Consider the following 72,089-nt stretch of genomic DNA (forward strand, 5'->3'; position numbering starts at 1 on the left):
CTAGACTTGTGGGATCAGTTGGCATTGATGAAAATCATGATAATTTTTGTAGCCTCATAAATTTTAATCGATACAATTTACACCTCATGTTTGTGCTTCTACCTTAGTGCGTCTTATCTTCTTCCCCCTAGGCTCCATTTTGGTTAATTTTACTCCAACCCTTGATGTCACCTGTTGACACCACTGGGTGGGCCCCATCTTGCAATTTCTCCTCTCCTATATTTCATGATTGGTTGGTCCTATTTTTGGGGGACCAAAGTGCCCCAAAACACCTTGGCCCCCCTTAAATAGGACCCAATTTGAAAAGTGATAGGCACTCCCCCTCCCTAATGGATTTTGGTCCCTGTGGCTACACTTGAATGTTGGAGGTTGGCCTAATTGGTAATTTACGTAGGGAACCCTATACAAATACATACTATCAATTCATTTTAGATCTAAGCCTTCATCCACTATCTATCTATAATATTCATGCATCCATCAAGCATTCATCATCAAGAATTTTCAAAGATTCAAAGAAACATTTCATCCTTCAACCATAATGGAGCAAAGTTACATCAATATTCATGCAAGCATGTGTGTTTGATTAGGCTTTTCATGTTCATATGTTTTTCATACCATTACATTCAAAGAGAATTGCATCATCAATCCTTCTATCAATAGTTGCAATTCTAAGGTATATCTCCTAGCATTTACTTTAATATTTACATTATTCAATTCAAGGTTAATTCCTAAACCAGGGTTTGACCTAAGACAAGCCCCTATCCACAAAACTTTCTTCTCTCTTTCTATGTGTAGGAATTGGCTTGGGAGATGTATTGAGAGATTTTGATAGAGTTGACAATGATGAACAAGTTCATATTTTGACAAAGTGAAATTCGGAGGACTAGGGTGAATTTGTAGTACCTCATCCCAAAAAAATCAAGCCAAACTTTTGGGAATATGTTCTAAATCTCTTATTTTTCCTAGATCTTAGTTTGTGGCTCTATGAGACATATGTAGCAGTCTATTTTCACTAGCTCTCTTTAATTATCCCTTATTTTACCCTAATTTCACAGTTACCATCCAATTTCAACTAAGAAAGAGGGTAACTGTCAATTATAACTGAATCTGATCAAAATTTTAGCCCTTTCCATAGTTGGATTGTGGCTAGATCTATTAGATTCACCCCTCTTTCACAGTAGTGGTCTATAAGGTAAAATTGGTGATCTTACTATCCTAATTGGTGAAACCCTAGTATTTCCACTATTACATTTTGGTGTAGGACAAGGGCACCTAATGCCCTAGTGCTCTCAATTAGGGCCCATTTTTGGTCCCCACAATGATTACCTCTAATGAGTAGGAAATTTGATCTCGTATCAGCCTACTCTAGAAATTCAATTTGTTTTCGAGTAGTCAAGTATAAAAGGAGATCTACTCCTCTCATTTGAAACCTAATCCTCTAAGCCATATAAATTGCAGTCTAGCAAATTCAAGTGAGCAAGAAATCAGTCATTCATCAAGCATATGAGAAGAAGTGAAGTCAAATTTATGTATTCAAAATGGCATCCATGATCAACTTTCTTTGAATACATTCTACATGAAACTCTAAAACCCTTGCATGAGGATCAAACATAAATTCATCATGGTATATTTCAAAACTACAAGCATTTCATTATAGGTCTGGCCTTTCCCTCAAAAGGAAAGCATCTTGCAGTAATTTCCATTTCAATTTCTATTTCAATTTTGAGGTTACTTCCTAAATTGGGGTTTGACCTAAGGCATACACCTATCCAAAACATCTTTCCCTCTCTTTATTGTGATTAGAAAATAGGTTGAAGTGTTGTACTCATGGATTTTGATAGAGGTGACAACGATGAATAGGTTCAACTTTTGATGAAGAAAAATCCAGAGGACTAACACAAATATGTACTACCTAGTCCCAAAACATCAAGCCGAACTTCTGGGAACATGTTCTAAACATCTTCTTTTTCCCAAATTTTAATTTGTGGCCTGTGGGATATATGTAGCAATCTATTTTTGACAAGTTACTTCAATTGTTCATTGTTTTACCCTAATTTAACAATTACCTTCCAATTTCAACTAAGAAAGAGGGTAACAAACAAATAACTAGTAAATCTAATATAAAAAAATTCCATCCCTTTCCTTATTTAGATTATGCCTAGATCTATTAGATTCACTCCTCTTTCAAATGTGTTGGTTAATTTGACTTGTTAGTGGTTTATTATCTTAATTGAAACCCTAATTCCAAATTTTCCCTAATAGATTCTAATGTTTTTCTCACTTCCCTTCCTTCCCCTCCTCATCCTAAGATGCATGTTGATAAGGAACCTAATAATGTTGAGAAACTCCAAGATATTTTAGCTAAGATTTCCCTTTCGGGCTTGATTCAAACTTCACCTTCATACCACAAGTTGATCCAAGAAGCCTTACAAAGGGTGGTTTCTCATCCTTCTTCTAAACCAAATGACATTAAATTCTCACAAGATGAATTTCCTTCTATAGAGGTTAAAAATAGAGATGATATCCTTATGATTACTCCTCGCATTTATGAACAAAACATAAGAGGTACATTAATTGATAATGGGTTAGCACTTAACATTTTTCATGTTGAAAACATTATCCTGAAAGCTAGGGAAATCATGGTCAATTGAAAACATTATCCTGAAAGCTAGGGAAATCATAGTTAGTTTTAAAGAAATAATTATTCAACATGCCTTTAGAGAGAAAAATATGGTGGCAGACTATCTGACGAACCTAGGAGTTAATTTTGATTCTCAAATGATTTGGTATGGGGAAGATATTAATATGAATATTAAAGAGCTCCTTAGAAAGGACAGATTTACGGGGAGGGAAGGACCGCATAATCATGATAGGGTATATGAATAATTTATGCTTTGATGGAAAGGTAATGATTACCTGGCAAAGCGATAGAACCCCAACCATTTTTAATATTACATCGCACACTTTATGGGTCATCCTTTTCAAAATCCCGAGTAACTACGGGAAAGAAGTGTTGAGTTTGCAGAGGAACAGAGCTGAAAATCCGAATTCGAATATGGGAGGAGATTTAAGGAGGGAGGAACTAGACAATATGTCAAGATGAAAGGCGATGCCAAAAATGTGGGCGGAGCTGGAAAAAGGGTCCCTCACAAGCTTTATGGGGAAGCTGGTGGATTATGACAAAGGTAGGGTAAATCTCGTCGTTTCCAAAATTTCTAAAAATTGGTGTAATGGGTCCTTTAAAATATATGGGGTGAAGTTCAAATTGGACGCGGGACTCATAGCTACTGTGGTTGGTATGCCCCACTTAGGGCTTAATTTTTTTAGAGACCTTAAAGTCTCCAATAACAAGATAAATTTGTTCCCACGTAAGGAAAAAGAGAGGGCTAAAATTGGCAAAGCCACAGGGGGTTACTATGAAGCCTCCAATATCAAGAAAATCTGGGGCTGGGTTTTGAATGCCATAATGGAATATATCACTGTTGAGGGCTGATTTTCCAGGGCCCACACTTACCACTTTATTCTTTTAAACCATTTCAGACATGACAAAAGGGTTTCCCTGCCCTACTATCTTTTCAGGTCCCTTTCAAGGTCCCTCAATAAACATAGTAAGAATCCCTCAAATCCGGTTCTCCATTGCGGGCTTTTGTTGCTCATTTATGAACACTATAAAACCCTCGCCATGCTGGAAAATAAGAGGTTATCCGCCTCTCCAGGGAAAGGCAAGAGAAAGCTGGAGGGAGGCGATTCCAGCAAGGAGAAGGCGACCTCTAGCAAAAAAAGTAAGAGCGCCTCTGAGACGGAAACCCATGAAGAAAAGATCAAAATAGAGGAAACTGGAAAAGAAGGCAGTGAAATGGATACAGATGATTCTGATGGTAAAGACAACTAGAAAGATGAGGAGGTGGGTATTGAGGAAGAAGGTGGTGATAATGAGTCTGACAATGAAAGCTCTATCCACAGTGATTGCCCTGGCAATGACAACAACCACCCTATGGAGGATGTGGAATACAAGGATAATGAGGAAAAAGATGTGAATTCTGAGAGGGAGGAGAACAAGGAACCTGAGAAGGATATGACTAAGGACAGTTTAAGTGAGGGTAAAGGGTTATTCCTGGATAACCTTAAAAAAATCACTGAGGCTAGACTGGATTATGACAGATGGACCTATGAACTTTTGAAGAACCTGGAAAAAAATGGGAAACAGATGGATGAGAAGAGGAAGGATGATGATAGGGATTAGATAAAATGGAAGCAGGATATGGAGGAGAAGGTTAAATCGCTGGAAGAAGGGAATGTGGCAATGAAAAATTTGTTGGGCAGTATCCCGAATATCCTGTCAGCTGTCACTAAAAACTTGGAGGATATTGGTAAGGTCTTTGATAATTCCAGTTCTCCTAAACCGGTGGTGGACCTTGATATGGATGAAGATACTATTGAGATTGGCAGTGGTGAAGCTACTCCAGCTGGTGCTGCAAAGAGGACTAGGGCAAGTGTCAAGAAAGATGTGGCTGATTCTGCTAAGGATATCCCTAATCTTAGGGAAAATATCAAAGAATTGTATGGGATTAGCAATACCCTGGCTAATGCCCTGAAAAAAATCAATTAGTTTCTTCTCTTGGGTCTGGCTGGTTTTGTTGGCTTTGTGGGGCTTTAGCTGGTTCTCTATGGTTTTTTGCTGGCTTTTCGTTGGTTTGTTCCTTTTTGTCTCTTATTGCTATATCTGTTAAGTTTCGTTTGTAAAGGGTTTTGGGGCCCTTTCAAAACCTGTTTTTACCTTAATAAAAAAAATTTGTCATGTTGATTTATTGGATAAGATAAATTTGGATTATTCTTCTATTCAACCTGATCCTCTTTGTGTTCATGACTTTGATAATTCTCCTAGAGAGTCACTTGGTATAGTCATATTACCTATCAAAGTAGGGACCATAACTTTACCTACTCCTATTCATGTCATTCCTAACCATCTTAATTATAAACTCCTTCTAGGTCGACCATGGATTCATGCTATGCAAGAAATTTCTTCTACCCTTCATCATAAAATCAATTCATATATAACAATGAACTTCACACAATAAAGGTTGATCCTAATCCTTATAATCTCATTCATGATGAAGTGTGATGCATTCACCCCTTTAATACTATGATTCCTTCAACAATAAAATCTTCTATCAATGTCACTTCCTTAGAAAGGAGTTGGGGTACATTAGAATTTACACCCTCCTTCAATGGGTATAAGATCCCTCAATCTAAGAATGAAGCCTTGAAGGAGCCTTGCATGCCATTTATCCAAGCGTTTTATAAATTAATTCTTACCTCTCCTTCCAAAACATGTCTTAATGATGATGGGGTCTCTTTAGAATTTGACACTAAGAATGAACCCTCACCTCTAGACATTTCAACACATATATCTAATTCTACACATGGATACAATGAACATGGTTTAGGATGTATGCAACAAAGTTTTAATGGTCATGATAAATATACATCACACTTTTTCAAAGAAGGTTTAGGTTTCCAAGCTCCTCCTTTGTTGACATCCCCTTCCCCATTATCTAATACATCTATGTCTTCTTACAAAATCTCATCACAATAAGAGAATATCTTGTATGAGGTTTTTAAAGCCAACTTGATTATGCTCCCATTAAAAAATCAAAGAAAGAATTGTAAGAAAACTCAACACAGTCCTTTTTGGAAGTATCATCAAATCCATGGCCATTTGACTAATGAATGTCATGATTTAGCGAATAAAATTCAAAAACTTATTGTAAATGGTATCATCAAATACTAGATGAGAATGAGTTAGACTCCCATCTTATTCCTTCCAACTAACATTTATGTACCTATTATGTCACTCCTCACTATGTAACATTGTTAGCTTATTTATTTAAGGCTCTTTGTCATTTGTGGTGGTATAATTTCATGTGCAATCATACTTAGGTAGCAACATAATAGCATTTTAATTCTTGTCTCAACAATTGGGGGGAAATAATAGCATTTCAATTATTCTTTCTTTCTAAGGATTCACTTTTCCTTTGTGGAGTTGCATTTTGCATATCTTGATGTCTTTTTTTGCACTAAATATTCCTTCATGTGAGTACATGTGTGTTCCTTTCTTAGGACATTTTTATTTTCTTGAAGTGATACATCTTTTATGTAGAATATCTCTTTGGAGGTTGTGTAATCCTTCTCTATGTTCCTATGCTTGGGGGGCATTGATCTTTCCTATCCTTTCTAAGGACCGACTTTTTTCTTTGTTGAGTGGTGTTTTCTTATGATACAATGTTATCCCTTGTGTGAAGTGGCTTGTTTTCTCAAGGATTATTTCTTATGAAAGAGGTGTGTATCCTTGTGTACAACCCCTTCTTCACTTCATAATGTATGTCTCTTATAAATAAACCCCTCACTTTGGGTCAAAAGTGTTGGCATTTGACACTCATCCGATAGTCACCTTCTGAGGTAAATTGCATTTTGGGTTGTCATTGATGGTAACTCATCTTCAAGTGTTGGTATTTCCTCATCGAGAATCATTGCTTTATCATTTTCTCTTGATTGGGCCAATTGATATACACCCTATTGTTTACTCTTGTTGATTGGTTATTCTTGGTACTGTTAATTCATATTTGGGACCCAGTTAAGCCATTTGTGGAATTGGAGGTAACGTGTAGGCCGACATCAAATATGATCATCGGGATAATGCATAACATACTTTGTGATCTGGGAGGAAGCCAAAAAGTATATTTTCTTTATGAGGTCGACATGATGAACAAGCTACAAGGGTATATAAGGGAGATCATTTAGTGATGGATTTCATTATGATGGTATCAGAGCTTTGGTCCTCTTTGCAAAAAGCTTAACTGCTTGAGGAAGATCCTATGGCGACTAACAGTTCAAGTTCATCTAGTTCATCTGGAGCTATCTTTCGGAGAGATATTCCTAGGCTTGATGGAATAAATTACACAATATGGAAGATTCAGATGGAGACTCATCTAATATGTCTTGGCAAGGAGATTTCAGAGATCACACAGAATGGTGTTACACCTCATAATCCAGCATATGACAATCCTCCTCTGAAAAACTTGGATAAGAAGCTTGAGAATGATTGTAGAGCAAGAGAAACCCTCTTATGTGCACTTTCTGATCAACAAATAATGAGATTAACAGGAAAATAATCTGGAAAGGCTATATGGGATAAGTTGGAGATGAAGGTGACTCTATAGTGAAGATTGCTAAACTTGATGGTTACCAGGTGAGATATGACAAACCTGAAGATGGAAGAAGATGAAAGGATTACTCCATTCATGGAAAGGGTAAATGATATTGTTATGGGAATTCAATGCTGTGGTGGAACTTGAGTGAAGATGAAAGTGTTTCTAAAGTTCTGAGAGCCCTACCACCAGCTTACAAGATGAAGGCTACCGCTATTAATGAGTTGAGAACAATGGCTAATACATCTGTCAACAAAGATACCTTGGTTGGGAAATTATCTTCTTTTGAGCTTGAAGAATTTGGACCTTCTAGAACTATGAAGACTGAACCTGCTTTTCATGCATTTGCATCAGCAACTGGTAAGAAAGATTGGAAAGATTTATATGCAAAGGAATTGGATGATATGAGGAGAGAAGATGACGAGTTTGAGCAACTTGAAGCACTATTTTCTAGAAGAGTACCTAAAGGACTGGTAGGAAGTAAGTATAAAGGAAAATAATATTTTAAATGTTTTGCATGTAATAAGATTGGTCATTTTGCATCTAGATGTTCTAAAAGGAATTCAAGATTTGAAGAAAGAGTTAGAAGATCATTTAAGCCTAACCCTGGATATCAGAACAAGTATAAGTACACAAAAAATAGAGACAAATCATGATACATAGTAAGGAAGGCATTACTGATTCTGATGATGAACCGACACAAGATTCTACTAGTGGTTCTGATAATGGGAAGGAATGGGTGTTCCTGGCTATCAAGGAAGATGTTTCAAAATTGGAAGATAATGTACCTGAAGAGAAGGAACTTTCTGCTAAAATTGAAGACAAGGATGAATGGGTAATTGATAGTGGTTGTTCACAACATCATCTAACTGGAGACAAAGGGAAGTTTCTATCTTTGCAAGAATTTGATGGCGGCCTGGTTAGATTTGGAGATGACAAATCATGTATGATCAAAGGAAAAGGAACTATATCATTGGATGGTAAGAACAATACTGATAATTTTTATCATGTTGAAGGTTTAAGGCATAATCTTTTGAGTGTAGGAAAATTAGTAGATAAGGGATTTCAATTATAGTTCAAGGATGGAAAATGCAAAATCATTAACAGATCTGGTTTGGAGATTGCAACCGGTACAGAGACAAAAGGTAATATATTTCATTTAAATGCTGGTGAGAAGACATGTTTGATTGCAAAAATTGATGAGAGTTGGCTATGACATAAAAGGTTGTGTCATGTGAATTTTGATTGCATTGTGAAGATCAATTCAACTAAGGCAGTTAGAGATATACCTAAGATTGTGAATCCCTATAATCCGATATGTAAAGAATGTCAAATGGGTAAAGAGGTCAGAACCTCTTTTAGGAGTATACAAGATAAATCTAATGATATTCTTGATCTTATTCATACTGATTTGTGTGGCCTTGCTAGAGTCAAAAGTTTTCAAGGTGATAGATATTTCATGTTAATCATTGATGATTATTATAGAATGATGTGGGTTACTTTTCTAAGGGAAAACTCTGAAGCATTTGAAAAGTTTAAAATGTTTAAGGCTAAAGTGGAAACTAAGACAAGATTGAAGATTAAATGTTTAAGGTTAGATCATGGTGGAGAATTCACATCTGGTGAGTTTAATAACTTTTGTGGGAATCATGGTATAATGAGACAATTCTTTGCTCCTCGGACACCTCAACATAATAGAGTTGTGGAAAGGAAGAGCAAAACTATCTTGGATGCTGCTAGAACAATGATGATGGAAGTTAGTCTACCTCATATCTACTGGAGAGAAGCAATGAGAATAGTGGTTTATACATTTAACAGAGTACATATCAAAGGAGAAACCGGTAAGACACCTTATGAATTATGCTTTGGCAATACACCTATAGTTAAGTATTTCAGAATCTTTGGTAGTAAATGTTATATCAGGAGAGATGATATCATTGGCAAATTTGATCCTAGATGTGATGAAGGCATATTTCTTGGTTATTCTAATGAAAGCAATGCATATATGTTATAACAAGAGATTTCTAAGAATTGTGGAGAGTGCTAATGTCAAGGTGGATGAGCTAAATAGAAGTCAAATCAGAGTTTATGAGAAGGAACCGACAATGGAAATGATTAAATCTGAATTGGTAGCATGTTTACTGGAATAGAGTGTTGAACCAGTTACTCCGGTAGTATCAAAAAATTCTATAGTAACTGAAGAATCGGGAAGAGGAACAAAGAGTCAGAGGACTCCTAGGTATGTGAGATGGAATCATTCAAAAGATCAGATCATTGGGGATAAGAACAATGGAGTGATGACAAGAAGAAGACTGACAACTAATGAGGTATGTTTAATTTCACAAGTTGAACCGGTGTCAGTAATTGAGGCATGTAAAGATGAATATTGGTTGAAAGCTATGGAAGAAGAATTAGATCAGATTGAGAAAAATAACACATGGGCTTTGGTTCCCCGACCTAAAAATAAGAATTTTATTGGAACTAAATGGGTTTTTAGGAATAAACTGAATGAGGACGGTCAAGTTGTAAGGAATAAGGCTAGATTGGTTTGTAAAGGATATTCTCAAAAGGAAGGAATTGATTATGGTGAGACTTTTGCACCTATAGCTAGGATTAAAGCTGTAATATTATTTCTTGCCTATGTTGCCGATAAAAACTACAAGGTTTATTAGATGGATGTTAAGTGTGCATTTTTGAATGGGGATCTTGATGAGGAAGTTTATATTGAGAAACCTAATGGGTTTTCACTATCAGATGATACAAACATGGTTCGCAGGTTAAGTAAAGATTTATATGGATTGAAATAGGCACCTAGAGCTTGGTATGCAAGGTTGGATAAATATATTTTGAAGCTTGGTTTTACTAAGGGCAATGCTGATATTAATTTATATTATAAGATCACTGATAATGGTATACTGATTATTGAAGTATTTGTTGATGACATTATTGTTGGAGGTGAAGATAAGTTATGCATGGAATTTTCTAAGAATATGAAGAAAGAATTTGAAATGTCTATGATTGGAGAAATGAAATTTTTCTTAGGTTTGTAGATTACTCAAACTGACAAAGGTATTTTCATTTGTCAAACTAAGTATGCAAGGGAATTGTTGAATAAATTTGGTATGGGAGATTCTAACTGTAAGTACTCCTATGGTTACAAGTGAGAAATTGACAAGGAAAAATGTTTCTGCACCGTTAAATCCTACAAGATACAAATCTATGATTGGAGGTCTGCTTTATTTGACTCAGACTAGGCCTGCCATAATGAATGTTGTTTGTATTGCATCTAGATTTCAGAGTGATCCTAGAGAAAATCATGAGAGTGCAGTAAAAAGGATTTTTAGATACTTGCAAGGTACATCAGAATATGGTTTGCAGTACCATAAGGATGACTTTACTTTATGTGCATATACAGATGCTAATTGGGCTAGAGATGTTGATGACTAGAAAAGTACTTTTGGTGGAGCTTTCTTTCTTGGAAAGAAGTTGGTTTCATGGATCAACAAGAAACAATAATGTACTTCTTTATCTACTTTTGAAGCTAAGTATGTTCTTGTTGCTACTAACTATACATAGGTTTTATGGATAAGAAAATGTTGAAGGATATCAAAGTGCATTGCACTGGACTGGTAGTTATTCACTGTGATAACTCTGCTGCTATTAGCATATCAAAGAATTCAGTATTTCACTCTAAGACAAAGCACATATCTATAAAGTATAACTGTTTGAAGGAGAAGGTGGAAGAAAATGAATTCATATTGGTTTATGCGAACACTAAAGAGAAGATTGCATATATTTTCACTAAACGTTTGCCTAAAGAACCATTTGAGTACTTGAGAGACAGGTTAGGGGTTTTCGCCCCTCCGACAAAGAACTGATTGATGCTTTTTGACATCAATCCAGTATGCATTATAAGAGATATTTTTCATGATGTGGGGATGCTACTGCTTAGGAGGAGTAGTTAGCTTTGTGATTCAGTGGTTTATGTTTTTGCTTTGATATTTTTGTCAGATTTTTGGCATTGATGTTAAAGGGGGAGAGATATTGATGTGAAAAAGAAAAACTTATGGAGTTGTATACATTAGGGGGAGAGATATATGTGTAATTCTGAGCTTTACAGAGATATCATTCACAGGGGGAGTTTGGTCTTTGTTTCAGTACCTCATTGCTATATCTGTATGCGAGAGATTGTTGGTTGTCTTCCATTGGGGGAGACTTGTTTGGCATTTCTTGGTACTTAGATGTTTTTCACATCTAGTGTTGCCATCAATGCCAAAGGGGGAGATTGTTGGCCATTTGGAGGAATCGATTATGTGTTGCATTGATGTTTTGTCATTGATGTCAACACTAGATGTTTGGATGCTTTACCGACACCCTTTTGGTTCCGGTAGATTGAGTAGTTTCTGGTTGGTTTAGATCCAGCATGATCTAGTAGGATCCGGTATGGTTTGGTTATGGAATTGGCTTATTCATGAAACTCATGTTCATATTCAGTCAGTTGGTTTTGGTCTAGTAATCAGATGCTATTATGTTTTCTTGGAAGTTTGGCTTGCAGTTCTGGAAAGGGTTTCATTGGCAGAGCTTTTGTTGAAGATCTTTGATGAATTGTCTAAGTGGTGTTGGTGTAGCTTCTGGTGGAGATTCAGGATGTTGATGGTGATCATGTTTGAGACTTGGTGGATGGAGATCATTGCTTTAGCGTGTGGACCTATATTGGGTCCCGGTTGATCTAGGTTATGGACCGACTTAAATGTAACGTGTGGATTGGACCTCTTGATGTGTTTCTAGGATGTTTTATGCGTTGGATATTATTTGTTTGGTCTAAGATCGATATGTTTTGTAATTATGTAATCGGTTTATTGTCTGGTGACTGACCTGATTATTTATGGTTGAGGGTTTGTATATATATGATGTAAGATCTCTTTGTAGATCATGATAGGTATAAGGTCAAGGAATGGGATATGGATATGTAAAGTGAGAATAATGTAATATCATTTAGGCAGAGGATTTGATCGATCATTGGAGATCAAATTAAGTTTATGTATGGGGATTTAGTCCTCCGGTATTGATCTTAACCAAAAATGTACTTAGGCATCGAAGATGTTATCTTTGCAGTTCATTCCTTCTTCTGGATTGTAGTCTGGATTTCTATGTAGTCAGTTAGACTCCTTTCATGATGAGTAGTATGCTCTAGGCTGTTAGCCTTCCTGCAAGTGCAGACCCCTCAATTGTAATTCACATACTTACTGTAGAAGTATTATCTGATTGTGGGTAGGCTTCCCATTGTGGTTTTTCCCTTTATTGGGTTTTCCACGTATAAATCTTGGTGTCATGTGGATGGTATTTATTATGTGATTATTGTTTATGCTTAATTGGTTTAACTGTTATTCAGTATTTGTTTTAAGCTTTCCAGTATTAATGTTTTAGGTTCTTGTATTAAAGTTTTAATTGCTAAATGTTCTGGTAATTTGTGACAACTGATTCAACCCCCCTCTTAGTTATCTTCCGGTTATTTGAACTATCTAACACTATTATATTTTAGATGCTTATAGTTGATGTTAGACATTGCATATTGACAATAGGCATATTATGATTTCATGTGGATGATGATACATACATATTAAGGACTATCATGATGATTGGACATATGTTGGATATATGTGAGCACTCATTATAGGATGTGGAGGTTTATATTTTCTTATGATGATATCATGTTATGTGCTAACCCAAATTCATGCTTCATGGGATATGTAGATATTATTGATAATGCTATGGTTTCTAGGACTGTAATATCATTGATTTTGTGAAAGAGACAATGTCATACCACTCATTTACGAGCAAGGTGTGATGTTACAATTCTCTTTCACCTATCTGATTATTTCATGTTATATGCTATATATGTGTGTGTGTGTGTGTGTGTGTGTGTGTGTGTGTGTGTGTGTGTGTGTGTGTGTGTGTGTGTGTGTTGGGATAATGTGTGAATATGTGTTTGGATTGCCTGAGTGATGTGTTGTCATTGTTGTCAACATATGACTCTGTGTGTTCCAATGTTGTAGTCAGATTGTGTGAGTTGGTTTGGCCAGTGTGTTGTAGTTGAGTTGTTTCAGATTAAAAGGTTTTGAGATAAGTATCTCTAGTTGATTCGACTAAAGTTTTAGTGGTCCACATGGTGATTTGATCGAGTTATGAGATCCGGTATTGCGGTTGCTTTTTCTATTGTTCGATGTTGATCAATGTTCTAGATTTTTCTCTGCATTACTCCATCACTAATACATTTGGGGTCAAATTCAGACGAAGGTTTCCGATGGACAAGGAGAATTGTGTGAAAATTTGATTTTTTTAAAAAAAATGCCCGTGTTCGTCGGAATTCCGATGACCTCGGGCATTTTATTAAAAAAAAAAAAACACAACGCATTTTCATTTTGAAAGCAAACCAAAGCAAGTGGCGACCGTCTTGCCTCCCTGCCCCCCCCCGCTAGAGCGATCTCTGCACAAGCAAGGTAAGGTATTTTTTGCAATCAAAGGAACTCTTTGTTTTTCAATGAAGGGCAACTAATTTTTTTTTGCAATCAAGGGCAACTGATTTTTTTTTGCGCATTAATCCATTTTGTGCATATCCTGCGATCTTAAAATTCCATGAAATGACATCTCTTTGAGGCATTCCGTCATACAGTTCACATGCCATGTGTATGCTACCCCATTTTGTGATTTTTGTTATTGGAGCATTTGCAACTAATTTCTGACAAAAAACCTCCTTCGATTATGCTTTGATGGATGTCCATACCTTGTTCCAAAGCTCCTATTTTGGCACATGCAGGGAGGATGCTAGCAAATGTCGCATTGAGATAAACATGACTGTATTTCATGAGGATTTGAACTCAAAGTATTGGCACTATCACTTATGGCTATATTAGCTTTTTAAGACACTTTCATAGTGCACTTCACATGTCCTAATAATGGACTATCATGAGATTCTTAAGAATGGAAATACTCCAAACATTCATGCCCTCTATGTTGTCATTGTGGTTTTCAATCATTGCGATTACATGCTTTTTAAGGACCAAGTAGTGTTCTTTTTTCATTGTTCTACTGTGCTTCTCAAGCTACACCAACATAGTTTTATTTAATGGCTTTGTTTTGATAGTGATTTCTCCATGGCTTCCACTGTCTTTTTCTTAGCACATTCAATGCATTGTCATCTATCACTACTATTTATTGTCCTTTTTACCTTTATTGAGGTTGTTCTCATACATATCATTCAGTTTGTCTATGAGTATATGTCAACCAATTCACTGTTGTAAGTAGAAATAAAAGATTAGTCTCATCTCTTTTACTATTTTAGACCTTCATAGTAATCTTTGCAATATATCATTTCCTTCCAATTATATGGAATAATGATTTTCTTTTTATGGAATGTGATGAAGGCTTGAGTTTGTCTTCTTGAACTCACTTATTATCAGCTCCTCTATGATTACCTTAGATCTTTGTGGCTAAGAATTGTTCTTGATTAACTTATGCTCTTTATTGATTTCTTTTACTACCATTATATTATCCTGAAAAAGGCTTGTTCAATGCCCCCTTAGCATGCATGTGCTCTCTTTGTATTGATCTAGGGCTACTCATTAATGTATCTATGGATTTCCCTTATTCACTATGTTGTGACAGTCATTTGCAGATTTGGGACTATCATCTTTCATAATTTGATGTCTTTAAGATGTGGGTACATTGCTTGACAAGAAAAGCTCAAGCATTTGTGAAGTTCAAAGAGTTTAAACCCCTTGTTGAATGGTCATCCAGTTGTTCTCTAAATGCAAAATGCTCAAGTAAATGAGAAATTCACTCAAAATGGTTTATCCACAACTAAAAGAAAACAACTAACCACTACATATATGCATAAAAAAAATAGTGTTGTATAGAGACCTAATCATGCCTTCATGTATATGTAGATCAAGTTCCTACATTTTGGACAAAAGCAATTCACACAATAATATATTTGTTGAACACACCCACCACAAAGATTTGGTTATGCAATAATATATTTGTTGTTAACTTTATCATGGAGGATTTGGTTATGCTTTTCACAATCAAGGTTTGACCAAACTAATTCTTAAATATACAAATGAAGAGTGTGGTTGGTTGGTGACTAATTACTTCTTTTATCACCATTTACAAGATCATATCTAAATCAAGTGTCTCAAGAGTTAAGCTACTACTAAGAAGATAGTTTGCCTAAATCAAATGGGTTTCTTGGGTCGCTATTTATTGTAGATAACTTAGTTCCTTCATGAGAATCAATCAATTTGGAACATGTATAACTCACATTTGTGACATGTCACTAATGCAATTCCTTAGTACTTGTTTGAGTACTATCTCCTCTATTGTTTTCTATCCACTTTTGTGTCCTTCTTAGAACAAATAATAGATTAATGAGAAGGTGGAAAAGGTGGATTCACCTAAGAGGGAGTGGATTTTCCCAATAATATGTTAGATTCTCCCAAGGATGGATGGACTATACACTTGAAAGGTAGATGATTAAGGATGATGACAAGGTGAATTTTCCTTAGAATGATAGGGTTGATTTTCCTAAGAACAAGTAGATTCATGTAAACTAGAGGATACAAATTTGGACAAAATAATGGAAGGAGACTAAAATTAGATAGATTCACCTAAATGGGAGTGTAGTCATCTAAGGATAGGAAAAATTCACCATTTGCGTAAGAAAGATGGATAAGATAAATTATTCATGTGAAATAGATTCACCTAAGAGAAAGTAGATTCACATAAGGATAGGTGGATTTTCCTAAAGATGAAGGGATAAGACTTAACAAAAAAAGGACTTAGGATGATGACAAGGAGGATTCATTTAAGGATATGGCATATTCACCTAAGGGATAGTGTATTCTCCCAAGAATATGGAAAAATTATTGATTGGTGGAATGACATACTAGATCAAGGAATGATACAAGGGTAGATTCACCTAAATATAGGGTAAATTTAGCTAAAAGGGTACCCATGAGATTGTGGTACCGAGTACCTATCTATGGATGGTGTATTTGGATACAAGTATGATGAAACCATGCTTGTGTATGATGAAACAAAGTCCAGATCTCTATTATAGGTCCAACATAATCTCTATTATTTGAGACACCATTTTATTAGCATATCCAATTAGGGTAATTTATGGGTTTAATTATGGATCATGTTGTCTATTTCCATGCACTATTGAACTTATTTGGATGTATTGTGATTATTTTAATTTTGAAGTTATAAATAAATTATGTTTGTACCTTAGAAAGGGTAACTCCAATTGATGTTTGGGCAGTTTATTTGAAAACTTATGGTGATTATTGCCCTATGTTATGTAATGGAGTTATTTTTACACTAAGTAATTAACTAGAAAAATGATTTTGTATTGTTGTACAAGTATGATGAAACCATGCTTGTGTGTTTACATGTTTGTGCATCCTATTGAGAACCAACCTCGCTGTTGAGGAACTCAATAAATGTGGTGTTAAGTAGAAGAATGGAAAACTCAAGAAGCTATGGTGACATATTGTGCCATTAGTAGGGATTATCTCTATTGACCACACCTTTCAAAGATAGTATCCCCTAGTTCTCCTCATAGAATGGACCATTGGATGGCTCATAGTGGTATCCTATCCTACATTTATCTTGATGGCATTGCCGATAGTTGGTATGTGGTTCTTGGTACGGGTTTCCTCTTACCCTATTATCTTATTTATATCTTTGTTCCAACATGTGGAGATTGATTTTTGTCATGCTATGATGATTTTCATGTTTGCATGTGTTTTGACATTATGCAAATAGATATGATGTCACACCATACTTATGTTTTGATATAGTGTAGGTGATGGTTACATGTTGTTGATGGTAGCGATTTGGGTTCAAAGACACAATTCCACACACACACACAAATATTTGAAGATGCATTTTATATTATTCCTTCTTAGTGGCGATTAGTGTTGGAAGATTTGCACACATATAGAGAGGAACTCATGTTAGATACAATAGGCTGTGTTTGATAACATATGAATGTGCCTCATGATGTATACATATAGATTTGGTGTGTGACATGCATGCACATTTTTCCATAAAACACATTGCTATGTGGCATGTGCCCTATGCATGTCTTCTTTGTGAGGCATGTTGCTATGTGCAATGTGGCCCTAGGTGTGTCTTCTCTATGAGGTGTATTGCCATGATATGTTAGGATTTGTAGTGTGCAGGCCACAAATGCATGAGGGACTATTATTATAGTCATGTTTTTTGGGCATGTAGCCTAGGCATGTCTTCTCCATTAGGTACATGGCCATGCCATGTGGGAGTTTTTGTGTTCATGCCACAAATGCACACATGAGGGACTATTATTGGAGTCATGATGAATCTTCACTCTATTTAGCCACAATTTCTAGTCGTATAGTTATGTAATGTGCACTTTTAAGGATTGTGAAGTTTCCTTCAATTATTGATGATCTCTCATCTTTGTTGCATGGGCAAACAATTTTATTTTATCTTGTTTGAATTAGTTTAATCACTATTGTGAGTTTTCTCTATTGTGTAGTTATTGTGGCTATTTTTGATTTGCTATTGGAATTGAACACATTTATTTGACTTATTATTGGTACTATTTTTCTTTCTTTCAATATTTATGATCTTTGGTAGTTTAGTGAAACTCCTGCTATTTTTAAATGTTGCCTTCTTTGTTGTGATGTGATTCCTCACCAAGATCGACGTAGATAACCTTGGATGAGTGTATATAAGGAATCAAACATTGGGAAAATTTGAGGATAGGGGTAAGTGTTTGTTGTATGGGTAGCTACGATCCACTTGTACATTCTTAGTGATTATTGACGGCTATGTCTTGGAGGCTAATCCCATTAAACAAACATGGGGGAAGTCATACATAATCGTATGGATCCTCCCTAGTTGAGTGTGGATTCAAGACCATCATTACATATGGTTCTTGGTTACTTTGTGAGACCATGGCATCCTCTTAGACCAATATGTGAGCCTTGTATTGTTATCCCTGCAATGTGGATGAATAAGTGTATGTTAAAATAAATGCTTTGCATACCATATAGTTGCATATGAGTTGTTCACATCATTAGATCATGATTTATAATATGTGAATTCTTTTATCCATGTGAAGTCGAATGATTGATTATGAAAATGTGTTATACATTGAAGCATAATTTGTAAGATGTTCTCTTCAAGAAAAAATATTTATGCTTTCATAGTGAAATGTTGACGAAATGGGGTCCTAGTCTAGGAAAGTAAACTACAAACTTATACATTCACCATTTCAAAACATTTTATTGGGGAATAGTCAATTTGGTTCAATTTAATTCCTCTAGGAGAGACCAGCAATATGATTAATTGTTCCATTTTGATGTGATTGGATATGATTAGATATAATTTCATTGAAGATGCAAGAACTAAGTAAAATTATGCAAAATTGACAAGATTAAGCATAAACAGGCAAATAATAAAGCAAAAAGTTAACATAGAGGTACATATTTGGAAATAAGACTCTAAAATGAACCTAATCAGTTACCTATAGGGAAAATGAGGTTAGAGATAATCTACCTATATGGAAAGTGGTTAAACTCTACCTCTAAGTGGCTCATCTTGAGCATTGTCGGTATATGGAAATTGATGGCATATTATATCTAGTTCTATCATTTTTGTGGGTACAAAATTAACAAGGCAAAATAGTATTAGTGGGATCGTGATCTCATCAAAATGGTTTTGGCTTTGCATTTATGATAGCACATTGATCACACCTTACAAAAGGTTCCAATCTCATACATAGCATCCCAAAGTAAGGTCAATAATGATGTAACTTAATGCTTAAACTAGAGTTCTGGGTAGTCATATACCCATGGCATAGGGTAGGGGTGACCTGCAAACATTGCTAGTTCTAGATGCCTGTTTGCTTGGTGTATAACTTGTCAAAATTGGATCGATTGGCTACAGGTCTGCCATAAAGTTTCCAACTTATCACCAGTGAAAATACAAGAACCAAGGCTTAGAATACTCAAAAATGTCTCTCAGAAAGTCTGCAATAGGCAAACTTTTAGTAAGAATTTGTAGACACAATGCTCAAAAATTCACACAATCAGCTACATTAAATACGTTCTCTATTAAGTTCAATTTTTTAAGATGAAAAAGAAGAGTTAAATGGTTTTGGTTTGATTTGCAATTTTTGTGAAGCTTTTGCACTAAAGTTTCCATAGCTTTATTTTTTTGCCTATGAAGAAAGACCATGTCAGATAATATCAGCGAAGAACAAAATAAGGAGACAATTGCTAGATTATGGTCTAACTTGAAAAGAAAAGGTGATGGGAAATGTTATTGTCCCTGCAAAATTTGTAAGGGCTTAAAGACTAGAAGACTTCTAATCAAAACAACTAAGAAACATTGTAGGCAACATGGTCACATTAAAGGGGGACATGATTATCATCCACTGGTAAGTTGTTCATTATATCGTTTTAACAATTTATATACATAAGAAATCACTTGATAATGAGATCATGATCATGGTTTATTTATGTTGATCATTTTTATATAGGTTGAGCACCCCAGGGCACATGATATGGACCAACACAACCTGAAGAATATGGTTTTTGAAGTGGAGGAACATGGAGGTGTGAATATCAAAGCTGAAGATAATGATCCCATGGAAGATGACGATCATGCACCAGAAAACACAATTGAAGATGATGGTACAAATACATTGATCCATGACACATTTAGTACTGGCACAACTGATCATGATGATCAGGATGACCTTGATGTTCATGACTTACCTCTTCTTGAGAAGGCATATGAGCCCCTTTACAAAGGCTCCCAAACAACTCTTCTCTCTGTTGTATTGTTGTTGGTGAACTTGAAGGTTATGAATGGTTTATCCAACATAACAATCTCACATATGTTAAGGTGTGTCATACATGTCATTATAGTTAATAAATGGTGAGTCATGTACCATTAATATTCTTTATATTAACACCTCCAACTTTTTTTTTTAGCTGTAGATTGATAGGTGATTTTTTCTTACCACCATCAAATATTCTACCTCGCTTATACCAAGAATTATCTGCCATTATGAAAGATATTGGAATAGAGTATCAAACAATAGATGCTTGTCCCAATGATAATATTATATATAATAAACAACATGAATTTGGAACAGAATGCCCTGAATGTCATATTAGTAGATATCAAACATATCAAATAACAAAAAAGGTGCCTCGCAAGGTTCTTCGTTATATTCCCATTATTCCACGTATGCAACGATTATTCAGGTGCACTAGCTTGGCACAATTTATGGATTACCATGCACACAATAGAAGTCGAGATGACATTATTTGAATGCCTACGAATAGTTCAACATTTATGGACATAGAGGAAAAGTGGCCACACTTCAAAGAAGAACCTCATAATCTCAGGCTTTCATTGGCAGCGGACGGTGTCAATCCATTTGGAGAGTTGAGATCTGTTTACTCGGTGTGGCCTATTTTTGTTATCAACAATAATATTCCTCCATGGATGTCAATAAAGAGGGAGCACATAAAGTTGGAAATGATTGTTCCAGGTATTTTATCATTTAATAGTCATCTACATTTAATTATAAATATTGCAGTAAAATGGTCATAATAATTATGTAATGTTTTTGTTCATTCCACTAGGCAAGTACCAAGTTAAAGATATGAATGTAAATATTGAGCCTCTTATCGATGAGTTGCTGGAGTTATGGAATGGTGTGACCATGTATGACATCTCTAGACCAATAGGACCAAGACAATTTCAATTCCATGCAATGCTTGTATGGACAATACATGATGCCCTAGGGCTAACACATTTTTGTGGTACGTTATAGTGTTCAAGTTGCGCATGATAATTAAAATTATAAAAATTAACAGATTTAATAGAATTATACATTATCTTGTAGGTCTTCAAACAAAGGGAAAATTTGCATGTCCAGTTTGAGGTCCAAAGATGAAATCCCGTCATTCAAAAAGTTTAGGAAAGTAGGTGTTTGATGAGTATAGGGACTTCCTTCACAAAAATCATAAGTACCGGAATACTGAAAAATATCTTTTCAATGGGAAAGAAGGGACTACATCAAAGCCATGAAGAATGACTCCTCACTTATGGAAGTTGGAATATAATAGAATTAATCATCAAGGTAATGTCATTCCATCTAATGGTTTATGTTTGGAATTTGAATTTTTCTATCGTGTTTTGTTTACTGATGATGTAATTGATGATACTGAAGGTCATGAAGGCATGGATGACCACCTTCGAAAGGGACTAAAAAGTTATCCCAAACAATTCAGTAGGTTGCCTTACTACGAGCAGCTACAAATTGTGCATTTGTTTGATACAATGCATATTGGAAAGAATATAACAGAGACATTATGGAAAAGATTGGATGGAAGGCGTGACAAAGAAAAAATTGTTAAAATTTGTAGTGACATTGTGGAATCCAATCATGCAATGAAAAATGTCATTCAATCAAATAGAAATGGAGATCAGATTATATAAGTGCCCTTCCTTGGTTATTAACGGAGTAGCAAAGCAATTCTATAAAAGAAGTCATACGAAAAATTCGATTTCCCACATGATTTGCTGCGAACATAAACAATCTCATATCAAAGAAGAGTGAATTTAGGCCAGGGACGAAAACGCATGATTGGCATACCTTCATTAAGGTAATTCACGTTCTTGTGTATTTACTATATATTTGTATACTGCACATGTACTTTTCATTGTATTATGTTAGAAAACAATGAAAAGATCATTTTATAATTGTTGCAGTATGTTCTACCTCTATCTCTCCCAGACCACTTCGACAATAATATCAAGCAAGTCATATATGATCTTGGAAAATACATGAGGTAAGTAGTGATGTTTTTTCAATTTGTTGTATAGATATTATGTTTGCCATTTTTTTTACTTGTTATGCAATATATTGTATATTATTTTGTAAAGTCTCGTTTATATATTTTTGCGTCTTCAATCTCTTTTAGGTGGTTGTCATATAAAGAAATCCATAAGGAAGATATAAAATATTGGAAGAGAAAAATCCCTCATCTAATGTGTGAAATGTAAAAGTCTCTACCTTCAACTTTTTTCAATGCACAAGAACACTACCTCATACACCAAGTTGAGGAGATTGAATTGTGTGGACTTGTACACACTAGGTCAATGTGGATGGTTGAGAGGCACTTGAAATTTTTGAAGGCTTTGGTTCAACAAAGAGCACATCCTGAGGGTTCTATGGTGGAGGGATATATGGTATACCAAACTATGGTGTACATTACTGAATATCTTCCTAAGTTTGCAGCAAAAATCCACATAGATCGCATTTGAGATCCCAACCCCATTAATAAATTTGAAGGGGAGCACTTGATGGGGAAAGGTAGATTGAAGAAAGTGAGAGGTAATTATAAGATGTTATTGTAGTAAATTAATTCTTCATCTTCTAAATAAATTAGTTGTAAGTGGTCTATTAATTATTTGTACAGTTGGTCGGGAGTGGGATGCGCTACATTTGTATATTGCAAACAATCTTGATTGGATGACGGTGTGGATTGAACGATGTCAACATTCTGGTCGCACATAAACATGGGATGGTGTCGCTTCATTGGTTAAAGAAGCTCATCGTAATGGAGATTTCAATGTTACACAAAGGGAAATTGATTTAGCATATGGTTTAAGAGATCAACAGGTACGTATAATTTTATTAATCACCCCTATGTTTATCAACTCATGATGCAATAATTTTAATATGTTAGACATATTGCAGGTCAAACACCACAAGGCTATGTGCTGCAATGGTCATAAATTTCGCATCAAATAGTTGGATGACACGAAGAAAACTTGTGATTCTGGGATAATTGTAGTCTTTGAGGTGACCAATATTTCATCTAGAAACGACATACATCCTCAAGAGTCTCAAAATTGATACTATGGCATTTTGGATGATATACTTGAGTGTGACTTTAATTCCTTCAAATTAGTTCTGTTCATCATCAAATGGTATAGGCTATGACTGAATAAAAATGATCCTGATAGAATTGTTATCGAACATGATAATGGATTTACAATGGTTAATACAAGGTCATTTGAACGAGTTGGGGATGAGCCCTATGTTCTTCCAAGTCAATGTGAGCAGGTATTTTACTCGGAGGTTCCACATAAACCGGGTTGGTCATTTGTTGTTAGACATGATCCAAGAGGAAGGCCGATAATGTATAATGTGATGGAAGAAGAAGATACCGAAGAAGTAGAAGATGATATAGATGATGATCATGATCGACAGTTAGTCGATGATCTTCCTGATGGAAATGTACACGAAGAAGAAGCTAATGATGATGATGGTGATGGTGATGGTGATGGTGATGGTGATGGTGATGGTGATGGTGATGGTGATGGTGATGGTGATGGTGACGGTGATGGTGATGACGATGACGATGACGAACACAATGATGATGACGACGATGACGATGACAACGATGATGATGATGATCATCATCATCATCATCATGATGGTCATGATGATGAGTTGGATGAAGAAGAAGGTCAATGACATGAATGAAATGTATGAGATGTGATTATTATATTAACTATTTAATATTGATATCTTGATAGAAATTGATTTGAATTATATGGTTACATAAATAATTCATATGTTTTGAATTCGAATGCCATTACTTAATTAATTCATGATGCACCTCTAGCTATGTGATAGATGGTGATTTAAAATACATATGTGATGGATTACATGCTTATGATGATACATGTGACATTGTTTGAACTTTGTGTTTATTTATGGAATGTGGACTACTTATTAGCTATGTGATGGATGGTGATTTATGATACGTATGTGATGGATTACATGTTTATGATGATACATATATGATTCTTATGATGCTCAATTACATATATGATGATACATATGTGATGCTTATGATGCTTATGATACTGCAGTATTTATTGTTTATCAAATTACAAATGTAATGCTTATGATTCTCAATTGTTGGTGCAGGAACCTGAACCCCTTTGACGAGGATCCTGCACAGTCTCATGGATCGACAAGTATAAGTCAATACACCTTATAGAAATAATATATTTTTTAAAAATTACAAGAAAACCAAACTTCCTTAGTTTTTGAAACCTCAACATTAGCAACAAATCTAATACAATTATCAACACTTGAGGCCCCAGTTGGACTTACTCAAATTTTAATCTCAACATCAACTTTATGGCCAACTTCTTCATCAATATTACCCTCATTTGCAAAATATCTCTCTCATTACCAACTAAATCTCTCATTTGATGGTGCACAGGTATCACCAAATAGGTATTTGTCAGATTTGTCTTCCTTGAGTGAGGGAAATGCAGGAATAGAAGAGGAAAGTGAGACATGTAGTAGATCTCAAATAGGGAGATCAACTAGAGGTCAAAAGATTAGAAGAAAATTCAATAAACGCATGGAATTTTTTCTTGCTCAAGGGGGGTCATGTTCTTATGATGATGAGACCAAAGGTGACATTGAGGTGCCCTTGAGGTACAAACATCTACTGAACCAATGTGTACCCAAGGAACTTCCTCCAATAAACACTGATTTTTGTGTTAATGAGAGGATATATCGCATAGCACCTTCGTCGTTACATGGTTTGGGCCTATTTTCCATGGACAACATAAAGGTCTATTACAACAAAGTTGTTGAATTGATGGAGTTTGTTGGACCTTGTTACAATTATAATGATTGGATGCAGATTGTTCGATATAAAAAAAGTATGCGTAGGTATGCACTGTCAACCAATTATATACAACAAAAAGATAATGATCAAAGTAAATGAGTGGCTGTATACATTGATGGAAGGCCAAAAGCAACAGGGAATATTGTAGGTTTTATAAATAGTACACGACCTGGGTCAACTAATAAGAAACCCAATTGCATATTTGAGGCATGTGAGGGAAATTGTGTGTTTGTATGTGCGATAAAATCAATAAGTGCAAGGGAAGAGCTGCTAATTGATTACAATTTGAATCGTATAGATACAAACAAAGTTACTATCATGGGGATGGTACATACTATATATATATATATACCATTTAAGCCAACTTCCAATTAATGAATCCAATAAACCATTGTATTATTAAGTTTTTTTGCTAAGTCTATTGGTTTCATTTCGCTAACATTTATATATTTTTTCTTTGTCACAGGGCCACATGGATCCACCACATAGTACAGATAGGGGTCTAGGTCCCGACACTTCTATGGAGCAGGTAAACCTCATTGTAATTGTACAAATTAGATAGAAGCAAATTGTTACATTATGATCTTTTCTTGATTGTTTTGAAGTAATTTTGATAGTGTTAATTATATTATTGTCATAGATGGATGTTCAGGATAAGGGAAAGGAACCTGCAGTACCTCAGCACCTCCATAGGGATGTGGGGCACTTGACATTGTTATGTGCTAATGACATCACACTTAGCGCAAACCCTATACAATTGGTACAAATGAATATTAGAAAAATTAGCCAAGAGATTGTTGATTTGGCAACCATAAGTCCTCAGACTGATGAGATAATAGAGAGGGTGCAACTATTATTGCGGACAGTGGAAAACTAGCAAGTAAGTAGTAATGAAAGCTTTAATCATAACAAAAGTTCAATAATGGTTTATATTTTTTTCTCTTTTATGTCATTAACTAAAATATGTATGTGTTGTTTTTACAAAAATTTATAAGGGCTCATCATCCTAGTGGCGATGATCAGGGTATTGCGGGTAGTTCAGGTGATGACCATGTTCTATATATTAAAACCACTCCTTTGGACTTGTGAACTTGCTTTTTTAATGTTTTATATATTTAATGTATTACTCTTTTGGTGCTGACATGGGTCCGAGGTCGACCCCAACTGTGTTGCCGACTATAATATCAACAACACGTAGCATGCAAACATTGTCTGTTGCACTAACTCATCTTGACCCACCCACTGGTGGTAGATCCCTCTTTGTCTCTCTCTTTCGTTATGTGTTTATTACCCTTGAAGTGCTCTTTCTTGGAGGCATTTCATAGTGGATTCATTTACTATGACAGGAGATGCACATGAGGATGCACCAGAGGTGACTACTGGTGATAACATACCATCATTTCCTGGATCTTCCCGTATTGCTAGTACGGGAATGTTGCAGGCCACATTGGTGGTGAGCGATGAAGAATTGATTCCCTTGAAGATACAGAAGGTTTCAGGTACTTTAAAATTATTATTATATATAGTCTAATTGTAATTTACTTATTGATCACTCATTTTGGACTAATGATTCCATGTTTTTTTTGCAGGAAATAATATTTTTTATAAAAATCTTAATGACATTACATTGCAGATATTTGGGCCCACCATATGTAAAAGGTGGAACATCATATGTGAACTAACCCTTATCCACTATTTTGATTTCATATCATTGCTAGAATAGTTTTCCTTTTATCCATTTCTTGAACTATATCAAAGGTAGCTTCAGTTTCTTTCTAAATCTAACAGGTTTGTTTTTGCTTTAAAGGTGGAATGACCAAGAAAAAAAGTTAAAAGATGAACTCACAAACCATATGGTAGGGTTGTTTGGAAATGACACATTCGACAAGACTAAGCTCCTAGAAAAAGCTGGCACATATCTAAAGTATGTGAGGGACTAATACAGGACACATTTAGAGAAGAACGTAAAGTATGAGCATCCCCCCATGATTCCAGAGAGGGAGTGGAAGGACCTGATTTTGGATGCAAAGGAGAGAATTGAAAGGAAAAAAGGAAATACACCACCAGACGCCAGAAGAAGGTATGTGATACTATTAAGAATGTGAATATGTACTAATTATTCATTATATTTATATAATCTAACATATTTCAAACTTTTCATAGATTGAGTGACACGTCAAAGGCAACCAAGGCAAGACAAGAAAAGCATGGGCAACACAAACTCAGCTCTGGTGGTTATATGAAACTTGCCGCATGAATTGTAAGAATCAGTAAATTAAGTATCACATCAAAATATTTATAAATTGTAAACAATTTTTTTTTGATCAAACAATACAAGCAAAATTCACAATACTAAGCAAAAATGTAGGGCTCTGAATTCAATAGAGCGCCCACAGAAGATGACAAGAGAATTGGCTACCAGCAAGGCTATATAGCCATGGTTGAATGGCTATGAGAATTGAGTGGGCAAACATAAGATTCTGATGCATCTGTCACAATGGTAAATAAGCTAAATGAAAATTATTTCAAATTGAATACTTAACCAATAATCTATTTGATGTTAAGTTTCAACATAAAGTGACTATATTTTTTTTAAATAAGCAAGCAATGATAACACTGCGCATGACATTGGAATGCAACATGATAATCATGGAACATAACCTGTACATGAAGGTCCAGATGTGCATCCTAGTAGTGGAGGTATTCATTTTCTATTCAAATTTTTTTATGTAATTATTAATACAATTAAACATCTTAAATTGAAAATTACTGTAATAATTAATGCAACCTTTATTGTTAATATTTTAGAGCATGTAGTCAGTGGTGACCAAGTGGAGCATGATTCGGGTAGACAACATCAGGAACGTGATGTTCCCCAATCAGGTAAAAAGGACCACTGTTATTCCTTTAAACAAATTTAATTGCAATTGGTGTATTGATTAATGTAACGTTTCGTATTTCAACTCCAGAGGATCTAGAGGGTGTTTAGCATGTTGAGGTTGAGGCTAGACAAAATGATGTGGAAGATGATGTCGCCCCATCAGGTAAAGAGTGTAACGGTTGTGTTCTTTAAATTAATGAAATACTTATAACAATAATAAAAAAATGTTTTGAATTTAACCCAATTCTTTGTTATTGCAGAGGACCCCCCTTTGGTTTAGCATCCTCATCCTTTGTATAGGACTAGGCATACATCAAGAGCATGAGAAGAGGGTAGAACATCCGAAGATGGGGGAAATGATGAAGAAGACGATGCTCCACTTAGACTTTACATAGCTTAAAAAAAAACAAAGAAAGAAATGATTGTAATCTACCTTATTTGATAATGACTGATTTTTATGTGTTAATGAATGTAATTATGTGCTAATGAATGTTCATGAATGATATGTGTTGATGATTATTGATGAATGTTGTGTGTTAATGAAAGTTAATGAATTTTATGTGTTAATGAACATTATGTGATAATGAATGAATGTTATATTTTAATAATGGATGAAAGACTGAATGAAAGAATGAATGAATGTTAGATGTTAACAGGGAATTTAGAGTGATGTTAGGGGGGGAGGAGGGGCCAAATGAGCTTCCACCTTCACGTGGTTGGCCCTGTTAAGTAGAGAATATTAAACTATTCTCAAAACAAAGCGAAGTTCAATAAGATAACACACTTTTCAATATTTCATTATGTTGCACAGTTAATCTTATTGAATAATGTACATATATTGAATCTTAATTGCAGGGTCCAACAGAGCCAACACGAACAACACCATGGTGCGACTGCAAAAGTTGTGAATATGCCTCATCATGAATAAAGCTGAATTAGCGAATTCTCTATAAAATCTCAAATGCTCTATACTTTGGAAGTTTTGAAATTTTTATGATCATATTGGTCCCCTGCCTAAAAGCTTTTTTCCTTGATTTGTTTGTGATCCACATTGAGAGATTTTTGTTTTCCTTTTATTTATGCATGTCTTAACCATTCTCCACATGCTTCCCATTCTTATTTAGATTGTTGTATTTTTACATATGTTGGAATCTGTAGTTCCACATACATGTTTTCTATGTTCTTTGTAACTGTATGAAAAGGTGTAAAATGTGGGTATAGTCCAAAATCTTGATTACCAACAAGCTATTGTTGTTTAATAGTTCCAGTGTTTGTATTAATTGAAATAGTTTAACCATTGAAACATGTATGGTATAGGCATATCATTGGTCGTGTGATTTTTTTTTTCCTTAAATGCTTCTACGACCAAAAGAGACAAGTTTTAGATGAAAATGGGGTCTTATGGGCCTTTTTGACACAATGGTAGGTTCTTTAGACCTGAAAATGCCCCAGAAACTAGTTGATTGCCTTAAGTTACAAACAAATCCTTGTTTGTGAGCATGCTTCTTGATCTCCAATTTTGGTGGAATGAAAGATAATATTGAATTTCTCAAGCCTTTTGGATGCTTCGAAACCACCAAAAAAAAGCTACTTTGATCATTGAAATGTTGTAGTGACTTGGATAAAAAAAGAAAACTAAGTCTAAACATTAGAAGTTAGTTTTTTCTTGTCAAATTGTTTTCAATTTTCAAATCATCCAAGGATGCAAGAGGAGTATATTTTGTTATGACAAGATAAAAAAAAAACTTAGAATCTTTTGAAACCATTGAAACATGGGGACCCCTTCCCCCCCTCCAAAATCCCTAATTTTTTAGGATGCAATACTTAGGGGAAACATCCCCTTGCCGCACCACTTAGGGACATCCTAGGGACTCCAAGGAGTCTCTTGACCATCTTGAGGATGCCTATGAGTCTCCCATGGCCCCCAATTAGAAACTCCAATTCTAAACAAAAATGGTGAAATTATTATGAAAATGTCAGCTATATTAAAGGTTTGGCAATGCCCCCTAACCTTGATGGGGGCTCTGCCCCAAACCCCCCACAAGTGGCACTACCCATTGACCCCAAACCTCTACCCACCATTCTTATTGTTAATGCAATCATTTCCAATTTTTTTATGTTGACTAGTTTAAACACTTAGTATGCCAAAGTTTCATCTGCAATTCTTATACTTATTCTTAGTTTGTTCCCAAAGTTCCAAAACTCTACCACCATTGTTAATGTTCAAATTTCAATGCAATCATTGACATATTTTTAATGTTTATTGTAAAATTTACATAGTGTGGCAAATTTTTATTTACAATTGTTATACTTATTCTATACACATCCTTTTATAATTAATTTTTTAAGTTGTATATATATTTGCATCCCACCCCGCCCCCTTCGTCATCCCCCTGTCATCCCCAAACTTAAGCCCTTGGTATGTTAAGATATGAAAGCTCACAATAGTTTCATTTGATATGTTAATCGAGGAAAATCCTACAATATATAGCTTCCAAGATTCCAAATCCATGAGGATGATGAAGAGGTAGAAAACCAAAAAAAGAAATTTCTTATCCAAGTTTCCAAATTTGTGACAAGGAAAAAGTAGAATCTCAATCAAAGAAGGAGAATGTGCAACTCATTATCTTATTCTACCTAAGTACAAATATTACCTAATTAAGCTTTTTAATAGTGGAATATCACACTTAGGATAAAACATATCCAAGGTAAATAAAATGTTACATTGATAGGCTTCTTTGGTTGGTCTAAAAGTGGTGCCTTATGAATTATGTTCTTGGATACTAAAGTTTCCAAATTCTGGGCACTCTTGATAGCTTCTCGTAGAGATTGTGATTTGAAGGCTTTAACCAAACCTTTCAATGGTTTCTATTGATATGCTTTTTATGCACTATGCAACACAAAATAAAATACTAAGTATTCTATCCTCTCTTGAACAAAATCCTCCCAAGTGCTAAACTACATGATCAAATGGGATGACTCCAAGATTCCAATAGTCAGGTCTTGACTTTATATTGCAGATAGACTCAATGATTGTGATGTGATATCTGCTGGAATCACAAGGGGGACTTACGTTGCTTGGGTCAAGACCTATCCATTCTCATGTTTCATGATTGATTTACACTCCATGATTTAGGTCATCCTTGAGCAACATCTCGACTTAGCCAAATTTTGTTTTTTGTACCCTAATTCTTTAATTTTGACCCCTTACTAGAATTGCCTTAGGTTTTATTGGAATTCTTGCTTCTCTAGCATGGGCACATTTCTAGGGTTCATTCGCACAAATTGCTCTTGATGAGCAAGCTAGTATCATGACCATGACTTAAACAAAATTTTAACTTAGTCAAATTATCTCCTCCAAACTTCTATGAGTTCATCGCCTTCATTCTTCATCATTTGGATGTCTTTTGTCATTGGAAGGTAATTCTGGACCACCATACCTCAATCTTGACCTATGCTACCCTAAAACCCTAGAACCTAGTCATGTTTACAATTGAGATCTTGGTGACTTGATCACTTAATATAGCTTAATCATGCAGGTCTCATCTAACTTCGACTCCAACACTTAAGCAAATCAACCCTAGCAACCAAGTACTTTAGGAAATATCTTGCAACTTGACAACATGGGTAATGATGGAGGAATGGAAGGTGAGACCTATAGAGGTGAGAGAGAGAGAGAGGGTGAGAGGAAGAGATAATGACCTGGAGAGGGTAGAGAAAGAGAAGTAGAGAGGGAGAGAAGAAGAGAGGGATGGAGAAAGAGACATAGAGAGGGGAGAGAGAAGAGAGATAGTAGAGAGGGATAGAGAAGAGAGATAGAAGAAAGATACCAATGTCAATCTTTTTCTATAATTTTTTTTTCCCAAAAAATCGGCCTATCGTCGGAATTCCGACTCCAAAGGGTAAAATTCTGACAGAGGAGTGTTGTTGGATGCACAACATCCTTGTCAAAACTCTCTTGGAGGCCGTTGACAACCTCTAAGAGAGTTTCAACGAGGATGCTATGCATCCGACAACACTCCTCTGTCAGAATTTTACCCTTTGGAGTTGGAATTCCGACGATAGGCCGAGATCACGACTGTATTCTTTTGGGGTATGAGCATCCATGGTGGGCATCGGAAAGGTTGGAGGTGATGTCGGAATTGCGACGACCACAAGGATAGTCGGAACTTTTGACACAAAGTTTTCGATGGCTTTTTTTGTCGGTAGTGCGACGAAATTGTGTCAGAATTCTGATGATTTGCCATCAAAATTTTGACCCAGATGTACTAGTGCGTGTTGCAATATCTTAGTTTACAGATTTGGCAGAGTGTTTGGCACAATTTGGTGTGTCCTCAATTTAGATGCTTTGTGATTTGGAGGTCCACAAGTGTATTTTTCATTTTGACAGTCAATTTAGTTAGTGTTCTTGAAGTTCGGTATAATGATGATGAAGATTCTAGTAAGTGTTGATGTTGTGGTTGTTTCTATGATAATCCATGATTCTTGTGGATGTTTTTGGATCGTGTTCTATTTGTGTTTGTGGTCCGCATTGATTGTTGTGCTAATTGTTGATGATTTTCCTTGATCCGATTGTGTTCTTCGTGTTCTTGGCTGACATGATGATTGTAGCATGTTGCGGATGTTTGAGGCATAATTCTTGGAGGTGTTTCTTGTTCGAGGTGGTGATTTAGGTCCATACTATGTCTTCGCCAACATTGTTTTGGTCTGCATGTTGTTTTGCAGCGTGTATGATTATACCTCTGTAATTTGTGATGTGTGTTGAATCAACCTTGGAAGATAGGTTGATGATATGTATAAATAAATGTAATTCTCTTGTGAAAGAAGTATCTGTGTGTGAATAATGTTTTGATCTTTTAGAAGCAGTGAAGGAGTGTGAAGAATTGTGAGAAGAGAAAAAGTTATTTGTGCTTAACTGGAACTATAACCAAGCATTAGAAGATGCTATTTTCTTAGTTCATGATCTTTCGGATGTAATCTGAATCTTGTTGTAAGACAATGAGTCTTCCCTGGGTTCCCCATTATAATATTTCATATACTTCTAATAGGGTATCATCATATTGTGGGTAGGTTCCCACTGTGGTTTTTCCCTAACTGGGTTTTCCACGTCAAAAATCTTGGTGTTGTGTGTGCTGGTCTTTTAGCCTCTCTGTTGGCTTTTTATTTTTAGGGCCTTTTGTTCATTTGGGTTTGGTTTTTATTTTCTCTTATTTTTTAATTCTTATTTTTTTCTTTCATTTATTTGTTCTTTTAGTTATTTTTATTTATTTTCTTGTTATGTTTTGTGATGTTCTTTTAAGTTAGTTTTTTGATTCTCTTTTGCCCTCTTTTGTTTTTTTCACTTCGTTCTTTTATTTATATATACATATGTATATGCATTCTTATATGTTTATGTATATACATATACATACACATGCATATATATGTATTCTTATGTTTTTGCCCGTATCTATATATATTTGTTGTCTTTTTATTTTAAATTTCTTTTTGTTTATATTCATATGCTTGCTTTCTTTATATGTGTATTTTCGTTGTCTTATTTTTTTTTGTTTATATTTATATTCTTGCCTATATATATATATATATATTCCTTTCATTTCTTTCTTTATTATAGTTATTTTATTGATTCTTTTGATTGATTATTGTTATTTTCTTCCTTTGTATTTTAGTTTATTTTATTTCCTTTTCTTATTTTGGTCTTTTTGTACTTTTGGTATCTTTCTCTCTCACCCCCTCCTCTTTTTATGTTTCCTCCTAGTTTGCACTCTCTCAATCTTTTGCTTCTTCTGCTCTCATTCATCCTGATGATGGATCATGGAGTGTGATCATAAATATTGATCCAAAAAAATCACACACAATCAATTATAGAAGTTTGTTCACATAAAAATTATATGGATTATGGAAATCTCATATCATCAACTATTGTGTGTGCTATTGATGTGGTGTTGATTTATGATTTCACTGTTAATTATCAGATCTAAAATTGTGTTTGAGTTAAGTAAATTTTTTGAGAAAACCGATTCACCCCCCTCCCCCCCTCAATTTTATGCCTTGTTGCTAACAGTATGTTGTTGCATAGACATTGACATTGTGTAGGTATGCATGTACTAGACACCGACTCCACCTGGTTTCACAAGTCTGAGCATGTCTTTAATCCCAATGGCAAGTTGATCGAAAGTCTCATGAGATCCTATCACACACTCTATGCTCAGTTGATACCTTGTTAGTCCTTGATTCCTAGTTAGAGTTGCCTTGTTGGTTGTTATGTGGTATTTTATGTTATCCTATGTTGGGATGCTTTGTGGAGTTGTGATTATTAATTAAATTATTAATTAATTGATATGCATAGTTTATTAATGTTTAAATTTATTTGGTTGGTATTAATATAAATACCAAAACAATTATTTGTTGGGATTATAATCAATGTTATGTTGTAGCTTTATATTTGATTGAGAATTTATATTTATTTGTGCATTTGATTTACCTAATTTATTGATTAATAACTTATTTGATTATTTATTTAATTGTTATTTTATTTATTGTTCTTTTTACTTATTGTTCTTTATTTATTTTTATTTACCTACTCTTCTTTCTTATTGGTTTATTATCTGTTTACCTCTTCTTACTAATTTTATTTATTATTTATCTTACTTACCCTTTTCTCCTATTGGTTGAATTCAGAGAATGATATTATTTAATAGTATTTTATCTTAATTTTGGTAATAGTTGGTAAAGTTTATTATTTTTGGGAGATTAATTTGAAATATTGAATTTTGTTATTACTCGGGGTTTTTTTGGCTAGAGAAATTATTGTTTTTTTTTTTTTTTTGTTTTCCTCTGGATTTTGATCTTGAATGGATTTTCTACGAATCTTGGTGGATTGAAGCTTGGCTTTTGGATTTATGATTACTGCTAGATTTTGGTTTGTTTGACTACTTTATATTTCTTCTGCAATTTTCCATCACCTATTCTTCTATTTACCAAGTTGGTGGTGTTAGGCCTTCTTATGTATTTTCTTTCAGAAAAGATTGTCTTCAAAAGATTGCATGTTGTAATTGTAAAAAGGAATTATGTGGCCTTGCTTTGTAAATGGTTTCTGTGTGCATGATTTCAAATATTGTATTTAATATCTTAGTTTGGTTTGCCAGTTATTGGGAGTGTTGGGCTTTTATATTGTCATGAATGCATTTGATTAGTTTTGGTTTCTCCCTTTTTTATTGTTGCTATAAGGAAGTATAGTCCTATTGCCTTGCATAGGCTATGATAGCTTTGGTTTCCTAGCTAAAGCTTGGGTATCATTGTCAAGATTTGGAACACTGTCTATCTGTTGTTGAGTTGTGTCAACATCGGATGATGTTGGAATGGGCATTTTGTTTACCTGATTTTAATTTATTCCTTGTTATTTATTACATTTTTATTGCCGGAAGTCAGGAACTATTTTATTGGAGTCTTTTAGGACTTGGTCACAATTTTTACCTTCTGTTTGAGATGTTTAAACTCTTTGTCTCATATGTGCTAATCTTTTGTTTGTATGCACCATACTTTTATGCAAAATCACTACTCTGTATGTCATAAGCACTAACTTGAGCATCATATGCACTAACTTGAGCATCATATGTGCTAGGCTGTTCTATGTATGTGTTATTTTGTGTTTTGAAAGAACTAGTCCAAGCAACGTATGAGCCAGAGGATGTAATGAATGTGTTGTAGTATATTTTTTATGTGCTAGTACATCCTGTAAGTGCGCTAGCTAATTTTGCAAATACACTATTCTATTGTTTTCTTGTCAGTTGATTTATGGGCCAAATTTTAAGTCCGTAACTTCCGCCAGAGGCTAGATTTTGATTGTTTCATTGTTTCTTCATGTTTCTCTCTCAACTTTTGGTTATTTTGGACTTGTGATGTTAATTAGTGTTTGTGTTATTATTTCTAGGAGAGATTGATCATTGTAGAGATTATTGGATTTGATTCTTTTGACTATATTGTGCATTTTGATCTGTTGGGGATCGTCTTTAGCTATGATGTGATTATAATTATTGGAATCTCAATTTGGATGTAATTACTTGGTTGAGACTATTGGATCCACAATATGGAATTTTATATGTTGTGGATATTGGCATATGGACCTATTGTGATTATGGATCAGTTTGATTATGTGAACCTTTGGAAGGTTGTATTATGATATTTTTGAGATTCCATGTGTATTTATTAGATTGACGTTTTACCCTAGGTTTAGGAACATGTTAGGGGGAGTGGCTTTCAAGTGGGTGTCGGGGGCTTGAAGTGGCTGACATGGAATCTTATTGGAAGTTTCCATTAATAAAGTGATAATATTAATTAAATTAATTTAGGGGTTTGGGTAGATATCACATTAAACACAATAAGTTGTGATGCCCCACTCATGGCCTAGCATACTAGTATAAGCGTAGGATGAGATTGGGAAGGAATGGAATGACACGATTGGCTCTCTTGTCTTCATGAAAGATTGAGATGGTTCTGCATGGGTATCACTTGGGCATTGGGGTCGAGAGAGACTGCCAAGAAAACCTTTGTGATGGGCATCGAAGTCTGACCACTGGGGAAAGCCTTGTTGATAGCATGTGATGATACTCTTTCCCTACATGTATCCTACTACCTTATCCTTTATTTGATGGTTGCCTCTGGTGGGTTTTTGGTGATTTATAATTAAGTAGTGTTGAGTATTATTATTCATTTCTTTGATGTTGGTCTTGTAAAGAGTTAGTCTTGTTATGTTCCTTAGAAGTTAGATGTCATCCTAGGTTTAGAGTGTGTGTGAGGGACCTTATATCATTTTCTAGAGCATGGGGGTGGACATTTTTGGTTTCACATGGTTGGGTGGTTTGATGCCTTCTTCCATTGGATGTTCATGTGTGTATTGTGGATTCTTCCTCTCTTAAGCTTATACTTAGATTCTTGGAGAAAATATGTTCTATGTATATAGTTGAGGGACTTAATTATATCATGTATCTTAGATAGCTATCTTGTATTTAGGATCCATGAATCATTGACAGATAGAAATTATATTATGGATGATTCACTTATGAAGGATGTAATATGTAATTAGGATGATTATTCTTGTGGTTAGAGGTTATGATATCTTGTTGGAATAAATGATGGATTCTTGTAATGACATGTTGTAATATTTGTAATATGAGGATATGACATATGCTTATATGAATGCCTTTATTAAGAAGTGGAATTCTTATGTGTAGAATTGATGGTGTAATCTAGTTGTAGGAACATGATTAGGAATGTTTGGATTTGGTGTGTTAAAATGAACTTAGTATTGGTATGACTTGGACTCATGAGTAAAGGTTAATGTGAACTATGGTCACTTTCTTTTGTATCTTAATAAAAACAAAGAAGGATTTATGCGGTAGAGTGAATGAATATCGTGTATATCTTGTTGCCATGTTAAATTAAGTAGTGACGTTGGAATACCCTAGGGAATGTGTAACTATTTGATGTTATTTCTATGTGATGTATATTGTTTCCACTTGTCTATTTATGTTTATATGATCATGTGTAGTTAATATAAATGTTGTAAATGTTCTTTAAAAAAAATTATCTCTATTTAATTTGATAGTTAGTTTCTGTAGGGTATTTTGGTGGGAATTACATCTTTACTCTCTAATGAGGTGTAATAAAAATATTTAAATATACTAAGGAGGTCCCATCTATTCATAAAAAGAAAAGGAGAAAGGAAACAAGAAGCACAAGAAGACATAAGATTCTAATTCCAAATCTTTTGGAGATCCAAATATCATGAGAAGTCTAAGGCAAAGTGTTGAAATTAGAATAAAGCTAGTTTTGAAAGATAGAATGAATAAAACACTAAGAGGAAAGAGTAGTCAGATAACTAGGAAATCGGGTAAAAGCATCAAAGATTACAATTAGGTAACCACAATGCCTAACAAGCAATGATAAGAACTCTTCATTCAATCAACAAAGGAATGAAAGACAAGACATTCAAACTAAAATGAAAACCATGACAAATGTCTACCTTCATTGGCCTCCATTGTCCTTCTTTCTCCTTCAAATTGGATATTTGTGGATCTCACCTACAAGCACAAATGCAAGTGAAAAAGAAAGATTGCAAAGTGAAATTCGCAGCGTAAGGATACTAGAAGCGTGGTTGAAAATGATGAAGAAATGTGGTCAATTTATAGGTAAATTGATAAGAGACCCAAATTAGCATGAGAAAGTGGAAGAAGCAATTTCAATCAAAATTGGCATGATTGAGGAGACAAAGCATGACAAATGCTATGTCAATTTATGACAAACCTCTATGCAAGAAATATGACATCTTTCTATGCAAAATCATGACACATTTCTAAGACAATTTTCTAAGACAATTCATGACAAATTAGCCATGAAATTAGCTTTCAAATTATGAAAACATTAAGCATAAAAAATGGAGCCCAAATTGAGGAAAAATTAGTGGAAATTGTTAGAAGAAAATTAGGTGGCATTAATTAATAAATTTATATTTATTAATTAACTCACAAAAAATAATGAGATTAGCTAGTTAAATATTTAATTTAATTGTGATATGAGATACTTAGGATAAATGAATAAATTCATTTAACCTAAAGAGAAGTGTTAATAGGATTAAAATTATTAAATCATAAAATCCTGGAAGATAGACTAAGAATGAATTAGGGTCTTGACATAATTAAAGCAATAAATACATGATGACAATCATGATCAAAAGGACAATTGACAAGGACTTGATAATGATATGAAACTAATATTGATTGATTAAGAGTAATGAAAAATTGGTCAAGTGTGACAAAAAGATTAACTTGATAGACGACAACTGACAAGGATCAATGACTAATCAATCCAAAATTGATGAGGATTGATGATTGATTGAGATCAATGACAAATCAATCAAAGATTGATAAAAGGTTGATTTGATGAAGGTTGAATGAAAAAAACATTGATAAAGACTAATGACGAATCAATAAAAAATCCAATGATCAAAGATATCAATAATGACCAATAATTGAAGATTGATTTGATAAAGAGACCAAAGACAAATTGATTGAAATTGATGAAGAGACTAATAATTGATTGAAAATGGTAAAGATCTAGGACAAGACCCTAGTTTGACTCTGATTAGGACTGACGATGTCCAATTGACATGACAAATTGATGACGACCACTAATTGCAATTTAAAAATGATATTGACAAGACCTAATTCAAATGGGAGAAATTGGAACTAAAGGGGAAAGAAATGCAGAAGAATGACATGATGTTGACAAATGATAAAGATCGAATGCACAACATAGAAGAAATGACTTAGCAAGCATGAAACCCTAAAATAAGGTCACATGGACATGTTAAAGTATGACACTGCAAGTGTTGACCATTTTTAGATGCCTACATTGATAAAGACCGATGACGAATTGATCAAAATTGATAAAAAATCCAATGATCGAAGATATCAATAATGACCAACAATTGAAGATTGATTTGACAAAGAAACTGATGATGAATCTATCGAAATCGATCGAGAGATTGATAATTGACGATTGAAAAGAGACTAAAAATGATCCTAATTGATTGACAATTGATCAAAGATTATTGATAAATGATTGAAAATGATTAAAATCTAGGACAAAATACTAATTTGACATTAATTTAGATTGATGATGTCCAATTGACATGATAAATTGATGACGAGCACTAATTGCAATTTAAAAATGATATTGACAAGACCTAATTCAAATTCAAGAAAATGGAACTAAAGGGGAAAGAAATGTAGAAGAATGATATGATGTCAACAAATGATAAAGATCGAATGTATGACATAGAATAAATGAGTTAGCAAGTGCGAAACCCTAAAATAAGGTCACACAGATGTTAGAGTATGACACTGCAAGCGTTGACTATTTTTATACACCTATGTTGATAAAGATTGATGACAAATTGATCAAAATTGATAAAAAAAGCCAATGATTGAAGATATCAACAATGACCAACAATTGAAGATTGATCTGATAAAGAGAATGATGATGAATCAATAAAAAATGATGAAGAGACTGATAATTGAATTGAAAATAGATCGGAAAATAATCCAAATTGATTGGAAATTATCAAGGATGATTGATAATTGATTGAAAATGATAAAGATCTAGGATAAAACCCTAATTTGACATCGATTAGGATTTATGATGTCCAATTGACATGAAAAATTAATGACGACCACTAATTACAATTTAAAAATGATATAGATAAGACCTAATTAAAATGCAAGAAATTGGAACTAAAGGGGAAAGAAATGCAGAAGAATGGGATGATGTCAACAAATGATAAAGATAGAATGTGAGACATAGTTCAGAAATGAGTTAGCAAGTGTAAAAACCTAAAATAAGGTCATGTGGACATGTTAAAGCATGACACCATAAGTGTTGACCAATTTTAGATGCCTACAAGAAGTAGTAGGAGTAGAAGTGGCAACATAAACTAGAACAAGAATAAGCATAGAAGTAGACTTAGGAGTAGAAGTACAAGACTCGTCCTTTATCTTCTATGAGGTATAATATTGATGATCTATGGCATGTTCATGACAATTATGCTCACATGGAAGTTAGTTTTGACAGAAGTGGAGACTAGGGATAGATGCCTAAGAAGACTCTAGAACATCCTAATTCATTGAAGGAGTTGTCTTTTTAGCTATTTCTAGTGGAATAATAGACTCCACAAGTGGAATAGGAGACACCACAGATGTAGAGATGGACTCCACAAGTGGAATACGAGATGCCATAGATGCAGTGACCTTAGTCTCAACCATGGGAATCTTTCCTCAAAGAGGAGGAATAGGAGGATCCCTTGAGAATCAAGATGTGTGGACTACATGTGAAGGACCAACCTTAAAATAATTATTTCCCTTATTGTACAAAGTAGGACAAGGGGCTATTGGAAGAACCAGAAGTTGGAAGATTTGTAGTTTAGACTTAGACAAGATGAATGCCTTTTATTTTCTTATGTTAGGCATAGTCAAAGGAATATAAGGCACCAATGAAGGTTGCAATTTTTTAGAGGAATGAGGGGGTCTACTTGAGGAAGCATTCTTATACTCAACCCTCAAAGAAGGCACAAAGGATAAGGCATGTTGTAATATAGGATTAGGTTGAGTAGAAGAAATTATAGAATAAGAATAAAATCAAGTGTTGAACCCCTATTCGTATATCTATAATAATCCTTGTATAAAAGGTCACTGCATGACATCATAGGCCCTATTACAATATGCTAGAAGTGATCAAGAGAAAATCCCCCACGTGATACTAGTGGTTTATATCTAGTATTTAGGATAATAAGCACAATTCCCTCATGATGAAAATTTAGACACTTGTGAAATACTAAGATGATCACATTAATGGAAACTAGCCAAGAAATATCACCTAGCTTCACCTTGAATAGATTAGACTTGAGAGTTAAAACAAATGTAGTAGACATAGTCTCAGGTTCCACAAGGACTATTAAAGAAATGGATCCAAGGGGTTGCAAAGAGATACTATCATGAGTAAGATATCCCCCATTAAGGCCATTAATTAAAAACTTGGTATGATATTAACCTTGCTAGCAAGATAAATCATATATTATGATTGATTCAAGTAGGGATGTATAACAGAGTATAATCTCCATTCGACGGTAATTCAAATGATGTGAATGATATGTTACATATGTTAGGAAGATTCACCTTACAACTTGGAGTCAAAATAGGAGTTTTGATTAAGTAAAAGCAGGTTTTTGAAAGGAACTCGAACCTTTTACAAAGCAGGATATATAGAAAGAGCTAGAAAACACCGTGCCTGATCACTTCAAAAACTAAAACAGATCCCAACCGAACAAAAAGGGATCACAACCCATAAAACATAGCATTACATTAATAAAACAGGAAAAGATAGCGTTCAAAAAGCAAAACAACAACAAAAGACAACAAACGAGACAACTGCCAAGACAGAGACAAAGATAGTTATATACTCTTCATGATATCCTCAGCATGGACAACCATCTACTTCATGTTGTCTGCCAAAGTCATTAACTCCTCCAACTCACGACTTTTGATTTTGCCCTTGATCCTAGTATTGACTTTGGTCCTCTTCTCATGGCCTTTTTTGAGTCAAAATAGGAGTTATGGTGACCATATTGACATAATAAAAACTATTTGGAATTATGAATTTAGAAGAATGTGTTGGAAAGATATCTTTATATTTTTACAATTGACTATTAGGTTTTGAAACTGGTTTTTTCAAACTCCGATTCTTACCATCAAGAAGAATGGTACTATTATCTATGTGGTCTTGTATAACATGACAAAGATGCACATATCACTTGGTGTGATGACCACACACTTGGTGGTATAGGATATGGTTTGTTAATAGGGAGTAGTCTTATCTCTAAGAGAGTTATTAAATTGTCCTTAAGAAACTTTTGTAACATACTTAGAAATGAATCATATAACTTGGTAAAGACTCTATTATTTTTCAATCATAGTGTTTTGTTCTTACTTACTTGAGGTATTGTTATAACATTAGCTATATTTATTCTTCTTTGATGCCCCAAAGGAATACATAACTTTGAACTATCGATATTAGAAGATTATGTGGAACCCCCATACTGCATCAAAGTTTTATGATAATCATGTAGTTGTTACCAAATTTTGCACATGTCAAACTTAGTACCCTAATGAAGCCTTCCATTCATTCATTTTGAAAAGGTCAAATCATAAACAAGAAATCAGATATGCACTGTTTGTTTTAACTTGTTTGCTTCATGTGCAGATACAGGAAAAGTAAGATAGCATGTGGGTTAAAATGTGTCTCCCACGAGGGTTGAGATTAGCATGTTGTAGACCACAAAGATATTTATGCTCCATTGCAAATGAAATGGTGTGGCTATTAAAACCTTCAGGCAAATTCATTTGGCAAGTGTATCACTGAATCCCCTGTGTGGCTGATGTAAGGCCAAAAGGAACTCAGAGCAAATGCAATCGTCCTATGTAAAGTTTTTTACTTGGGTGCCAAAGAGGGTTTTAAAAGGTCAGAGAGCTTCCAAGCGGTTTTAGTCGCTAGGCAGGAAGACCATTTATCTATTGGCCGCGCGGAGGGAGTTTATCGCATTTAAATATAAGAACAAATATAATTATAGTGTCAAAGCTTACAGGATTTTGACAAGAAGTGGCTCATGGCCAAGTGGACCCTGCATGCACACACATCTCAAGGCATCCAAATTTTGTGACTGGCTGGCGGGAAGAGGTTAAAGGTCAAGCAAGTAAGGAAGATCGGATGCAGATCGTGGTGATCCAATGGCTATCGCTTTGTCGCGATGGTTAGATGCTCATCGGATATCATCACAACTTGGTGATTGATGACGTGGCAGAGAAGAGAGTATAAGACCAAGGACAGGTGGTAGACAAGTGGCAGTCCAGTGGTTGGTGACATGGCACGGATGGGTGACTTATCGAGCAGATCTTGGCTGCGATGAATCTCTAAAAAGTTTCACTAAAGGTTCAGTTCCATCGACATAGGGTATATCGAAGAAATAAAAAGCAGTCCCGCCGATAAGATAAAGGCATCAATGAAATTGCAGGTTCAATGAGACTTGTAAACAGCTCGCCGAGGGAGTAATTTGGCTGAAAGAATAATATCAGTGAAACTGTAGGTTAGATGAGACTTGTAAATAGCTCACTGAGGGATTAGTTTGGCCAAAAGAATGATATCTGACAGAACAAGACGCGTGGAAGGCCCGTCAAATAGGTGGTGCCCAGGCGGATCTCTGGAGCCAATCAGAGATTGACACATGTTGACATGTGGAACAAGAGAGAAGACCAGTCGAGGTTAAAGGTTGAGTAAGTTGAAGAAAGATCAATGGTAATGCGAGAGATCTAACGGCGGTCGCTATACCGCTATAGAAAGAAGCTCACCAATTATCTTCGCAACTTGGCGACAAAGCACATGCTGAAAAGGGTGAGCAACTAAGGTTAAAGATCAAGCAGTTTGAGGGTAGATCAACAGCCATCGCTATACCATATGATGAAGATGCTCACTGGTTATCTCACGTGTTATGGTGACTGATGACATGGTAGTTGAGGTGGCCATCCAGGTGGGCTAAGAATGAATGAGGATGTGCCACGAGATAGAGAGTAGATGAAGAACCAAGGAAGACCAAGTCCAGTGGTAGGTCCAAGTGGTGAGACACATGGATCTCATGAGAGAACTAGTGGCTGACACGTGGTGACACCATGGCATAAGAGAAAGCCGCTCAGAGAATTTAACAGGCATGTAGATCAAGAAAGATCAACGATGATCACCAAGATCTGACGACTATCGTTAAGGCAAGGAAAAGTTGCATACCCAGTTATCACTGTGACTTAGCGAAAAGGTGGGTCCAGGTCTAATGGCAGTTAAGATGGTAGTCTAGATGGTTGACAAGGTGGACCTGCAAGCAAACTAGAGGTTGACACATAGCACAGACGAAGAGAGCAACTGAGAAGAGATAAATACCAAACAGGTTTCTGAAGATCTAGCGATGGTCACTATACTGCAATTGGAAGATGCACGGTGTTTATTCACCACGACTGGGCGACCAAGTAGTAGAACTTGATAAGGAAGCATTCAGTTGGGAGCGCATCATCGATCATCAGAATAAGTGTTTTAGTGCTAACCCGATGACTCGATGGAAACCGTTGAAGGAGTGAGCAGTTTGGAAAATGTCATCGGACATCGGAGTAAGTATTTTGATGCTACTCTGATGACCCAATAGAAAAGAAGGTGAAATGCAAGCATGTCATCAGACATCGAAATAAGTGTTTCAGTGCTAACCCGATGACCCGATGAAGAAAGAAATGCTAGTTACAGTTAGAAGCCGAAAGTGGTGGCAGGCAAGGTAGAGTCCAGGGATCCATGCGAAATGAGAAGAGAAGTCATCAGGTAGTTTGAGGTCTGATTTGAGCTTGAGAGAAAGTCTGCATGAGTCTTTCTCATGATCTTGAGGTAATAAGGATTGATTTTTGAGCGCCATATGGGTCAACCTTTATTTGACTAAGAGTTTGAACTGAATTGCATGAGTTTTTCTCATGATTTTGAGCCTATTTTGGTGGCTTTTATTTTTACATGAGGATTAGTTTTTAGAAGAGATATTTTTAGTGGGAGTTCATCTTCACTCATTCTGGAGTTATCTTTCCTCTACCTTTTGGAAGGTTTTTGTATAAAGGGATTTTTTTATATTTTTCTTCTCTAGTTCTTGATGATTCTTTGGCTGGTTTTAGCAGAGAATACATTCTTGTAGCTCATATGCAGTTTTATGATAAAATTCTAAATAAAAACTACCAGCTTATGCCTTATGTCTTTACAGTTCATTTTCTTATTCATGATTGAGAGTTAGTGTATTGTGTTATTGTCTAGATAACCTTTAAATTTTTTGTCTCATTTGTAAGTCACAGGTTGTGCATTGTGATAAATTGGCTCATTTGGTTGATTGTGAAAGTTTTCTTTCCTTGAATTTCTTGAAGTTTAAGTCCTTTGCATAAAATATTTATGAGCTATGAACCAAAAGTCTATTTGTGCATGTTGTTATTTTTAGGAGTATATTTCTATAATTTTGAGATACCATATTGATGCTTCACCTTAGTTTTAGCATTTGCAAAGTCATTCTATTTTGTATTTTTAGCTTTCCTATCCCTTTTCTCAGTAAAGACTTAGAGTTATTCACAGGGAACCAACCCTTCATCTGGAGATTAATTCTCACTATAGGCAACCCACAGGCCTGAGAATTATCCCATGTGTCACCAAGTTGCTTGAGCTTTCAACTTGTGCATTACGGGTGCAATTTGAGTGACAATAATTTTTGGCATGCCTGGTGGGACTCGTTTGAGCTATCTCACTTCAACAAAATATTCACTCTTGCTATTTTTGGTGTGAGGAGAAACAATTCCATCCTTCAGAGGCAACAATTTTCATACCTGGCGAATCATTTTCTTGGTTTCTATGTAGATTCAGTGATATTTTGTAGTGTATGAAAAAGTATCAAACCAGATAGAGAGAGGATCCGATTGAGCATATTGAGCTACCACCATCATAGATAAGGTCAAGGACAATGAAAAAGATAGAGAAAGCAACAAATTCAACAGTTGAGTTTCTAGAAAGTTTGTCAGTTGAAGTTTTTTTAGGAAACACCAGATTCTGATCTCCTATCTAATTCTTCTCCTCTACCTAATTCTCAGCCTAATTTTGCCACCCGCATAAATCCTCTTTTTGCAACTACTCCAATTCAACCATCTACTACCCAGATAGCACAAGTAAATCCACCTATTATTCCAATGGCTCTGCCAAGAGCTCAACCTTTTGTACCTTTCAATCAAGGTAGCCCTTTGAATCTTACTCATTATGATGATATTCCTGTAGCAGCATTGAAAAGCCTACCCTTTTTCACAAGAGAAGATTAGACCACTCCCATCAAACATATAAGGGATGTAGCTTTTTTGTGTGGTGTACATCATATCACACAAGATAATGTTGCAATCATACTCTTGGCTACCTCATTTAAAGGGAAAGCACTTTAGTGGTTCAGAGGACTACCTATAAACTCAATTGATACTTGGGATCAGCTGGGTGATAGATTAAATTTATAGTTTGAGGACAAATCTGACCATTTGTCACTATTAGAACAACTAAGTACCATAAAGAGATCCCCTCAAGAGTAAATGACTGACTTCAATTTTCATTTCCAGAAGACTTGGAGCAGAATCCCTGTCACGGTAAGGCCTACTCTTGCACATGCATTTCTATCATATCTTAGGGCCCTTAATAGTGATATTTCAGTCATGATTCAGTCTATGGGTGCAAATACACTACCAAATGCATTTGATGTTGCTATTAGAGCAGAAAATTGCTTAATTTAGGCTGGTAAAATAGCCCCTAGACCCCCAATGCCCATATTTCCAGAAATACAGCCTATTGTACCTCTTTTAGAGCCTCCTCTAGTCATTCTCCCACCTTTACCAGCACTGAATTGTCAAGTTTCAACCCAAGAAAATACTATCACACTCCCAAATCAAGAGTTACAGGAGTTTAAAAATGAAATGAAAACCATGTTCCAAGGCTTTGGTAACAAAATGACTAATATTAAGAAGCAAGTTTACCAAAACACCAAGCCTTATCAAGCCCCTTATCAAAACAACTAGTAGGACATGCCTCCTTATCAAGCTGACCCTCAAGGTCAAAGGAGAAATTATAACCAAAAATCCAATATACCTCACAATCCCAACACTACCAGGACATCCAAAGATATCATCCAAGCTCAAAACAACATGGCATCAGATTATGATTGATGTTATCCTTGCAACAAACCTCATAATCAGACCACTTGTTCGAATGGTATGCTACATCAAGCACTCATGGTTCAAAATAATGTTGTTGTCTCAGAAGATAGTACTCATGGAACTCATGATCAACAAGTTTCTCATTCTGAACAAGGCCCAGATATTACCTTGGTCAATTGGCAAGGTGAAGAATTCTATGGAGTGAATCAACCACAAGATCAGAATCAGTCCTACACTTCTATTGCAGCCAATACACGGTCCAAAAAGAGAGCCATTGATATAGGACAACAAGTTGATAAAGGCATCATTCAGGCTTCTATAAGCCAACAAGCACCACTTGGACCTCAACCCACTCCGAATACACAAATCCTACCAATGGTCAACAAGGATCAACCAAGAGGTCAATTACATACGTCACAAGCTCAAGAGGATGCTGCTATTAAAAGAGGGCAGCAAAAGGTTAGTACAAGCTCATTTAATATTTTGGATCAATTGAAAAAGATGCATGTTAGTGTCTCAATGTGGGATTCCTTAGCTCTTCCAGGGAAAAAGGATTTGCTTAAAAATGTCTTGTCTAATATCTCTTTGTCACAAGAGCTTCCTAATGAGCAACCCAAAGTAATCTTATCCAATGCCCCTCAAGAAAAGAAGGGCAAAAAAAAAACTCAGAAGGTTAAACCCCCTCCTTTTTATCTGACTTTAATCATAGGTCAACACCTAGTACATAATTGTATGATTGATTCAGGTGCAAGTAGTTCTGTCATGCCAAAGAAGATAGTTGATAAGCTAGGTTTGACATATGAGCCTCTTTCAAAAGGGGTAGTCCAGCTAGATGGGATAACAACAAATACAGTAGGTGTGATTAAAAATTTGGGTCTCATATTGCATGTGCAAACTTCTCAATCCCACAAGATGTCTACATCATAGATCTTCCACCTTACTTTGCTTTATGCTTGTCAAGAGATTTCACATCCAAGTTGGGTGGGTATTTGTCTTTTGATTGGTCACACATGTTTTTTCAGAACAAGATATGGTACCAAAGTGACCATAAATCATAATTGTTAGCTAATGATCATATATAACCATACATCCCAAGTGCTGTTAATGCAAATTTATCTATACAAGAATCTAATGAACAAAATGATATCCTAGATCCAAACACCCCAATAACCTGATGTAGTATTAGATGAATGGGCAGTAGAGAATGATGAAGAAGATCCATTCAAGCATATGGAAGAATTAGAGCTAGGTGTCTACATGATCCATGAAGAAGGTGTCGCTTTCCCTAATCTTGAAAAGGGTGACAATCAATTATCCAATCAACAAGGTGATTAACATAACAATGAATTGTGGCAAATCTATTTTGATGTCTCGAGGAGCAAGGTTGGTTCTGAAGGCAGTGTTATGTTAATCTCTCCTGAAGGTAAGAAATACTTTTCAGCCTTCAGATTTTTTTTTAGCGGTACTAATAATATAGCTGAATATGAGTCACTTGCACATGGATTGGAATGGGATAGAAAAAGAAACGTAAAGTGTTTGCAAGTATTTGGGGATAGTGAGCTAGTGGTAAATCAAGTAAGAGGTGTCAATGTGACTAAAAATGATGTCCTTAAAATGTATAAGCATAAGATATGGGACTTAATTGAAGAATTTGATGCTTTCAATTTGCTGTTTGTGCCTAGAAATAAGAATAAGCAGATAAGTTGGCTACCTTGGGTGCTCAATTTGACATACCAGATGAGGTAAGCAGTATTGAAAGACAACAATATGTCAAAGTGGTTGTTAGGCCTTCAATTCTAGATAATAGTGTCAATTGGCAAGTCTTTGATTCAGATGAACAAATTATTAATTTTCTTATTGAAGAGGCTGAATTTGCAGCTGGTAATCAACACAAATTTGTAAAGCAATATGAAAATTAGATCCTTCAATTGAAAAGTAATAAGCTGCCAAAGGGATTGGTAACCCTTGAGTCAATATTTTGATGAATACTAAGAGGGGGGGGGGGGTGAATTAGTATACTAAAAAACACTATACTCAATCACTTAAACAATTTTGAGATAAACCGATAAAACAGTTTAACATACAAACCGGTTAACACACATGCAAACCAAAATGCAAATAAGACATTCACCCACAAAAGCAATACCACCATAACACAAGATATTTGACATGGAAACCCAAATGGGAAAAACCATGATGAGATGAAACTCACAAGTAACTATCTGCAGAATAGGAACCAGACTGGTTAAGGTCTTGCAATGTTCTTTACCAGAACAGATCCTGTTAGGAATCTCAATCTCTGTTAGGAGATAAGTTTGATTAAAGACTACCTTGCTAGAGGATTTTAGATCCATAGATGTGAACCACCTTGTTAGAGGATTTACAAAAGGCTTTTGGGCCTACCCAGTTTAGGGCTACAAACTTGTCAAAGATGTGAGTAATCAACAAGTAATTGATCTAGCTAATAGCACATATTGCTTGGTTAGATCCTTGATATCTCATTCCTAATGCATTCCAGCATTACTTCAGTCTTCTACATATTCATATTCTCTCCAACTCCTCAACCACCTTGAACCCTAGCAACAACATAAACTTTCACTATAACCACATCAACAACCTAAAACCCTAGACATGATGTCCTTATAAAGGAATTTGATTTCATGTTGATCCAATAGGATTACAATCCAATTCCCTAGGTTCAATGAACCTGGACATACTTGGTAACATGACACAAAAAGTGTTGGCATATGCACACTCCAATGAGACATTGTATGTGATTGAAGGTTTTGGCATTGATGGCAACCTTGCAATCCTATGACATCGGCAAGACATTATACCGGCAAAGCATTACACAGGAAACCTTGCAATCCTATGGCTCTAGCAAGACATTATATTGGCAAAGCATGACACTAGCAAGACAGTGCACCGACATCAACAGATCACTCTACACCGGCACCGACACAGAAGAAAACAAGTATACCGACACAGAGGCCGATAGGATTTTTGTTATGTAATATTTTGTTTATTATTGTAACCCGACTTGGCAAATTGTAAAATGACTCTTATATATAAAGGAGATCATTGTAGACATTTGTAGAAGTGATGTAGAAGCATAAAACAAAATATTAGGCAGACCTAATGTGCGAAATATAGGTCAAGGGTATATGTAAAGAACATAGTAGGAACCGGTACTGAATCTGGCATTGAAGATGCTATTGTAAAGCAGTACAATTCATTAGATTAGTATAATCCTTATTGTAAGTCAGTGTGACTTCTCATTGAGTAGTGAGCTCTAGGTAGTTGGCCTTCCTGCATGTGCAGTCTCCTATTGTAAGTAATATTCTCTTATTGGCCAGTGAGTGAATATTGTGGGTCACAAATCCCACCGAGGTTTTTCCCACACCGGGTTTCCTTGTTAAACATCTTGTGTTATGGTGTGCTTTTCATGTGGATATTCTTGATTCTATTTATTGCATTATTTCTTGCATACTGGTACACTATTATATTATGTTCTGCATGTTTTAACTTAAGAAATTATTATTATCGGTTAGATACTGATTCACCCCCCCTCTTAGTATCTGTGGGACCCCTAACAAAAAGCACCGTTAAAGTGTCGGCACCATCAAACAATTGGTGGATGGTAACTCATCACAAAATGTTGGTTGGTAATTCATCACAGAGTATTACCGGTTCATACAAAATGCCGATTGCCAGTTTGACAAAATGAAGACTGGGAAGTATGTGTTCTGTCGCTTTGATCCTTCGTATCACTTGAGATCCTCAAACCGCTTGGGGTTAACATGCCACTTCAGACCGGTAAATACATTCTGCAAAACACCAATAGTCTAACAACTATAATACAACATACCGGTTGCAACATATTCCGGTTGATCTTAGGCTCATACATATAAAGAAGATCTCAATGCAAGCGTGTGTCCATCAATGACAATCACATCATAAACATAAAAAATGCCAACATCTTTAACACCGATGATCAAGTTAGAAAAGAAAAAGGTAGCATGCTGGTTAAAGAGGAGCACTACAAACCTATTGAGATCTTAAAAGATAAGTTTTTAAAGCTTGGAAAGGTATGTATAGCTGAAGAGAAACAAGCATTTGTTTTTCTTTGTCAAGAGTTCAATGACGTATTTGCATGGTAGTATGAAGATTTGAAGGAATTTAACCCCACATTAGCCCAACACACCATATAATTGGAAGTTGATGCCAAGCCTGTGAGACAAAAGAAAAGGCCCCTTAATCCAAAGCTTGAGCATCTCATGGAGACCGAACTAAATAAGCTGATCCAAGGTAATATCATCTTTCCTATAAAGCATACATCTTGGGTTTCAAATTTGGTTCGCGTAAGAAAGAAGAATGGTGAGCTTAGACTTTGTGTAGACTTTAGAGATCTTAATAGAGCTTCTCTAAAAGATCATTACCCGCTACTCTCAATGGAGAAGATCTTACAAGTGTTTTAGGTTCTGATAGATTTTCACTACTTGATGGTTACTCTGGTTATAATCAGATTCTAGTAAAAGAGGATGACCAATTTAAAACTGCCTTTACTACAAAATGGGGAACAATGGCATATAGGAAAATGCCTTTTGGTTTGTCTAATGCAGGAGAAACCTTTTAGAGGGCAATGGATATGGCCTTCCAAGGTCTTATAAATAAATTTATTTTGGTTTATCTTGATGACGTAACCATTTTTTCAAAGCACGTGGAAGAGAACTTTTCTCACTTAAGGCAGATTTTTGAAAGGTGTAGAGAATATGGAGTATCCTTAAATCCCAAAAAGTGCATTTTTACTGTACACGAGGGTAAGTTGTTGGGCTATATTGTCTCCAAACATGGAATAACAATAGATCTAGAGAGGGTAAGTGCTATTTTATCTTTGCCTTTACCTGCACATAAGAAAGGCCTTGAAAGCTTTATAGGTAGAATCAATTTTGTAAGAAGATTCATCCCCAATATAGCATTTCTTTTGAAGCCATTGACTAGCATGCTTAAGAAAAATGTTACTTTCAGCTAGTCCAAAGAGGCTAAAAATAATTTTGATGAAATTAAGACTGCCATAGCATCAACGCCTACTTTGATTAATCCAGACTGCAAAGGATTTTATATTATATGCTTTTGGTACTTTTGATACTATTTCAGCTATGTTGATTCAACATAATGATGAGGGATTGGAGCAGCAAATAGCATTCTTCAGCCAAGGCCTAGAAGGGTACGGGAAGAAATATTCTTTTGTTGAGAAACATGCATTAGCCATCATTAGAAGTATAAAGAAATTTAGACACATGCTTTCAAATAAGAAAATTCACCTAATGGTTGCTCATCATAAAAGAATTTTTGTTAAATAGAGATCTCAATGACAAAAGAGCTGGTTGGATCATGAAAGTGATGGAGTATGATGTCAATATAAAGGTAACAAAGCTGATTAGAGGTAAGGAATTATGTGAACAACTTATTGTCACATAGAAAACAACAAACAAGAGAATGAAGAAGGTATCCTAGTTCATGAAGATAACAAACCAATTGCTGTAGAAACACCTCCTACAAGTTGGGTGCAAGAAATGATGAATTTTCTTCAGACTGGTGAGTGTTCTAAAGGACTAAACAATGCTAAATGAAGATACTATAGACTTAAAGCTATCCCTTATATCATTTTGGATGGAATTTTGTTTAGAAAATATTTTAATGGTGTATTCTTAAGATGCATAGATTCAGATCAAACTGAGAGAATATTAGAGGAATTCCATAATGGACCAACTGGTGGCCACTTTGCACCATGGACTACAACATTAAAGATCATGAGGGCAGGATATTTTTGGCCTGATTTGCATAAAGATGCATATGCTTGGGTAAGGAAATGTAAGAATTGTGTAGTATTTGCAGGTAAACAGAAAATGGCAGCTTTACCCCTGCAACCTGTTCAAATTGAACAACCATTCATGAAGTGGGGTCTTCATTTTATCAAAGTCATCAATCCACCTTCAAGTTCTGGGCATAAATGGATCTTGACAGCCACTAATTACTTTACCAAGTGGACTAAAGTTGTTCCCTTGAAGGAGGAAAATGAAAGTGCAGTCTTAAACTTTTATTAGGACTTAGTAGCAAGGTTTGGTATCCTTGATTCTGTTATTTCAAACAATGCATTATCTTTTGTAGGACTTAAGATTACTGATTGGGCTGCCCAGAACAAGATATTTTTGAGTACTTCATCCAATTATTACCCTCAAGGTAATGGACAAGCTGAGTCTACTAATAAGAACTTGATTAGGATAATCAAGAGGATGATTGAAGATAATCAGAGAACTTGGCATACTCAGCTAAAACATGCATTATGGGCTAATAGAATAAACCCTAAGAGAGCTACAGGTATATCTCCCTATGTCCTTGTTTATGGTAAAGAGGCAAGACTCCCAATTTTAGTTGAAATGCCTACACTAACTCTGATTAGAGAGATAGAAATGCTGCAAGAAGAACCCAAGCAGGTTAGGTTGGCAAAACTAATGGAGTTGGAGGAGGTAAGAAAGAAAGCATTATTGACTATTGAAAATCATCAAGCTCAAATGAAGAGGAATTTTGATAGGAAGGTAGCTTTGAGAGTTTTCAATGAGGGAGATTTGGTTTTGAAGTGGGATGAATTAAAGAGTAATCCTGGAAAGCATACTAAATTTGATGCCATATGGGATGGCTCATACATCATTACTAAGAAAATGCAACATAATGCTTTTCAGCTTTCAAAGTTGAAGGGTGAAACCCTTCCAATCCTAGTTAATGGGAATCATCTCAAAGCTTGCCTTTTGATTTTTTATTTTTTTTAGCTAATAAGCATTGTTGCACTTTTTGTTTTCTATTTTTACTTTTCTGAGTTTCAATAAGTGCTCATGCACAGTTTTGTGGTTCATGTTTTAAGCAGCACCACTTGCTTTTTCCTAGTTTTCCTGTTTTTGTTTTGCTATCATGCTGCAGAGAAGCTGAATTTCAAGAAGTTCCATTTGGAGAGAGGGCTGAGATAACTCTATAAGCCCAATGGATAAGCCATGACTGGTCTATAGTGTTTAGCAGACAAACACCCCCGAGAGGTCACCAAAAATGTTACCAAATTTTGCACATGCCAAATTTAGTACCCCAATGAAGCCTTTCATTCATTCATTTTGAAAAAGATCAAATCATAAATGAGAAATCAAATATGCACTATTTTTTTTAACTTGTTTGCTTCATGTGTAGATACATGAAAAATAAGACAGCATGTGGGTTAAAATGTGGCTCCCACGCGGGTTGAGCTCAGCATGTTGTAGACCATAAAGATATTTATGCTCCATTGCAGATGAAACAGTGTGGCTATTAAAACCTTCAGGAAAATTCATTTGGCAAGTGTATCGCTAAATCCCTTACGTGGCTGATGTAAGGCCAAAAGGAACTCAAAGAAAATGCAATCGGCCTATGTAAAGTTTTTTACTTGAGCGCCAAAGAGGGTTTTAAAAGGTAGAGAGCTTCCAAGTGGTTTTAGTTGCCAAGCAAGAAGACCATTTATTTCACGTTGGCCGCGCGGAGGGAGTTTATCGCATTTAAATATAAGAACAAATATAACTATAGTGTCAAAGCTTACGAGCTTTTGACAAGAAGTGGCTCATGGCCCAATGGACACCACATGTGCGCACATCTCAAGGCATCCAAATTTTATGACTGACTGGCGGGAAGAGGTTAAAGGTCAAGCAAGTAAGGAAGATCAGACCCAATCACGGTGATCCAATGGTTGTCGCTATGTCACGATGGTTAGATACTAGTTGGATATCATTGCGACTTGGAAACTGATGACATGGTAGAGTAGAGAGTATAAGACCAAGGATAGGTGGCATATAGGTGGTGGGCCAGTGTCTAGTGACATGGTACAGATGGGTGACTTATCGAGCAGACCTTGGCCATGATGAATCTCTAGAAAGTTTTACCGAAGGCTCAATTCCATTGACATAGGGTATATCAAAGAAATCAAAAGCATTCTCGCCAATAAGATAAAGGCATCGATAAAACTACAAGTTCGATGAGACTTGTAAATGGCTCATTGAGGGAGTAGTTTGGCTGAAAGAATGATATCTGACATAACAAGATGCGTGGTAGGCCAGGTAGACAGGTGGTGCCCAGGTAGATCTCTGGAGCCAATTAGGGGGTGACACATGTTGACACCTGACACAAGAGAGAAGATCAGCCAGGGTTAAAGGTTGAGCAAGTTGAAGAAAGATCAATGGTGATGTGAGAGATCTGATGGCGATCGCTATACCGCTATAGAAAGAAGCTCACCGGTTATCTCCACGACTTGGTGACAAAGCACGTGTGGAAAAGGTGAGCGGCTAAGGTTAAAGATCAAGTAGTTTGAGGGAAGATCAATGACCATCTCTATACCGCATGATGAAGATGCTCGCTGGTTATCTCATGCGACATGGCGACTAATGATATGGCAGTTGAGGTGGCCATCCAGGTGGGCTAAGAACAAATGAGGATGTGCCATGGGATAGAGAGTAGATGAAGAACCAAGGCAGACCAAGTCAAGTGGTAGGGCCAAGTGGTGAGACACGTGGATCTCATGAGTGAACTAGTGACTGACACATGGTGACACCATGGTATAAGAGAAAGCCGCTCAGAGAAGTTAACGGGCATGCAGATCAAGAAAGATCAACAGTGATCACCAAGATCCAACAGCTGTGGCTAAGGTGCAAGGAAAAGTTGCATGCCCAGTTATCGTTGTGACTTAGCGACAAGGTGGGTCCAGGTTTAGTGGTGGTTAAGATGGAAGACAAGGTGGACCCGTGAGTGAACCATAGGTTGACACATGGCACAGATGAAGAGAGAAACTCAGAAGAGATAAATACCAAACAGGTTCCTGAAGATCTAGCGGTGGTCGCTATACCACAATCGAAAGATGCACAGTGTTTGTTCGCCATGATTGGGAAACCAAGTAGTAGAACTCGATAAGGAAGCATTCAGTTAGGAGCGCATCATTGGTCATCAGAATAAGTGTTTAAGTGCTAACCCGATGACCCAATGGAAACTGTTGAAGGAGTGCGTAGTTTGGAAAATGTCATCGGACATCGGAGTAAGTATTTCAATGCTACTCTGATGACCCGATAGAAAAGAAGGTGAAATGTGAGTGTGATATTAGACATCGGAATAAGTGTTTCAGTGCTAACCTGATGACCTGATGAAGAAAGCAATGCTAGTTACAGTTCAGAAGCTGAAAGTGGTGGCAGACAAGGTAGCGTCCAGGGATCCATGCGAAATAAGAAGAGAAGTCATCAGGTAGTTTCAGGTACGATATGAGCTTGAGAGCAAGTCTGCATGAGTCTTTCTCATGATCTTGAGGTAATAAGGATTTTTTTGAGCGCCATATGGGTCAACCTTTATTTGACTAAGAGTTTGAACTGAATTGCATGAGTTTTTCTCATGATTTTGAGCCTATTTAGGTGGCTTTTATTTCTACACGAGGATTAGTTTTGAGAAGAGATATTTTCAGTGGGAGTTCATCTTCACTCATTCTGGAATTATCTTTCCTCTACCTTTTGGAAGGTTTTTGTATAAAGGGAAAAAAGTTTTATCTTTCTTCTCTAGTTCTTGATGATTCTCTAGTTGTTTTTAACAGAGAATACATTCTTGTAGCTCATATGCATTTTGATGACAAAATTCTGAATAAAAATTAGCAGCTTATGCGTTATGTCTTTACAGCTCATTTTCTTATTCATGATTGAGAGTTAGTTTATTGTGTTATTGTCTAGATAACGTTTAAATTTTTTGTCTCATTTGTAAGTCATAAGTTGTGCATTGTGATAAATTGGCTCATTTGGTTGATTGTGAAAGTTTTCTTTCCTTTCAATTTTTTGAAGTTTAAATCCTTTGCATGGAATATTTATGTGCTATGAACAAAATTTCTATTTGTGCATATTGTTGTTTTTAGGAGTATATTTCTATCATTTTGAGATACCATATTGATGCTTCACCTTAGTTTTAGCATTTGCAAAGTCATTCTATTTTTATTTTTAGCTTTCCTATCCCTTTTCTCGGCAAAAATTTAAAGTTATTCACAGGGAACTAGCCCTTCATCTGGGGATTAATTCTCGCTATAGGCAACCCACAGGCCTAAGAATTATCCCATGTGTCACCAAGTTGCTTGATCTTTCATCTTGTCCAAAAATATAAAAAAGAGGCATACTTCATCAAAAGAATCTTCTCCCTCAACGACAAGTATACTTTGATGAATAATGATGAAAAATAAATACCCAATAGGTACTGAGAGGGGGGGGGTGAATCAGTACAGACAAAAAATTTCTTTGACAACTTAAACTGCAAAGATTGCACTAACTGGCAAACAACATCACCAACCTAAACCAAGACAATATTGGTAAAACACTGTAAGACTATAAAAGACATAAACCGGTAACACTTTGAACTTCTCAAAACCTAATATCTCATCGCAGCTTCACCCATATGCTTAAGCAAGTAATACATCAGAAATACAATGACCATTAGATCAACATGCATTACCACTTAATAGAAAACACTAAATCATCACATGGAAAAGCATCACACATAACACACTGATTTTTTTCACGTGGAAACCCAACTGGGAAAAACCACGGTGGGGATGAATACCCATAAGTTGTTCTTGAACTCTTTTGAAGTTTGCTCTATTAGGAGTCTAGTCCGGTTAAAGACTTTACAACAGGTTCTTCTAGGAACGGATCCTGCTAGGGATCACCCGGTTAAGGGATGGCTAAATACCCGGTTAGAGGTTAGAACCCTGTTAAAGGTTACCTTGCAAGAGGATATGAGGAACTCAATGATTTTAAGTCACCCTATTAAAGCTACCCGGTAAAGGGATTTTCCAACTGCTGAAATGGTTAAAAGTTAATAGGTAATACACTGATTTGATAACAACACTCAATGCCAAGGCAGATCCACTTCAGTTCCTTTACATCTACAATCACACTCTGCAGATCTCTACTCACTTCTCCGGTCTAGAAAGAATCACCTCACATACATTCATTTGCTAACAACTTCAAAATGAAAATCATCATCGACCTTATAGACAACAATCAGGTCGGTGGCCAAAATCTAAAACCCTAAGCATCTAGGTTAACAATACAGTCAATCCAGTCCTGACCATTTAATCACATTACATAGGGTAAAACAATCTTGAACAAATCTTAAGACATTCTGCATCATCCGTTCTTCACAGCTTCTGGAAGGTGATAACCCATCATGCGCTCTCCACCATTTACTAAGATTTTGCACATTCCCGAGGTAGATAGAATCAATCTTCTCATGCAAGATCCTCAAGGAAATCCTTCATGCGCACAAGGCTGATGTGGCAACACAATCTAATCTTCATTTCAATGCTAACTTATCACAAGATGTCATTGGTCAAATCACACAAACTTGGAATGCATCAGCCAGAAATCTTGAAGCTGAGACTACCAACCGATAGTCATATCAAGTGAAACCCTGATACAAACTTTGCATATACTGGTTCACTTGCCAATTTACTTACTTCAACATATCGATTCACACTTCATCATACCAATTCACTTGCCAGTTTACTTACTTCAACATACCGGTTCACACTTCATCATACCGGTTCACACTTCAGCATATTGACATTAATGACAACATAGATTATCATCATGTCATCAAACTTTGCACATATGCCAACAATCTCCCCCTTCGACATTGATGGCAATACACAAAGATATCTCTACATCTTCTTCCATATTATATGTCTTCAATACTGCAGATATCTTCTCTGCTTCACATCTTCTCCCCCTTTGACAACAATGCCAAAGTGGAGGAACAAGCTTCCATGTTCCACTATGCAGCTCCCCCTCAGGAGTAGCATCCTTCAACACATCAATCTTGAAAATATTTGACAATGCAATACCTGACTGATGTGGAGCACATACCTTTAGTTGACCTCTTGAAGGGGCAGAACCCCTAATTCACCTATTAAATAGGTAAATGTAGCCTTTGGTAGAGGCTTGGTGAATATTGATAACTCAATGATGAACAATAAGTACCAAACTGGTGCTAAGAGGGGGGGGGGGTGAATCAGTATAGGCAAAAAACTTTTCCTGAACCGGTTTGATTGTAGACTGTAAACTACTGGAAATCCCTAACACCGGTCCTAACCAGATTACTACCGGTTAAACACAGTGCAACTGTGAAAGACATGAACCAGTCAATCTTTTTAGCTTTTCATACAACCTACTCCCTCATTTCCACTTTTTCCTTATGCATAAACAGATAATCTATCATCAGAGATACAATGATTTACCACTAAATAAGAAATAACAAAACATCACATGAAAGAGGCATCACACATGACACAAATATTTTTCACATGGAAACCCAACTGGGAAAAACCATGGTCGGGATGAATACCCACAAGTTGTTTTGAACTCTTTATAAGTCCTCTCTGTTAGGAGCCTAGTCTGATTAAAGACTGTTACAACAGGTTCTGTTAGGAACCGATCTTGTTAGGGATCACCCGGTTGTTGGGAAAAATGGTGTCTCAACCTTGCATTTATGCGAGGTTACTATTTATAGTAAGTTTTCATTTGAGCACAAAATGATGCGAAACTCTCCCTAAAGCTTCTGGTTGGTTAGATAAGCATTCCGGTAAAGTTGCGTCGCAAGGTCACAGCTAGTTTTGAAGATATTAAAGTTTTCATCTTGGAGGGGTGCGATAAAATGTTTAAACTTAATTTTGGGGGCTTTAGAGGCTCCGAAATGCCTTGAAAAGTTTCCGTAACTGGCGCATCTAGTTACGAGGTGATAGAGCACTTCGCGAGCTTTCCGGCGCTTCAAACGGTTCGTCAATCGGACACCCGGTTCTCAAGTTATGGCCTCCGGAAGTTTGTACTCCTGAAATAGGAAAAATAATTTGTATCGGATACATAAATGAGCTGTAAAAGGGAGTGACACGTGTTGATGTGTGCTTTAACATGTCATAGGGCATCTAGAAGGGAGATAAGGTCGGCTACACCTTATTGGGTGGTTTTAGCCCATGGTTTTGTAATACCGTTTGACGGTTTCTTGTATTGTATCTCCTATTTATGAGGTGTGTGAGATAGAGGTTGGGTGTAAGAGTCTTATGGCTATTGAGTTGCCTCTGAATCTCTGATTAATGGTACTCCTGCGAAGAGCTTGCTCTGCAAGTATGTTATAATCTGTTTTTGATTGCTGAATAAAATATTGAGCTGCTTTTGGAGGGTGGGGTTTTTCTCCCGAAAGGGTTTTCCCCACGTAAATCATTGTGTTGTGGTATGAATGCTATTATATCTATTTCTATTTTCTGTAACTGTTGTAATGATCTGAAAAAGTTTTGCATTACCCTCCTCTCAAGGTTAGTGTAGGAAGTTGTTTTCGCTACTTAACTTCCTTACAAGTGGTATCAGAGCCTGATCACCTTTGGTTTCAATTGTGGGCAGTTGGGTTTTTTGAACTAATCCAGATTTGAGTGGGAGCTTGTGCAGAAGACACTTTTTGATCTTGTTGCAGGAATATTCAGATGGCGAGTTCGTCAGGGAGAATAGAGGTGGAGAAATTTAATGGAAGTAATTTTGAGATGTGGAAGCTGAAGATGGAAGATCTGCTAATAGATCGAGATCTTTAGGATGCTGTTGATGCGAATGTCCAAAGGCCCTCAGATCCTACTACGGCAGCTCAGTATGATGTTATGGACCGAAAAGCCAAGGGTCTAATCAGACTGTGCCTGGCAGACTCTATTCTAATCAATGTCCATGAAGAGAACTCTGCAAAGAAGCTATGGACTAAGCTTGGTGAGATGTATCAAGTGAAATCTTTATTAAATCAAATTTTCTTAAGAAAGAAATTGTATTCCTTGAAGATGGAAGAGGGTGGACGAATTGCAGACCACCTGGAAGCATTCAATATGTTGGTGGCTCAATTAGTATCCATCGGTGTTAAGATGGACGAGGAGGAGAAATGTCAGATCTTGCTTTGTTCTTTGCCTGATTCGTGGGATTCTCTTGTTATGGCTATCGGTAGTACTTCTGTTGTTTTGAAATCTGAAGATGTGGTGGGTGCCCTACTCAGTGAAGAGATGCGAAGGAAGGTATCCATCAGTTCAAAGGAAGCCCTAATCGTTCGTGGAAGACCTAAGGAGAAAGGCAAGAAGAATGAGAAGCGCGACAAGTCCAAATCCAAAGGGAGATCGAAATCTCCTGGAAAGTCCAAAGTCATTTGCTGGAACTGCGGTAAACCGGGTCACATCCGTAAGGACTGCAAAGAAGAAAAGAAGAAGAAGAAAAAGAAAAAGTTCGATTCTGATTCTAAGTCCGACAAGGAAGATGGTGATGCATTTATTGCGGCTTTGGCGACTCATGTAGGTAATGATGCCTGGCTAATTGACTCAGGTGCATCTTTTCATATGACTTCCAATAGAGATTGGTTTTCTGAATATGAAGGATTTAATGGAGGTAAGGTGTACTTGGGTGATGATTCACATCTAGACATTGTTGGTAGAGGTAAAGTTAGAATCAGGTTTTCTGATGGTAGAATAAAAAGGATTAATGGTGTGCTGCATATCCCTGGATTAAAACGAAACTTGTTATCTGTGAGCAAACTGATAGATGCGGGTGTGCAGGTAGTCTTTTTTGAAGCAGGATGTAAGATGATTAAGGGTGCTATGGTAGTTGCTAGAGGTGTCAGGTTTGGCACTTTGTATAAGCTTGAAGCATACACTATTGAATGTAATAGCACTTCTGTAAAAAGAAAATCTGTGGATACTTCACTGGAAGATTTGAAGGTTTCACCTTCAACAGATGGAAATGGTTTTTGGGTACCTAAGGGTGCTCTTTCATCTGAAGCAAAGTTACCTGCAGAGAAGACTATGTTATGGCACCAGAGACATGGCCACATTGGAGAAAAGGGTCTAAGGACCTTGAAAAATAAAAACCTTATTGAAGGTTTGAATGACTGTAACCTTGACTTTGATTTCTGTGAGCATTGCATTTATGGAAAACAAAACCGCGTTCAGTTTTACTCGAGTTCTCATAAAACTTGTGGTGTTCTGGATCTTATCCATTCTGATGTGTTTGGTCCAGTAGATGTCTCTTCGATTGGAAAATCCACATATTATGTTTCATTTATTGATGATTTTAGTAGAAGGACATGGGTTTATTTTCTAAAGAGTAAATCTGAAGTTTTTAGTCATTTTAAAGAATTTAAAGCAATGGTTGAGTTGCAGACTGGAAAGAAAATAAAATGTTTGAGAACTGATAATGGCGGTGAGTTTTGCTCTAATGATTTTGATAGATTTTGTAAAGACTGTGGAATTAACAGGCAGAAGACAACTCCGTATTCTCCACAGCAGAATGGAGTTGCAGAAAGAATGAACAGGACACTGATGGAGAAGGCTAGGAGTATGTTGAGTGGTGCTAGTCTCGAACAAAAGTTTTGGGCTGAAGCTGTTGCCACTGCTTGCTACCTGACTAACAGGTCTCCTACATCAGCTCTTGTTGATAAAATGCCTATGGAAGCATGGTCAGGTCACAAGCCTTCATTGAGACATCTTAGAGTTTTTGGTTGCGAGGCATATGCACATGTGCCAAAGGAGAAGCGAACAAAGTTGGAGAACAAGGCTGTGAAATGTATCTTCATCGGGTATAGTTATGGTGTGAAAGGATACAAGCTTTGGGACCCTGTTGCACAAAAGGTAATTCATAGTAGAAGTGTTATTTTTAGAGAAATTAAGTCTCCTTCTGTTACATTGCAGCCAAAACAGACTAAAAAAGAAGATGTGATTCAACTTCCTTCTACACCTGAAAGAGTTGAATCGAGACCCCTAGATAGGCAAGAAGTTGAGGAGAACTCGTCTAGCTCTGAATCTTCAGAAGAGGAGGAAGAACCTCCGACTCAACTTGTTTGAAGGTCTACAAGACATAGACAACCACCTGAAAGGTATTCACCTAATGATTGGAGATGTATTTTTGCTCTGAATACTAGTGTGGATGAACCGAAATCTGTAGAAGAGGCATTAGGTATGAATGATGCAGAATCCTAGAAGATTGCTATGGAGGAAGAAATGGCAGCTTTGAAAAAGAATGATACATGGGATCTTATACCATTGCCTAAAGGATGAAAACCTATTGGTTGTAAATGGGTGTTCAAGAAAAAGATTGGTTCAGATGGAAGCATTGAGAAGTATAAAGCAAGGTTGGTTGCAAAAGGCTACTCTCAGGTTGAGGGTGTTGATTACGGTGAGATATTTTCTCCTGTTGCAAAAATGACGTCCATTAGATTTTTGCTTTCTATTGCTACTGCTTATGATTTAGAGGTTGAGAAAATGGATGTGAAAACCGCTTTCCTTCATGGTGATTTGGAAGAAGATATTTATATGACACAGCCGGAGCACTATGTGGTGAAAGGCAAAAGTAATTTGGTCTGTAAGTTGAAGAAATCTTTGTATGGCCTCAAACAAAGTCCTAGGATGTGGTACCAGAAATTTGATACATATGTGTTGAGTTTGGGATTTGAAAGTTCTAAATCAGATCACTGTGTTTATTATAAATCTGATGGTGATCATTTCTTATTCATTGCATTGTATGTTGATGATATGTTATTCATTGGTAAAGGGAAAGGTATGATTTCAGAACTGAAGTCTCAGCTCGCTGCTAAATTTGAAATGAAAGATCTTGGTGCAGCAAAGCACATTCTTGGGATGGAAATTAGAAGAGATAGAGTGAACAGAAAGCTATGGCTAGGCCAGAGTAAGTATGTGAATTCAGTGTTACAGAGGTTCAACATGCAGAATTGTAGACCATTGAGTGTTCCTTTTACAGTTGGAACGAAACTATCTGTTTCAGATTGTCCTACATCCCCATTGGAGATGGAAGACATGAGCAGAGTACCTTACTAGAGTGCAGTTGGAAGCTTGATGTATGCTATGGTCTGTACTAGACCAGACATTGCCCAAGCAGTGGGAGTACTTTCTAGATATATGTCTAATCCTGGTAGAGTTCATTGGGATGCAGTCAAAAGAGTCTTCAGATATTTGAAGGGTACTTCAGAGTATTCTTTGTGTTATCATGGTAATTCAGTTGGAGACATGACTTCCCTTGATATCCATGGTTATGTGGATTCAGATTGGGCAGGTGATATTGATAGCAGAAGATCCACCAGTGCTTATGTGTTTACTTTGTTTGGTGGTGCAATTAGTTGGATGAGTAAGCGATAGGCTGTGGTTGCTTTATCCACTACTGAAGCAGAGTATATGGCAGCTACTCATGCTTGTAAAGAGGCCATTTGGCTTAAGAGACTGTGTTCGGATATTGGAATAAAACAAGGTACAGTGACAGTTTACTGTGACAGTCAGAGTGCAATTAGCCTAGCTAAGAACCCAACATTTCATGCCCGGACCAAACATATTGATGTTCAATATCATTTTGTTAGAGATATGGTCGAAGATGGTAGGGTGAAGCTGGTTAAGGTGGAAACTTTGATGAATGTTGTAGATGCTTTAACTAAGGCTGTGAGCACAGAGAAGTTCAGATGGTGTTCAGAGTCTATGGGCCTTATGGCCCCTAGCAATTGATTCATTGTGTTGACATTCCCTTCCGCTCTTGCAAGGTGTTCGACAAGTGGGAGATTTGTTGGGAAAAATGGTGTCTGAACCTTGCATTTATGTGAGGTTACTATTTATAGTAAGTTTTCATTTGAGCACGAAATGGTGCGAAACTCTCCCTAAAGCTTCTGGTTGGTTAGATAAGCATTCCGGTAAAGTTGCGTCGCAAGGTCACAGCTAGTTTTGAAGATATTAAAGTTTTCGTCTTGGAGGGGTGCGATAAAATGTTTAAACTTAATTTTGGGGGCTTTAGAGGCTCCGAAATGCCCTAAAAATTTGTTGTAACTGGCGCATCTAGTTATGAGATGATAGAGCACTTCGCGAGCTTTCCGGCGCTTCAATCGGTTCGTCAATCGGACACCCGGTTCTCAAGTTATGGCCTCCGGAAGTTTGTACTCCTGAAATAGGAAAAATAATTTGTATCGGATACATAAATGAGCTATAAAAGGGAGTGACACATGTTGATGTGTGCTTTAACATGTCATAGGGCATCTAGAAGGGAGATAAGGTTGGCTACACCTTATTGGGTGGTTTTAGCCCATGGTTTTGTAATACCGTTTGACGGTTTCTTGTATTGTATCTCCTATTTATGAGGTGTGTGAGATAGAGGTTGGGTGTAAGAGTCTTATGGCTATTGAGTTGCCTCTGAATCTCTGATTAATGGTACTCCTGCAAAGAGCTTGCTCTGCAAGTATGTTGTAATCTGTTTTTGATTGCTGAATAAAATATTGAGCTGCTTTTGGAGGGTGGGGTTTTTCTCCCGAAAGGGTTTTCCCCACGTAAATCATTGTGTTGTGGTATGAATGTTATTATATCTATTTCTATTTTCTGTAACTATTGTAATGATCTGAAAAAGTTTTGCATTACCCTCCTCTCAAGGTTAGTGTAGTAAGTTGTTTCCGCTACTTAACTTCCTTACACCGGTTAAGGGATGGCTAGAATACCTGGTTAAGGGTTAAACCCTATTAGAGGTTACCTTGTTAGAGGATTTTATGAACTCAATGGCTTTGAGTCACCCTGTTAAAGGATTTACAACAAGCTGGTTAAAGCTACCCTATTAAGGGATTTTCCAACTGTTAAAGTGGTTAGAGATCAACAGGTATCACAATGATCTGGTAATAGTACTCAATGCCAATGCAGAGTTGCTTTAGTTCCTTCCTTCTGCACACACACTATGTAGGTATCAATCCTCTCAATTGGTCTGGCAAGAATCACGTATCTCTGCACATAGATACACACACAACATTTGGCAACAATCTCAACATGAAACACAACATTGACCTTATAGGAAATAGATAGGTCGGTAGCATAAACCCTAAACCCTAAACACTTAGGTTGATAAATTTAGTCTGTTCAATCCTGACTATTGAACACTTTGCATTTGAATACAATGGTCTTGAATAGATCTCAAGACATTCTCCATCATTCATTTTTCACCGCTTCTTGGAGGCAATGACCCATGATGCATTCTCCACCATTTGCAGAGACTTCACACATTCTCGAGGTAGATAGGATCAATATCCTTCATGCAAGATCCATCATGTGCACAAGGCTGACATGGCAACATGATCTGATCTCCATTACAATGCTAACTCATCATACAATGCCATCGGTTGAAACACACAGGCTCAAAACACTTCAACTAGAAACCCTGAAGCTGAGACTACCAATTGGTAGTCATGCCATATGAACCCTTGATACAAAACATTCCATATACTGGTTCTTGTTCCGACATACCAGTTCACTTTGTCAGTTGCTTAACTTCAATAATCCTGTTCACTCTTTATCATGTTACCGGTTCACTCTTCAGCATATTACCGGTTCTCTTTCAGCATATTGACATCAATGACAACACAATATCATCATGTCAACATATTCTGCACATATTCCAACAAATATATCTGCTAACTACTCCTTACTGGAAACATGTTCCAATACAACCTCTTTGTTCTAAACTTTCTCCCTCAAGAAATGATACTTGAGCTCAAAGTGCTTGGTTCTAGCATGCAATACCGGATTCTTGGAAATATTAATTGCACTTGTGTTATCGCACAATATACTCATCGGTTCAGATATAGGGACTTTGAAACCACTTAATACATACCTCATCCAAATTGTCTGAGTACAGTTCATAAATGCTGCTACATATTTTGCTTCTGTTGTGGACTGAGAGATACAACTTTGCTTCTTGCTCATCCATGAGACTAGTCTATGACCGAGAAAGAATGCACCATCGGTTGTGCTCTTCTGTTTGTCCACATTACCAGCCCAATCGGCATCGGTAAACACTTTGAGATTGAAATCATTATTGTATGGATACCACAATCCATAATCTATAGTTCCATTTAGATATCTAAGAATCCGCTTGACTGCTACCAAGTGGGATTCTCTTGGACTTTTCTGAAAATGTGCAGCAATGCCCACTGCATGTGCAATTTCTGGTCTGCTATGTACTACACAGTGCAACTTACCAATCATTGACCGATATTCCTTCTCATTCACCAACGCTAAATCATCTTCTTTTGACAATTTACAATCGGTCATCATCGACATACCAACCGGTTTGTTGTCTTCCATGCCAAAGGTCTTCAACACCTCTTTGACATGCTTGGACTGAGTGATAAAGATACCATCTTTCATTTGTTGAATCTATAGTCCAATGAAGAACTTAATCTCTCTGATTAGTGACATCTTTAATTGCATCTTCATTTCATCTGCAAACGCATGGCTCATCTTATCATCTCCACCAAAAATTATGTCATCAACAAACACTTCAGATAGATATTGCTATGTTCAATTATTTTTTCAAATCCAATCTTCACAAGATGGGAGTGTAAACATTCATACCATGCTCTAGGTGCTTTCTTCAATCCATACAAGGCTTTATGTAGCCTACACACCATATCACTGTCTTCTGATAGGGCAAACCCATCTGGTTTCTCTATATACACTTCTTCTTCAATTATTCCATTCAGGAATGTAGATTTTACATCCTTCCGATACACTTTGAATCCCTTGAAGGCTGCATATGCAAGTAGCATTCGGACTCCTTCCAATCTAGCTACTAGAGCAAAGGTTTCTCCATAGTCTTCTCCTTCTTCTTGAGCATATCCCTTACATACCAATCTTGCTTTATTTCTTGCCACTGTGACATCTTCATTCAGCTTGTTTCTAAAAACCCATTTGGTGCCAATAACATTTTTGTGCTCAGGTCTGGGTACCAAAGACCATGTACCATTCTTTTCTATTTGGTCAAGTTTCTCTTCCATAGCCTTAATCCAGTCTTCATCTTTGTGTACCTCTTTAAATGTTTTAGGCTCAAATTCAGAAATCATGCAAGAATTCTCTCTGACCTTTCTTCTTGTAAGTATTCCTACATCCTTATCCCCTATGATTTGCTTTGGATCATGATGCAACTTTACATACCTAGGAATGATCTTAGCTGATTCCTTTTGCTTTTCCTCTTCATCCTCATCTTCATCTTTATCTACATCTACCATAGCATCTACTAGTGTATGAGCACTATTACTTGTACTTGGTTGTTTTGCCACCGGTTCCCAGAAGGTTACACCTGATTCATCTATCACTTGCTCGCTGTCAGTTTCCTCAGGTTTCTCAGAGGTTTCATCAACTCTAACATTGATACTTTCAAAAATTATTTGAGTCCTATTGTTAAAACACTTGAGAGCTTTGCTCTTGGTGGAATACCCTAGGAATATCCCTCATCACATTTTGCATCAAACTTGCTCTGGTGTTCAATTCTCTTGATATAACACTTGCTACCAAATACTCTAAAGTAGCTTACTATTGGAGTCTTACCAATCCAATACTCATAAGGAGTTTTATCCTTACCTTTCTTGATGAGTACCTGGTTTATTGTATAGACTACAGTGCTCACCACTTCCCTCCAAAAAGCGTGAGCAACCTTCCCTTGAATCAACATCATTTTGGCTGCTTCAACTACAGTCCGGTTGTTCCTTTTTGCTAGGCCATTCTGTTGTGGAGTCCAAGGGGTAGATAGTTGCCTCTTGATGCCGTTCTCTTCACAGTACTTATTGAATTCACCAAAAGTGAACTCACCTCCTTGGTTGGTTCTAAGGCATTTACTCCTCTTACCGCTTTCCTTTTCAACTAGTACTCTGAAGGCTTTAAACTTTCCAAAAGCTTCAGACTTGTCTTTCAAGAATGTGACCCACATCATTCTTGAGAAATCATCAGCAAGAATCATAAAGTACCTATCTCCCTAAACACTCCTAGTTTTCATAGGACCACACAAATCAGTATGCACAAGATCAAGTAAATTATCTGCTGTGAAAGATTTACCTTTGAAGGTTGAGGAAGACATTTTCCCTAGTTGACATTCTCTACACAAAGGATTCTCCAGTTTCTTCAGCACAGACAATCCTCTAACTACCTTGATCTTACTGGCCTTCATAATATTATCAAAATTTACATGGCAAATTCTCCTATGCCATATCCAAATGTCATCAAACTTAGCCATTAGACATTGACTGATATTTGTATTTAACTGAAATAAGTTACCTCTAGTCTGCATACTGGTGGCCATCAGTTCACCACTCTTTCCTTTTATTTTTCACACTCCACCTTTGAATTCCAGAGTGAGTCCTTTATCATTCAGCTGGGCAACACTCAAAAGGTTATGCCTGAGACCTTCTACCCAATACACATTATCAACACTGCTTTTTCCATTTAGAGAGATGGACCCTTTGCCTTTTACCATACATGGTGCATCATTACCAAATTGGACTACACCTCCATCGTATTCTTCCAGAGATAGAAACTTTCTCCGGTCACTAGTCATGTGATGAGAACATCCACTATCAATAATCCACTCATTAGAATTATCAAAGCGGGAGACAAGAGCCTTCTTGTCAAACACATCTTCCTTAATGGCTACAAACACTATGTCTTCACTTTCTTCATCTTCTAATTCATCATCAATGACACCTTCATCGACTGCAACAAGACAATTTCTCCTATTTCCTCCTTTGAAATTTTTAAACTTCCCCGATTTGTCCTTATTATCACTATTAGGACAATTGACAGCAATGTGTCCTATCCTATTGCAAGAAAAACATTTCAAAGGGAGCTTACCTCTGTATTTTCCAGTTCCCTTAGGAAGTCTCTTGGAAAGAAGAGCTTCAAACTCCATCAGGTTCTCTTCATCATCCATATCTCTGCTTTGCCTAGGTTCATAGCTGGTACCAACTTCTTTTCCCTTTCTAGATGGTGTAGAAGATGCTCTAAAGGCTGATTCAGTCTTCTGAACACTGCCATCATAACTATTTAGCTCATATGTGGTCAACTTAGCAATGATGGAGTCTAGGGATACCTTTGTCTTGTGAATAGATCTCAACTCCTGAATAGTGGCAACCCTTATTGCATAGACCGGTAACAAGGATCTCAAAAATTTGCTAACAATGATGGGATCATCCATTGTACCTCCTGCACTCTTGATGTCTCCAACAATAGTTTTAATTCTTATCCCATATTGTTGAATGGTCTCTCCTTCAACCATCTGCATGTCTTCAAATTTTCCCCTAAGGCTCTCTTCCTTAGCTTGTTCACATGCTCATCACCACCATAGATAGTCTCCAGAGTATCCCATACATCTTTGGGATTGTCTTTATCTTGAACATCTATTAACTCAATATCAGATAGACTACTGATAAGAGCTTCCATGACTTGTCCATTCTCATGATACTCTCTTCTTTGATCATTGGTGAGATTACCAGTAGGGACAACATAGGTATTCTCAACATAGTTCCAGTGTTGAGAACCCATGCTTTTTAATTTAGATCTTCATTCTATCCTTCCATATCTTAAAGTTATCTCTGTTGAACTTAGGACCTTCTCTCTTCATCATTAGAATATGATCTTTCCCTCAAGTGGTTAAGCTTATAGCACCGAGGAGCTAGAGGACGGTTTGATACCAATTGATGAATAATGATGAACAATAAATACCCAACAGGTACTGAGAAGTGGGGGTGAATCAGTACAGACACAAAATTCTTCGACAACTTAAACTGCAAAGACTGCACTAACTGGCAAATAGCATCACCAACCTAAACCAAGACAATACTGGTAAAACATAGTAAGACTGCAAAAGACAGAAATCGGTAACGCTTTGAACTTCTCAAAACCTAATATCTCATCTCAACTTCACTCATATGCTTAAGCAAGTAATACATTAGAAATACAATAACCATTAGATCAGCATGCATTACCACTTAACAGAAAACACTAAATCATCACATGAAAAAGAATCACACATAACACACTGATTTTTTTCACATGGCAACCCAACTAGGTAAAACCATGGTGGGGATGAATACCCACAAGTTGTTCTTGAACTCTTCTGAAGTTCACTATGTTAGGAGTCTAGTCTGGTTAAAGACTTTACAACAGGTTCTACTAGGAACCGATCCTGCTAGGGATCACCCAGTTAAGGGATGGCTAAATACCCGGTTAGAGGTTAAAACCCTGTTAAAGGTTACCTCGCAAGAGGATTTGAAGAACTCAATGATTTTGAGTCACCCTGTCAAAGGATTTACAAAAATCCTATTAACGCTACCTGGTAAAGGGATTTTCCAACTACTGAAATGGTTAGAAGTCAACAAGTAATACACTGATCTGATAACAACACTCAATGCCAAGGGAGATCCACTTCACTTCCTTTACATATGCAATCACACTCTGTAAATCTCTACTCACTTCTCTGATCTAGCAAGAATCACCTCACATACATTCATTTTCTAATAGCTTCAAAATGAAAATCATCATCAACCTTATAGATAACAATCAGGTCAATGGCCAAAACCTAAAACCCTAAGCGTCTAGGTTAACAATACAGTTGGTCCAATCTTGACCGTTTAATCACATTACATAGGGTAAAACAATATTGAACAAGTCTCAAGATGTTTTGCATCGTCCATTCTTCACCGCTTCTGGAAGCTGATAACCCATCACACACTCTCCACTGTTTACTAAGATTTTGCACATTCCCGAGGTAGATAGAATCAATCTTCTCATGAAAGATCCTCAAGTAAATCCTTGACGTGAACAAGGCTGACGTGGAAATGCGATCTAATCTTCATTTCAATGCTAACTCATCACAGAATGTCGTCGGTCGAATCGCACAGACTTGGAATGCATCAGCTGGAAACCCTAAAGCTGAGACTACCAACTGGTAGT

The sequence above is a fragment of the Cryptomeria japonica genome, chromosome 4 (genome assembly GCF_030272615.1).
Source record: "Cryptomeria japonica chromosome 4, Sugi_1.0, whole genome shotgun sequence".
In the NCBI taxonomy this organism is placed as follows: Eukaryota; Viridiplantae; Streptophyta; class Pinopsida; order Cupressales; family Cupressaceae; genus Cryptomeria; species Cryptomeria japonica.